Source organism: Zingiber officinale, chromosome 11B, assembly GCF_018446385.1.
Source record: "Zingiber officinale cultivar Zhangliang chromosome 11B, Zo_v1.1, whole genome shotgun sequence".
Lineage (NCBI taxonomy): Eukaryota > Viridiplantae > Streptophyta > Magnoliopsida > Zingiberales > Zingiberaceae > Zingiber > Zingiber officinale.
Window position 1 is genome coordinate 81,373,326 of NC_056007.1, and position 72,089 is coordinate 81,445,414.

The 72,089-nt window shown below is 38.2% G+C and overlaps 2 protein-coding genes, 1 long non-coding RNA gene and 1 pseudogene across 3 annotated transcripts; 2 read left to right on the forward strand and 2 right to left on the reverse strand.

Annotated features, from left to right (window-relative positions):
* The first annotated feature begins 1,819 nt into the window (after positions 1 to 1,819).
* LOC122034207 (SWI/SNF complex subunit SWI3D-like) lies at positions 1,820 to 8,973 on the forward strand. The gene is made up of 7 exons (XM_042593354.1): positions 1,820 to 2,393; positions 2,736 to 3,253; positions 6,008 to 6,640; positions 6,729 to 6,895; positions 6,976 to 7,535; positions 8,200 to 8,396; positions 8,555 to 8,973. Exons 1-7 carry the CDS (start codon positions 1,913 to 1,915, stop codon positions 8,822 to 8,824), a joined length of 2,826 nt encoding a protein of 941 aa, XP_042449288.1. The 5' UTR covers positions 1,820 to 1,912; the 3' UTR covers positions 8,825 to 8,973.
* Positions 8,974 to 33,317: 24,344 nt separating this feature from the next.
* Positions 33,318 to 36,490, forward strand: LOC122034419 (annotated as a pseudogene).
* A 1,670-nt stretch (positions 36,491 to 38,160) lies between these two features.
* On the reverse strand, positions 38,161 to 40,566 carry LOC122034257 (glucan endo-1,3-beta-glucosidase 7-like). Its single transcript, XM_042593427.1, has 3 exons — positions 40,287 to 40,566; positions 38,992 to 40,010; positions 38,161 to 38,888 (listed from the first exon to the last, which is right to left on the reverse strand). Exons 1-3 carry the CDS (start codon positions 40,345 to 40,347, stop codon positions 38,649 to 38,651), a joined length of 1,320 nt encoding a protein of 439 aa, XP_042449361.1. The 5' UTR covers positions 40,348 to 40,566; the 3' UTR covers positions 38,161 to 38,648.
* Positions 40,567 to 43,002: 2,436 nt separating this feature from the next.
* Positions 43,003 to 45,330, reverse strand: LOC122034258. Its single transcript, XR_006126653.1, has 2 exons — positions 44,990 to 45,330; positions 43,003 to 44,602 (listed from the first exon to the last, which is right to left on the reverse strand). It is a non-coding gene; the product is annotated as an uncharacterized LOC122034258 (long non-coding RNA).
* Positions 45,331 to 72,089: the final 26,759 nt, after the last annotated feature.

Sequence of the window (72,089 nt, forward strand, 5' to 3'; positions counted from 1 at the left end):
GCTTTGGGTGGATGGCCGCGTTTTGGCGGTCGACCTGGAGACCCGCCGGGTGCGGCAGCTCCGGTTCGACGGTCCGACTCCGAGTCAGGAAGAGGATTACGTGTCCTACATCGGCACCGTCCCTCGCGTGACTCCCGTGGCCTCCAGCTGACCGACGGTTGCGCTTCATCCATCATGATTGGGAATTGCAGCTTATTAAATGCAAATCAGATGTGAATTATGCTGCTCATCAAGGACTTTAATCTTTCATTATTGCACAACAATATTTGATATTAAACTCTGAAAATAATTTACATTTGGTGAATTGTACTAAACATAATAAATACTATGGATCCTCTCTTCTGATCATCTTGTGATACTGACGCAATTGATCTTCTGTAAATGCTGTCTTCGTATCTACTCACATACTATTTCGCATGCATTTTTTTATCGAGATATTTATTTTGGACTTCAAATTGGAACAAATTTGTATACTTTTTATAAACAAAATAATGGAGGATCAAGAGTTTAAAATGGTTGTATAGTTCTTTCCCCAACTTTAAGATAATATTTTTTATCTATTTTATTAATAGACGAAAACAAAAATATTTTCCTAAACATAATTGAATACTCTAATAGGATAATAAGTAATATAAGAAATGTTATTGATATTAAACATAGATTATACTGTCTAAATCATGTTTTTTTATAACATGATAGTAAAAGGGAGATTTTTTTTTTTATAAATGTATTATAACTAAGATCAAATCATGGATAATTGGAGGATAATTTGGTACCCTAAACATATTTTTTATAATAAAAAAAATGAAATTATCACATTAACAGGACTAGAGCCGGTCCTATAAATATAGAGAGACCTTAAAATCCAACCGATAAATGTATGGGTGGAGGTCTAACGAAGGGTGATGAAATCCTCTACGAAAATTTAACACTCTATCTCTACCATCATTATCCATGCACCCACCCATTGAGCTAATGATGGACACATGTTTTTTATAATAGATATTATGTGACTTTGTCATATAATTGTAATTGAAATGGTTAATTTGTGCTTTCCCTAATTTATTATTGGTTAATTTAACTATAAATTGTCCTAAGATCTCTAACATCAAATTTAACTTCCTCCTTTGTCCTGCATAGAAAAAATTTATTCTCATTCTCTCTATATAAAATTTTCTTTGCTTCATCTTCCTACTTTGATTTATCTAATTACCTTATTTTTTAACTAAAAAAAATATATATATAATTTATTCTAAACTCAACATCATTTAATTAGAATCGTCCAATAGATTCAACCTAAGCCAATGATATAAGCTTCAAATTGATTGATTAAAGGAAAAAAAAATACTTAATTAGATAGAAAATATATTCGATTCTAATTAAATATTATTAAATTTAAGATAAATTATACTTCCTTTTAAACTTTGTTAAGAATGAAAAAAAGGACGTATTTAATTTAATAGAAAATATATTAGATTTTAATTTAAATATATTAAATTTAGAAAAAATTATATCTACTTTTTATATCTATAAAAAATTAGGATAATTAGATAAATAAAGTTAAAGTAAAAGAAAATTTACTTGTAGGAGTGGGAATAAATTTTTAATAGGAAGTTAGTTAGTTTGGTGTCATGCAGTTTAGGCAATTTATCCTTAATTTAAACCGATAAATCTAGTTTTTTTTTAATATTTGTTTGCAATTTTAATTTTTTTTCTTACCATTTTTGTAAAAAAAAATAAATTTATTTAACATAATGCATAAAATTCACTTGGTACTGTTACAAACAATATAACAATTTAGATTTGTAGTTTGGGAAAATAAAAGGCGAGAAGGGAATGGTGTCTGTGTCTGCTCTACTTTGGGACGCACTTCACACGGCTGGATCGAGCATCGAAGGACGGCGAGGATGCGATGGAGACGAAAGGCGGCAACGACCGTGCATCCCTGGGCAGCGCAGAGGCATCTGCACCCAACTCAACGGCTGCGCCGGCGCCTGCTCGGCCACCCCCTCCGGAAACCCTAACCGAAGCTCCACGGAGGAGGACTGGCGGAAACAAGAGAAAAGCCTCGGGTTCAGCCTCCTCCTCCTCCGCACCCACGAAGCGCCCGGCCAAGGAGAGGAGTCTCCTCCATCACGTCTTGCCCGTGCATAACGGCCCTTGTACTAGAGCCCGGCAATCACCCCTCAAGCACGCGACCGCCGCCGGAAATAGGCCTCAACAGCTTGCCTCGAAGTCCTCGTTGGCGTCGGATGCTGGGGGTAAGGGCGCTTTATCTGCTGCTGGTTCGATTAAAGCGGAGGAGGAGGTAGTTCATGAGCAACTCGTGGATAAGGAGTTCGAAGCCATTCGATCAAGAGGTGCCAAGGTTCATGCTGTTCCTACTCCTGCTGGTGAGGTCTCTGACCATTAGTGTAATCGCGGATTTTATGCTTGGCAAACCTCTTGTCGGTAAACCTACGTAATTGATGTTTGGTTCTTAAATTTCTTTGTTTTTTTGTTCATCTATTTTATTTTTTTACTTGTTTTTTTTGTAGTTTTATAAAGATTTTACTTGAAAATGTTTCAGCTTTTCAAACCGCATCCTCGAGATTTTTTGTGATTTCTGCTTTCCGAGGCTGTATATATTCTATAAAGTCTCGTGAAGTGCTGGTTTCTGCCAATGAAATGCGTTTACCACGACTGGAAATCGCATTGTGCACTGGACTGATAGGTGCATTGTCTACTTTTTGTAGGATGGTTCTCATGGAAGATGGTTCATCCTGTGGAGAAGCATACCCTGCCTTCTTTTTTCGATGGCAAGTCCGAGAACAGGACGCCTGAAGTTTACATGGAGATTAGGAATTCTATCATGAAGAAATTTCATTCTGATCCAGAAATACTGATTGAACTCAAAGATTTTTCTGAGCTCTCTGTCGGAGATATTGATGCGAGGCAAGAGGTCTTCAAGTTCTTGGACCACTGGGGTCTGATAAATTTCCATCCTTTCCCACCAGCTAAATCTGAAGCTATCATAGCTGATGCCTATGATGAAGATAAAACATCGTCTTTGGTTGATAAGTTGTATCAATTTGAAACAATTCAGTCATTGCCCCAGATTGCTTCTAAATATGAATCCTTGCTACCTAAGCCACAATCTTTGCTTCCAGAATCTAGCCTAGGTGATGATTTGGTTAGGCGAGTTGGTGTTGATTACCATTGCAACTCTTGCTCAGCTGATTGCTCTAGAAAGCGTTACCATTGCCAAACGCAGGTTAGTGAGTGCTTTTACTGTAGTGCTTAGTGATTACTATTACATTTTGATTTCCATCGTCAATGATATTGAGAATCTGTGGATGCAACAATTAGCATGCATCATGTGTTTTGTTTTCAATGAGTCTCCCAGATGTGTCAGGTTTACTTGAAGAGGAGGAAGCAGGAGATAAAGGGAGTAGCTTAGGTGAGGGAAAGAGAACAAGATCATACTATTTTACTTCTGTCCATTTTCAATCGCCCTGTTTTAACTTGGATGGACCCTGAATGAAGAAAGTGATACTACTTATATCTATTGGAGACTCAAAATTCATCTCTTTCACTTTTGTCAATTTGAGTGGAAATAAAATGTAAATTGCAGTAAATTAAATCCCTTCTTCCTCTCCTCTACCTGATCAAGAAATTGACAAATTCATCTCTTTCCTTTTCTGATTTTCTCTTATTTCCATGTAAACATGCACTTACGGACTGACTTACAAGGCTTACTACAAAGGAGATGCTTGGTTTTGTCTAAATCCTGTAAATTAATTTTCCTATAACTTCTTGGTTCTTGCAGTAGCTAAAAGCTCTCTTGCATCTGGTAACACCTTGGCATTGTGATTGCTTGGTGTATCCTAATATATCTAGATTATACTTTGGAGATATAAATGGAAATTCCTCATTGTTTTGTGTGGTCTCAACCGAGTGAACATCACAACTTATCTAGATCTGTAATCCAAACTTCCCTAGTCAGACATTGCATGCAAGATTGAATTCTTGCAGTATATTCAAATATCATTCCAATGTCAATATCATTTATGTAGTCCACTAAAAAGTGTTTTTTATGTAAAGGCTGTGATTACACAATATTAATCTCATGCTAAATTTTATGAGCAGAGCTGTATTGCCAAACCGATGCCTGAGGAGATTGTTTGAAATCATAGACTTCTTTTCAGTTTGCTTGCTTTTCCAGTCACCCTGGAACAAGAAAAGTTGGTGGCTGTTTCTAACGTTCTCTTGGAAGTCATCATTTAGAAAAGAACATTCTGTGTCTCTCTGGTGGAGAGGCCAATCGTCAAACTATATATAAGAAAATTAAAATGCAAATAGAAGTCATCCTTGCAGCAAGGGAGAAAGCATGACCATATAAATGAGTGTACTCTTGCCACCAGGGATGACATCAATTTGCTAAGTAGTAACTTGAGATGCTGATAGGCTCATTTAAATGTCAACTTTCTTCATCGAATAAATCTGTAACTCTGTAACTTGATAAATTTAGATCAACATTCAAGATTTTAAATTCTTGTGATTATGCATTAATCAATTTCATGTGTTAGAGTGTAAGATAAAAAAAAAGACATTTAAATTATCTGATCTGCATTTTGTTCAATTTTTCCAGAACATCGATAAAGCTGTAAGTTCCAAGTTACTAGAGGAGATGAATAAAAATATGAGGGTTGTAAAGCTTTTGGCTGGCAGACTTCAACTGCTAATGGATATTCTTTGTATTAGTGAAACATTAGGATTGAAAGCAGTAATTATGGAATGACCATGCCTAAGACATATTGTCTCCAGTATGCCTTTTCACTAATAGCCTGCTGTTTTACATTACATATACAAGCTTCAATTGCTTATAATGATTTTAAGCAATAAATGCCTTGTGCAGATCTCCAGTGCCGACCACCATCTAGTTATTTGTCTACTCCTTTTGGCTTCCACAATTGATGGAAGATGCAACTCAGTTGGTTTGTAATAACCAACTCATGTATAGTAATTGACTAATTTCCATTTGAGGATTATTAGCATCCAAATAGCTAGATTGCTTTTGTTGGTTGGTGTCACTCCTCAACTAATCCCACATCTGAAATGGAGGGTAGATAAGGTCAATATTATAACTTGGAATGAGAGATTTTTTGGCTGCATGTTGAACTCTTTAGGCCCACGTAGAAAGGGTTACCTTTGGCATGGAACCATCATTGTCCTAGGTATCACTGAAACTTTTTATATGCAGACTATGTTTGGGTTTTATGTGTCAAGACTGAAATGGGCTATATGTTCTTGTGACAGTGTAATAAGGTAGGTTGCCCTTTAGAAGGTTTGGGCTGTTCACATACAAAAGTAAGGTGGTATACTGACTCTCCGAGTTCCCTCTTTTTTGGAACCTCGTAAGAGTGTTTCCCCATCTAAAGTGAGTGATTGAGTGACAAGATTTTTATAATTCCAATCCTCTTCTTTTGTCAATGATTTTGCTGAGTTACACTGGAACATTAAGAACTCTGTCATGAGGTTCTTAGACAATATTACCTAGGGAGGGTAGATAAAGTATCAGGTTTTGGTTAATCAATCATTATGTTATTTAAATAAAAATTAAATTCCCATCTTACTCAGCATGAGGCATTAGCTTCCTTCCAAAGGTCTTCCCATTGACCACCCAAAAATGCTTCATCTTGCAATAAAAATCTTAACATATAAGTGATGGATTTGCTACTCTTAAAATTGTTTAATTCTTCAAGTCAATGCATTATTAATGAAGAATGCAAGTATAGGTTCTTTCTATTTGGCATCATCCCATCTGTTATTCTGCAAAGAGTTGAAAAAATGCATTTGATAGACTTGCTACTCGTAAACTAGTTTGTTATTTTAAGGCAATATATTACTAATGAAGAATACAAGTATGAGTTCTTGCTGCTTGGCCTCATCCTGTCTTCTATTCTGCAAAGAATTGCTCCAATACATTTACTGTAGTCACATTCCTAATGTGTTTGTATTTTCACAGGCAGATTTTGATTTGTGCACTGATTGCTTTAATGATGGTAAGTTTGGATCTGGCATGGCACGAGCTGATTTTATTCTGATGGAATCAGCAGAGTTTCCTGGGTTGAATGGTGGAAGTTGGACAGATCAAGAAACATTACTTCTATTAGAAGCCTTAGAGCTTTTCGGGGAGAACTGGAATGAGATTGCGGAACATGTTGCTACCAAAACCAAATCCCAATGCATCTTACATTTTCTTCAAATGCCCATTGAGGATTCTTTCATAGAAAATGATGATGTTGCTGATGATAATTACCTAGATAGCAACGATCACATTACAGAAAATAAAGAACCAACAGCCAAAAGTACTTCTGAGGTGGTGGAAGCAGACAAGAAAGAAACAAATGAATCCTCTCGTGAAGATACTGTTGGAGTTGAAACCAGTAAACTAGATGCTTTTGAGACAGTAGATGAACCTATGACTTCCAAACCAGATTCTCTGGTGGATGGAAATACTTGTAATGCTAAAAATTTCCATGAAGGTGAGACCAACTTTGCCATTGATGCACTGAAGGCTGCATTTCAGGCTGTAGGATATTTTCCTGAACAAGGATTGGGTTCATTTGCAGAAGCTGGAAACCCAGTGATGGCACTTGTAAGTCCATGTGTAAATTGACCTGCTGGATGTAATATGATTGCTTCAAGTTCTTTTAGATTTTGATCATCAAATGTTCTCTTTGCAGGCAGCATTCTTATCTAGCATTGTTGAACCTGATGCTGTTCTAACCTCTTGCCGCAGTTCTCTTGGAGCCATGTCAGAAGACATGCCTGGTGTTCAGCTTGCTACTAGGCATTGTTTTATCCTTGAAGATCCACCAAAAGACTGCAAGGACCCACTTACCACTGTGAGGTATTCAGCCTGATCAAATATGATTAAAGATTAACTTGACATGATAAAATAAACTTGATACTTATCAAACAAAATTACAGTTCTGTTGCCGAAGCCATCAACAAGGAGTCTAACACGGATGAAAGGAAAATGCAAAGTTTAGATGCCACTAACAAATCCAAAGATGAGGATGTAGCTTCAGTTTCCATCGAGAATGAGAAATCCCTTTTGTTGCAAGATTCCTCAACAACACACACTGATGAAAAAGCAGCACAGGAGGCTTCTCCTTCAAAGAAAGCACCAAGCCCTGTCCAGAACTCTGTTGACCAGTCTTTGCCTACAGAGAAATCTTTATCTGCTAATGTGAATGATGTAGCAGATACTGCTTTGACTGTAACCTCAATGCCAAGTGCTTCCAAAGAAACTGAAGATTTGGCTTCTAAAGAACAAATTGCAAAAGGTCAGGAGAGTAGTGATTCTATGTTAGTGGATGAGAAACTAAATAGTGTTGACAATTCAAATGATTTAGCTTCAACCGACATGATACCTCAGCAAACAGATTCATCCAAAGGCGCAGAAAATACAGATACTTCAATTGTATTGGAAGGACATGAGCAGATGCAAACAGGGGCTTCAACTAATGGAACCAAAGAAAAAGCAGGTGAATTTAGTACATTTTGGATTGTTAATCTTATACCCTCATGTGGATTGATTATATTGATTTTCTAGTATGAACCATTGGAACTATGTTTTCCACTCTTTTTATGCAGTCCACCTGAGCGGACTTTTTGTCATCTGAAAAATTTACCAAGTCACTCAAACACCCAGTGTGCAACTCTCCTAGGTTCCCTTTAGTAACCTGATCAATGTGAAAAAATGCCTAGCTGGAAAATCTGTGAAGCCCACTCTAATATATGGTGTTCGTTAGGCCTGCACCATTGTGTATTTCTTTTTTTCTCTTTTGAGAATTGGCAATAAAACTTTTTCGACATCATCAAATTACTGGATGAAAAGAATATGCTTGATTAAATAACACAGGGTGATTGATCAAGGAAAACATTATGGTTAATCTTTAGAGGTCTCTTTTAATATATAAGATAACATGATTGGACGATCTTATATATTTAAATAAGTATACGTAGCCAGATTGTTTACCTAGGCTCCTTTTTTATTTGCTTGAAATTGCGATGCACTGTTGCATAGCCAGATTGTTTACATGATTCATGGACATCAGACTAGCTGACCTTGTACTTGCATGCATGATGATAGATAGTGGTCATGATGACTGTCAGGATTATGGAAATGATAATCCATGTCTTTTGCAGATGATTGCGAAAGGAACGAGGCAAGCAATGTGGAGAAAAATTTCAACCCAACTGAAATTGAAGATGGCCACAACTTAGATAGATTAAAACGTGCTGCACTTACTGCACTCTCAGCTGCTTCTGTTAAGGCTAAGCTTCTTGCCAAGCTGGAAGAAGATGAAGTGCGGAGACTTATCTCATTAATCATTGATAAGCAGGTACTCAAGGAAATATACATCTTATCTGAGTCTCTCTCATACTAATTTGTGGATCAACATGTCCAAAATATGGATATCATTTAAAAGTTAAAAAATATTCCATTTGCCAATTTGAAGTTCTATATTGCCGTCGGTTATCAGCATTTTCTCCTCTGCAGCTGCACAAGTTGGAGACAAAATTGTCACTTTTCTCTGACATTGAAAGTGTGGTGTTGCGGATGAGAGAACAAACAGAGAAGGCAAGACACAGACTAATGTTTGAGCGTTCTCAAATTATTGCGGCTAGACTTGGTGTGCCCCCTTCCTCTCTCAGAGCAAACCAGGCTTCCCTACCAGCGAATCGTTTGGCCATGGGATATGGTACCTCTGGCCCAAGACCTTTTAACATGGCAACCCAGAAGCAACCACCACCTCTAAGTCGGCAATGAAGATGGGAATGCATTTGTTTTTCCATTCTCTGGTAGGCCTATTACTTTTGGTTTTTATTCTCATTGTTGTATAAAAAACGCATGTGAAAAAACGAGCTCAGAATATGTTTTTGGTTGGACACTTTTACAAGCTTGAACATTCCTAATCATCTCAATTGTCAGGGAGTCCAGTATTTTTTCCCCTTTTTTCTTTTTGTTCGTTATTTTAGAGCTTTCAGTTCTTGCTGGATGTTGTGTGGTTGTACCTGCCATGCTCTTAAGATACTAACGGTTAATTGACTCAATGACAGAATTATTATTATTTTTCCGCAAGCTGATTAATTTTTCTCACCAAACGAGGTAATTGCTACTGAAACATCACATTTGAATGTACATACATGTACTTGTATGATCCTTCAGGAGCAGTTGAACTGATGAATATATTGGCTTAAATGGTTCGTATCTTCCATTTTTTTTTTCCAGACAGTAGGGACATGGAGGTTTAAATATCAGTCGCTGCCATAGCACTGCTCAAAGTTAAATGAAGGTTAAATTCGGACGATTAGGATCAGTTAAATTATATTTGTTTCTCCATATCAATTAAGGATTGTTAACTCAGTAAGCTTCATCGATCAAGCCAATATAACTAGGGTGGTAAACAAGCTGAGTTAAATTTGGAGATATTCAAACTTGTTTGATAAAATAATCGAGTTGAGTTTAAAATAAATTAAATTTTTAAAATGATTATTTAAGCTTGGCTTGATTTTTTTTTTATGAGCTTGAGTTTTTTTGAAACTTGACTCGAGCTTGATTTGTTTAGATGTTGTTGAACTTTCAATTTAAGTTCGGTTCGAATTTGATTCGTTTAGATGTTATCGAACTTTCAATTCAAGTTTTTTTTATTGTTTAAAATTTTTAGTTGGTTCATTGGTTATTGAGTGATAATTTAAATTTATTTTATTTTTATTATTTATTTAATATATTAAAAAGAGTTTTATTAACTAATGTAGTTTATGAATATTGTTCATGAACATTATTTACGAACGTTATTCACGAATGTAAACGAGTTGAACATATATGTATTCAAACTTATTTGTAGTTGAACACATGTGTGTTCAAATTTGTTTATTTAATTTAACGAACTGTTCAAATTTATTTATTGAATTAATTTTATGCATATTGAAAGAACATAAATAAGTTCTTATTAAATCGAATATTAAACTTGTTTATGAACACCTGATATATAACTCATGAACTACCATTGTCGTTGATTGATGACGTGCTGCCGTCATAGTAATCAACTATCATCACCTAATTCACTATTGTCACCCATCCTTATTTGTGGGGCCGGACCCAAGGGGCCCTAAGATGATAATTCCACCTTTGCAACTATTGTCACCCATCCTTACCTCACTCCATCCATCACTTATCCTCTCGATTATCATAATTTATCTTCCTCATGATGACCAATCTAATACGATAGAAACATTAGGGGTTAACAATTTTATCTTTTGCAACTATGGTCACCCATCCCGAACCAGGGCCAGGGAACTTGAATCCATCGCTTGTGCGACTCAGATCCATAAAGTAGGACATGCTGTTTTCAGGGCTTTTTCTGTGAGTTTTTTTGACGGTGTGAAAGTGTCCGTATATCGAATAACTCCAAGAATGGAGACTTTAGGAGTCGAGTACTTAATTTTTTTTAAAAAAGTGCATCAGGAAAGAGGGAACAACTATTGTACATCGCCGGAGGATGTCGTAAAGCAGAGGGCAAACTGAAAAGCAGAGGGCCCAATCCCTTGACCATTGCTCGATATTCAATTTGTTTGATGTGGTAATATAATAACACATGACACGTCCATAGAGAGTCTCTTTCATCGGACCGCCTTCGTCATCACGACACATCACACTTCTCATCTGATTGCACGCAATAGCCCGGACAGACCAATTTTTCCCGAATAAAGCTCAAATAAATATCCTTTTAAAAAAAATAAAAATCTAAATTTTAGACGGTAGTTTAATTTAAATTAAGCAAACACTAGTAAGAAGCCTGCCTAACAATATTGGCAGTCTATATATATTTTCTTACATATTTTTAATTAATTTATCTATAATCAATAAAATATTTTTATAGGATTAAAGATGAGCATTAAAAAAAATGATAAAACTTTTACCTGAATTTAGTGGTGATAAGAGATGATGCATTTCTCAAATAATTTGATGGATAAAATCTAAGACGAGGTCATCTATCGATAAGTCTTGAATACCTTATATAAAGTTTTTTTGGATGAGTCTAGTGATTAGCGCATGAGGTATTGTCACAATGAAGTCTGTGATTTGAATCTCGGCAAAGCTGAGGAAAATATCTCCCTTATGTGCTAGTCATTATTTCAAATACTAGTAGTCATCCATGATTTACCTCTTCCGTGTTGATCCTGAGATGAATTGACGAGGACGCTGGAGGTGAAAGTATTCATCTTTTACCATAATGAATACCTTATATAAAAAAATAATGATATTCTTTCCTTTATTGAAGTATGACTATTTATATTGCTTGCCTATTCAATTTACTAAGTTGTCATGTTGATCTTCAATTTACTAAGTTGTCATGTTGATGTCATATTGATATTACTCTTTCTTTTATTGAAGTATTGATGTTTCTCACCTATTCAAGTTACTAAGTTGTCATGTTGATGTTACTCTTTCCTTTATTGAAGTATTGATGTTTATAATATATTCCATTTACTAAGTTGGCATGTTGATGTCATATTGATGTTTTAATTTTTTTTAATCGGGTATTCAAATCATACAATTTGATTAATCCTAAAAATAACTGAATTAATTCTATTAAAATTTTTTATCGATCATCAGAATAAATTAAGAAGTATAAATAAATTTTAACCGAGGAGGCAACATCTAAAGTTTTTAAACTTTTTAAGCGTAATGCATCTAAGAGGGTGCTTGGTTTGTAGAAGTGAATGAAAATGAGAATGAGATTGATAGAAATGGAGAATGAATATGGGTATTATTTGAAACCGAATAGTATTTTTTTTTCTATTCCTCTTTTTTTTTTAGGTAATGATTCATTTCTATGTTTAGGGCAATGAATCCGTGGGACCCACCGCTAATCCCTAAACCAAACATCTATTTTTAATTCCTTTCTTATTCTCCATTCTTATTCTATCAAACCAAACACCCCTAAATGATATTTGAACTTTTTTATTTAGAGAACTTATATATCCTACCTTTTACTCTCATATATAGGGACAATTTTTTTAATAGCAAATTGTGGGAAAGCCAACTCACTAAATTTTAATATTAATTATGTAATATTAAAAAAAAGTATTCATTTAATACTACAATTTCGAGAAAATTTTCGGTTCAGTCCTAAATATTTGGATACTTTTTTGATTCGGTCCTAATTATTTTAACATTTTCGATTGCATCCCAAATATTTTTTAAAAATTTCTGGTTCAATCCTTCCGTGTATGTCATTGTTAAAAGTAATAGAACATGCTTACGTGCAACTCACACATAATAAAAGACCCAAAATCCCAAATGTAAAAATCTAATTATTTTCTTCCCATCGTTTTTTTCATTTTGTTTCCCATCATTCTTTCCCAAAACGCATACATCATTCTTTCTTTCTCTATGCTTTTATCACTTATTCTTTCTCCTGTCAACCTAAAGCTGGCATAATGGAAATTCTTGCCGCTCAGAATGAAATCAATGGTGTTCTTCTAACGAGTACATATCTCCAGCTTCCTTTCTTGAATTTTATGTGCTTGGTGTCGATTTGATTCATTTTACCATGAACCATTGCAAGATTGCATTGTATTTGAGCGGAAAGTAAACTTCATTCTTAGTCTTCCCTTGTGCTGATTTTGAATTCTCCAAGAATTTTAGTAGTTCGATTTTACATTTCTATAAGTATTCTTTGACAATATTTAAGTGTATAAGTAAGGGTTTTTCTTTAATTTCAATTTTATTGAAATTCATTCATTGTTTGAGCAATAATTTTAATTAAAAGTTCTTTTTTTGTCCGGTAGAATTTAGAATTTTCGATTCCAAAAAATGGTGAGACCTCATTATTTGAGCAGTAAATTGATGACACTATCATATTCACATTCCATAATATTTATTTAGAAAGATATTTAATATTTCATTATTTTACTTTATGGCCTAACGTAGAAGAAAACATACGTTATTTTTGTTGGACTTTGTCCGAGTGTTTATGACTGTTGACAAGATGCATGTTGATACAATGATAGGGAGATGAAAAGATGTGGGCAAGAGCGGCATTTAAGTCATTTTACTATTTAGGATTGTAAGAGGAGGGATTCTTTGTTGTCTCAAAATGGGCCAGCACCGCCTGCTCTTTCCATGTCAACGCCACCAACCCCCTTGGTCGCCACTTCCTCTCCCGTGAGCGGTCGCCTTCTCTCTCACGTTCACGCACGTTGCCGCCCCAGACTGATTACGACGCCGCCTCTCTCCCTCTTCTCCTCTGCTCTCTCTCTTGACCAGGCCGTTTTCAGCGGCTCGTGGCTCCACAGTCACCCCCGTCGCCTCCAACAGCCGCCCCCGTCACCTCACGCATGTGAGCGCCGCCGCCTCCCCTCAAGTGAACAGCAGCCCTCGGATAGGGCTGTAAACGAGTCAAATCGAGTCGAGTTTAGGGTGTTCAAGCTTTTTGATAAGGTAACCGAGTCGAGCTTAAAATGAACCAAGTTTTTGAAATGATTATTCAAGCTTGGATTGGTTTATTTTTTATGAACTTGAGCGTGTTTAAAGCTTGGCTTGAGCTTGGTTTGTTTAGATGTTATCGAGTTCTCAATTCAAGCTTGACTTGAGCTTGGTTTGTTTAGATATTATCAAGCTCTCAATTCAAACTAGTTTGATTATTTGAAATTTTTAATTGTTTGATTGGTTATTGAGCTTGATAATTTAAATTTATTTATTTATTTAAATTTATTTTATTATTTATTTAACATATTGAAAAGAGTTTTATTATGAATATGGTTTGTGAATATTATTCACGAACGTTGTTTGTGAATATTGTTCACGAACGTTGTTCATGAACATTAACGAGTTGAACACATATGTGTTCAAGCTTGTTTGTTTAGTTTAATGAACTGTTTAAGCTTGTTTGTTTAATTAATCTTGTATATATTGAACGAACATAAACTTTTGGTGAAGTCAATCTCTAGGGTTATGATATTTGACAATATACCTAAGTCTGGTCAATTTGACCAAGGGTTAATACAAACAGGACTTGGTGCTTGGAAGAGAGAAGTCCAGTCAGGACTAGATGACTAGCAAAGGTAAGTCCTATCTAAAGGATAGACAGGTGAGAAGTCCTGGTGGGTGAAACCATGCCCTAGTGAGTGAAGCTAGGTAGTGGAAGTCCTGGGTGAGTGAAGTCGGGCCCTAGTGAGTGAAGCTAGATAGTGGAAGTCCTGGTGAGTGAACCCAGGCCTTAGCGAGTGAAGCTAGGTGGAGGAAGTCCTGGTGAGTGAAGTCAGGCAATGGAAGTCCTAGTGAGTGAAGCTAGACAACTCTAGGGGGGATAACCCTAGGTTATACTTGAATTCTGTTTTACCTTACCATTTTGTGCTAACTCAGTATTGTAGGGAAGTCTAGACAGGTCGATAGGCTGACTGGATGTCTGACAGATAAATTAAGGTAAGTCAATGGAGGGGAGTGACTTGGTGAGGACACGTTCCCCGTTCGAGGGAACAGTATGCATCGATCCAACTTAAAACCATTTCAGGAATCTAAGTTGAGATCGTGACTAGATTCTGGTCTCGGTAAGATAGAATCTAATTACTATCCTTTTTACTATAATTGTGCTAACATTTTATTTTGTAGGGTAGTATAATTTGTATTTACCTCATACTAATATTTTCTTGCATGAAATTGATGTTCTGGAAAATAATGATCCGGACATCCGGAAGGGATCCGGGCACCCGGAACTAGTCCGGACACCCGAAAAGGATTCAACAAAGCATTATACAAATTCCTAGCTTCAAGAGTTGTTCCCACTTTGTTTCTCTTTGAGTGATGATGGTAATGCATTATACAACATCAAAACAAACATAAATAGTGTTTGTTTTGGAGCTCAAGCCAGAAAATGACATTTGATTGGATATAATTCTATTCGGAAAAGGAAACAAAGCAGTCATTTCCAATCTCACGAGTTTGATTATTTCTTTTAAAATGCACATTTTAAGATAATTTTTTATGTTTTACTTGTAGATAATAATACTAATATAAACAAGAACCGCAACATTAGGAATTTGTTGAATCAAATATCAACTGACTGGTTCACCTGTAATGTTAAATATATACAAATTATAACATCAACATTATCTTTGATCATATATACAAGAACGGGAAAATACAAGAACTAACAATAGAAATAACACGTTAAAGCATCTTGCTTTTACGGATGATATTGTGCTTGAACTCCCAACACTTTGACTTGGTCTTCTTCATTATTAATTATGAATACTATGAAAAATTAATCAATGAAATGTCCTTGTTTTGAATTTATCGGTATTTACCCCCCCCCCCCCCCCGTGTTTGGAGTCATTGTATTAGCCATGGTTGTCTTTTTTTTTCATAGGACTTGATCTTGTAACCTTTGAATAAACATTTATAGAGAAAAAATGGTAAAAAAAAGATTACTTAAATAAAAATTAGTAAAAGAGAAAAATATAAGGACTTGGTTTGAATATATTAAATTTACTGGATCTTTTGTTGTGGTTTGAATATATGATACCTCTATATTCTCCTTGCATGACCTTTGGTTGTGTCCTGATCCACAACATTTCCTGTAGTGGTTGTCTCTTTTAGCACCTCTCAACTTAGTCACTTTCTTCTGACCTATTTTGTTCTTAGATGCATGAGGAGGTTCATCTGGTTCCCTTATTTGTAACTTTGCTGGTCTCCCAATTTTGTCAACGTAAATTGGAGGTAATGGTGGTGGCAAATCACATTTTGGCAAGAGATATTGTCCATTTACGGGCATTATTGACATTGCATAACATCTGTTGTACGTATTGGTCATGTAATAATGATGGATATGTAGGACCGTTGGGCCGGCTAGAAGGGGCGGTTAAATAGTCCTGTAAAATCAAAAACAAAAGCAACCCTTCTCGAACTCTTAAACTAACACTTGTATAAAATTAGCTAAGCAGAAATACAAGAAAGAAACGAGGCACCGTGTTTGATTTGGTTACAACCGGGGAGGTTGTTAATCCAAGGAAAGTAATCGCACTAAAAACTCCTTCGGGCGGAGAAGCCTCTTACACCGGTGAAAGCACAAAAATAGAAGCTAAACTAGAACAGTGAGCGCACAAGTGTTTGGAATGCTAATTACTGAGTTGATGAAAAAGCTTCTGGACCAAGGCTATATTTATAGCCTTGGTCGGGGCGCCTGGAAGGGTTCCGGGCGCCCTGGGGGGATAAAACTTTTATCCCCCCAACGTTCAGATCGCGTAAATCGAGATTCTGGTCAAAATCAGGGTCCGGGCGCCCGGAAGGGTTCCGGGCGCCCCGGAGCCCAAAGTCAACAGCGTTGACTTTTTTGTCCGGGACCTCTTCTCTGGTTCAGTCCCTCCTCAGTCCGGTTCTTCTCCTTCGGATCCGCTCGCTTGGGTGATCTCTGCCATCCGGAAAAGGGCTCACCCGAACCCAACTTCCGGTCTTCTCGAGCGAGCTTCCCTCCGGCTTCTCGTCCCTCGGAATCGCTGCGTGTTTCCTTCTCGTCCGCCGACGTACTCATCAGCAGTCTTCGTCCCTCGGACGCACCGCGTGCCGTCCTTCTCGCTAGCTGCGTCTCTTGCTCCCCGAGCAATCTTCCGTTCCAGCTTTCGTCCCTCGGAACCACCGCACGCTTCCTTCTCGTCCGCCGGTGTACTCTTCAGCAGCACCTCATCCCTCGGACTGCCGTCCTTCTCGCTAGCTGCGTCTTCCGCTCGACTACCTGTGTTCCTAAGCTCCTGTACACTTAGACACAAGGTTAAAACAAATAGGACCTACCTTAACTTGTTGATCACACCAAAACAACCTTGGGGTTCCAACAATCTCCCCCTTTTTGGTGTGATCAACCCAAGTTAAGCTAGGGTTAAAATAGACATAAAATTGAATCAAGTAAATTAACTTAAATTGCAATTTAAGTGCAAAAAGATAGACAAAATTAAATCTATCTACCTACCTCCCCCTAGACTTATACTTTCCCTTCTCCCCCTTTGATCACAAAAAAAATGGAGTTCCAAGAAAAACAATCTAAGGGTTAAGGACTTAGAAAAGTAATTCTAAATTTTTAAGAGATTTAGAAAATTTTTCTAAGTAATTTAAGCTGAGATTTCTAGTTTAAAAAAAGTTCTTAACTTAGAAAAAAAATGATTTTTTGAGAATATTTCTAAGTAAAAAAAATCCTAAAAAATTTTAATTTAAAAAAATCCTAACTTACATTTTTAAGTATTTTTTTTTAAAATATTGACTTAGGCACAAAAATTTCTAAGTAAGTAAATTTCTAATTTGAAATAAAATGTTTTGAATAACCTTTTTCAAGCACTAATTAATTCTTTTATTAATGCTTTATTAGTAAGTTAATTAAACATTTATTTCAATATTTTGGCTTCCAGGTCGTGGCGAGGCACTAGGCCTTCTTGGTTATTGGAGCAACAACCACTTCCTTAGACAAAGCCTCATAAAGAAATTCTTTGTTTAATTTTCTCACTTAAAGCGCTAATTTTAATTTTAAAATTAATTTAAGCATGACTTCGGAACCCAATATAGGTTCCAGCCTACTGGATTAACTAACTGGATTAACTAAAAAGTTTTTAGGAACATATTTTCTTGAAATGTTTCTAATTTGTCCAGGGTGATATTTAAAGTACCAATTTAAATTATTAAATCTTCTAACATTAGTTTTAGATGAACATGCATGGTTTCTCAAGTTATCTACTTGCATTTTCAAATCATTATTTTCAAGTTTCAATTTTTCATTTGCTAGTTTTAATTTATCTAATTCTTCTAAGGGACAAGACTTAGCTAGAATTACTTTTAAATTTTTATTTTCACTTTCTAATTTGCAGCAATCTTTTGTTAAAAGTTTAACGAACTTAAACATTTTATCGGGAGTAAGAGATCGTACCTGACTTACCTTTTCGATCTCGTTGTCCGTTTCTCCCCCTGAGCTGCTGCTTTCTTCTGACGTGTCTCCCCCTTCATCGATGCTCTCGATGCTCATTTCGGAAGAGCTTGAATCGCAGTCGTCATCTTGATGACTCGCCATCAGTGCGAGTCCGGAGAAAGCTTCGACTTCCGATTCGGACGATGATCGTCCCACGTCGCCTTTAGGGCCTTTCACTTTTGGATAGGCTTCTTACCCTTCTCCTTGTCCTTGTTCTTCAGCTTGGGGCAGTTGTCCTTGACGTGCCCTTCTTCATCGCAGTGGTAGCAGCGGATCGTTCTTCTCTTCTTTCCCTGCGGATGGTTAGTAGATCTGGATTTACAAAGTTTCTTGAATCTTCTTACCATCATTACCATTTCCTCGTCGTCGAGAGAGGATTCCGATTCTGGTTCGTCTCTCGAGGCTTTGAGGGCGACGTTGTTTTTAGGCTCCTTCATTCCTGCACATCTTGACTCATGCACTTCAAATGTTGAAAAGAATTCTTCTAATGAAATCTTTTCTAAATCTTTAGAAATATAAAATGCATCTACTAATGATGCCCATTTGGTATTTCTAGGAAAGGAATTTAGAGCGTACCTGAGCGAATCTCGGTTACTTACCTTTTCTCCGAGATTCGAAAGTCCGATGATAATTTCTTTTATTCTCGAGTGCAGATGCGCGACTGACTCGTCTTCCCCAAGTCGCAGGCTGGTGAGCTGATTGCGAAGCAGATCTCTTCTGGCGAGCTTTGCTTCGGACGTTCCTTCGTGCAGCTCGAGGAATTTCTCCCAAAGTTCCTTTGCAGAGTTGTATTTACCAATCCTGTTGACTTCTTGAGGCGGAAGAACGCTCAGCAGATGGTACTCTGCTTTGCCGTTCGCCACGAAGTCGGCCTGCTCCTTTTTTGTCCATTTATCTATTTCCTTGTCCTCTGGAGCTTGAAAACCAAGTTTCATTGTTAAAAATAATTCAATATCTGTTGTAAGAAATACCTGCATATGTTTTTTCCAAGTGGCAAAATCCCCTTCGAATTTCGGCGGGTGAATGCTTGGTCCGGCCATCTCGTTGCTTCGTTCGGCGGTTAGTCCTCCTGAAGCGCCTTGGCTCTGATACCACTTGTAGGACTGTTGGGGCGGCTAGAAGGGGGGGTTGAATAGCCTTGTAAAATCAAAAACAAAAGCAACCCTTCTCGAACTCTTAAACTAACACTTGTATAAAATTAGCTAAGCAGAAATACAAGAAAGAAACGAGGCATCGTGTTTGACTTGGTTACAACCGGGGAGGTTGTTAATCCAAGGAAAGTAATCGCACTAAAAACTCCTTCGGGCGGAGAAGCCTCTTACACCGGTGAAAGCACAAAAACAGAAGCTAAACTAGAACAGTGAGCGCACAAGTGTTTGGAATGCTAATTACTGAGTTGATGAAAAAGCTACTGGACCAAGGCTATATTTATAGCCTTGGTTGGGGCGCCTGGAAGGGTTCCGGGCGCCCGGAAGGGTTCCGGGCGCCCCGGATGGCTCCGGGCGCCCCGGAGCCCAAAGTCAATAGCGTTGACTTTTTTGTCCGGGACCTCTTCTCTGGTTCAGTCCCTCCTCGGTCCGGTTCTTCTCCTTCGGATCCGCTCGCTTGGGTGATCTCTGCCATCCGGAAAAGGGCTCACCCGAACCCAACTTCCGGTCTTCTCGAGCGAGCTTCCCTCCGGCTTCTCGTCCCTCGGAATCGCTGCGTGTTTCCTTCTCGTCCGCCGGCGTACTCATCCGCAGTCTTCGTCCCTCGGACGCACCGCGTGTCGTCCTTCTCGCTAGCTGCGTCTGTTGCTCCCCGAGCAATCTTCCGCTCCAGCTTTCGTCCCTCGGAACCACCGCACGCTTCCTTCTCGTCCGTCGGTGTACTCTTCCGCAGCACCTCATCCCTCGGACTACCTTCCTTCTCGCTAGCTGCGTCTTCCGCTCGACTACCTGTGTTCCTAAGCTCCTGCACACTTAGACACAAGGTTAAAACAAACAGGACCTACCTTAACTTGTTGATCACACCAAAACAACCTTGGGGTTCCAACAGGATAGAGACAAGTGATGGATGTATGTCTCTGGATCTTCTTTTTTTGCACCAAATCGCACATACAACATGTTTGCATGGAATGCCAGTCAAACCCCATTTCTACAATAACAACTCCAACTTGATAGGTCAATAAAATGTGGCTAAGACATATTCATTATTTAGAAGTGCATTTCATCTGACATCATGGGGGAGTATCCAACAGCTAATTTCTAATTCTGTGCCAACACATCTCTTATCTTTGGACAAATTCCGTTGTTCTATTTTTTTTTTGTCTTCACCCTATTCATTATAAATATGTTGGAACTCTAATGTTACTTTTGATATGATCAACCAAGTTAGGTTAGGTCTTGTGATGATTTGATCCTTGTATCTAAGTGTGTAGGAGTTTAGGAGCACAGAAAGTCGAGTGGAAGACGCGGCTAGTGAGGATAGTACGGGAGAGAGCCGACGGGCTCGGTGCATCCGAGGAACGAGGTACCGTGGAAGAGTATATCGGTGGATGTGAAGGACATGCACGACGTTCGAGTGACGAGAAGCCAAAGCGGAAGCTTGTTCGAGAAGAAGGCCGAAATTGGATTCGAGTAAGCTTTGTTTCGATTGCTCGAAATCACCTAGGCGATCGGAGCAGCTGAAGAGCTAGAGTGGAGCTATGAAGCTGCTAGAGGTGCCTTCAACAAGAGTTGAAGGTGCCTCCGCGACCTTCAGGCAAAAGGCACCTTCAATGGCTGAATGCGCCTTCAACCAGCCATAGAAGGCACATTCGACAAGGCAATTTGGTCATTGGCGGAAAGGATAAAGTTTTATCCTTTGCCTCGTTGGAGGCACCTTCCAACCCTATGGAAGGCACCTTCAGCCTGAGGATAAGTTTTTCCAGGGGCTATAAAAATACCCCTGGACTTAGGAAAGAGATAAAAACTTGTGTATTGATTTTCTAACAATAGTCTGAGCTATTAATGAGTGTAAGAGGCTTCTTTGCCTTCAGTGAAGGAAACTTTTTAAGAGCTTTCATTTGACTTCGATTAACAACCACCTAGGTTGTAACCAAGTAAATTCTGATGCCTCTTTCTTTAGTTTCTTATTGTTTAATTTTATTTGTTATTACTGGTAACCTGAGTTGAAAGATCGAGAAGGTGTTTAGTTTTTCTGTTTCAAACAACTCAACCCTCTCCAGCCATCCTACCTGGTCCAACAAGTGGTATCAGAGCGAGGTTTGCTTCAGGAGGACTAACCGTCGAACGAAGGACACGAGATAGTCGTCAGACCAAGCATCTACTCACCAAAGTTCAAGGGGGAGTTCACGAGCTGGAAAAAGAGAATGGACGTATTTTTCAAAACAGACTTTGATTTATTATTAATAATGAAATTTGGTTTTGAAGCACACAAGGGCAAGGAAAAGTTTCAATGGACGAAGAAGGAGCAACCGACTTCGTGGCAAACGGCAAAGCAGAGTTTCATCTGCTGAGCGTGTTGCCATCACAAGAAGTCAACCAGATTGGAGCCTACAAGTCCGTAAAAGAACTCTGGGAGAAATTCCTGGAACTACACGAAGCAATCTCGGAGGTGAAACTTGCGAGATGGGACCTACTTCACAACCAGCTACCAACCTTCGATTTGAAGAAGATGAGATCATTGCACACCTTCACTCGAGGATTAAGGAGCTCATCACCGAACTTTCGAATCTCAGAGAAAAGGTAAGTAATCGAGATTCGCTAAGGTACACTCTTAATGCATTCCCTAGAAATACGAAATGGGCATTATTAGTAGATGCCTACTATATCTCTAAGGATTTAGAATCTATTATCTTAGAAGAGTTATTTTTAACTTTTGAATTCTATAAATCAAGATGTGCAGATACAAAGAAGGAGCCGAAGCACGACATTACCCTTAAGGCAAAGATGGATGAACAAGATTCAGAGTCCTCTCTCGATGACGAGGAAACGGTAATGATGGTAAGACGTTTTAAAAAGTTACTTAAATCTAGAAAATCTAACCATCCGCAGGGTAAAAAGAGAAGAACAATCAGATGCTACCACTGTAATGAAGAAGAGCACGTTAAAGACAACTACCCTAAGTTAAAGATCAATGAGAAGGACAAAGGCAAGAATAAGAAGCCCGTACAAAAGAACAAATACAAGACCTTAAAGGCGACGTGAGATGAAACGTCGTCCGAATTAAATGTCGAAGCCTTTTACGGACTTGCGTTGATAGCAAGTCATCAAGAAGATGAACATGAAGAAAGCTCGTCCGAAATGAGTATCAAGAACATCAATGAAGGGGGAGCGTCAACAGAAGAAAGCAGCAGCTCAGGGGGAGGTACGGACAACGAGATCGAAAAGGTAAGTCAGGTATGATCTCTTCCACCTGATAAGTTGTTTAAACGTGTTAAATTATTAACTAAAGACTGTTGCAAACTTGAAAAAGAAAATAAAGAGTTGAAATTAATTCTAGCCAAAACTTGTCCATTAGAAAAATTTGACAAAATAAAATAAGAAAATGATATTTTATAAAAAGAAATAAAAAAACTTGAAAAATCATGCATGCTCATATAATACAAGTAGTAGAAAATTTAATGGTCTAAATTGATATTTTTATTACCACAAGGACGAGTTATAAAAATTTCTTAGAAATATATATCAAAGAAATTTCTAATTAACCTAGTTGGAAGGAACCTATATTGGGTTCCAAAAACTTGTCTAAATTAAAAGTTTAATTAGACTTAGGGATTTTAGAGAGTACATTAAATATTTGATTTCATTATGAGGTTTTATCTAGAAGTGGTTGATGATCCAATAACCAAGAAGGTCTAGTGCCTCGCCACAGCCTGGAACCAATTAACGAAATAAAATATTTAATTGACTAATTGATAAAATATTGAATAACAATTAGACAATGCTTTACATAGTTATTAACATTTCTCAAATTTTTTCCTTAGAATTTTATTTTGGAAATTCCTTTTGCAAAACTTAAAGTTTCTAAATTATTTACATTGCAAATTTTTCTAAATGATATCAAACTTATTTTTTTTTTCAAAGTTTTTTTTACAATTTTCAAAACACTTGATAAGTTTTTTAAAATTATTAGAAAATCTGTGTTTTTTTTTAAAAAAAATAAAAACTCTCTTATTTAAATTACCCTTAGATTTTTTTTACCCTATTTTTTATGTGATCAAAGGGGGAGAAGGGAAGATTAAGTTAAGTCTAGGGGAGGTAGTAATTCAAATAAAAAATTTAATTTTAAGTTAAATTTGAAAATCTTTTTGCACTTTATTGCATAACTATAATTTTATTATTTTTACTTTTTGGTTAGTTAATCCTAATTTAACTTGGGTTGCTCACATCAAAAAAAGGGGAGATTGTTGGAACCCCAAGGTTATTTTTGGTGTGATCAACCAAGTTAAGTTATGTCCTATTATGGTTTGATCCTTCTGTCTAAGTGTGCAGGAGCTTAGGAGCATAGGAAGTCGAGCGGAAGATTCAGCTAACGAGAAGGACGGCACGGGAGAGAGCCGACGGGCTTGGTTCGTCCGAGGGACGAGGTGCCGCGGAAGAGTATACCGATGGACGAGAAGGATGTGTGCGATATTTGAGGGATGAGAAGCCGAAGCGGAAGCCTGCTCGAGGAGAATGCCGAAATTGGGTTAGGGTAAATCTTATTTCGATTGGCCAAAATCACCCAGACGATCAGAGCAGCTGAAGAGTGGAGCTATGGAGCTGCTAGAGGCGCCTTCAACAGGAGTTGAAGGCGCCTCCGCAACCTTTGGGCAGAAGGCACCTTCAATGGCTGAAGGTGCCTTCAACCAGCCATGGAAGACGCCTTCGACCAGACAATCTGGCCGTTGGTGGAAAGGATAAAGTTTTATCCTTTGCCTCGCTGGAGACGTCTTCCAACCCTATGCAAGGTGCCTTCAGCCTAAGGATAAGTTTTTCCAGGGGTTATAAAAAGACTCCTGGACCTAGGAAAGAGATAGCAACTTGTGTATTGATTTCCTAGCAATAGTCTGAGCTATTAATGAGTGTAAGAGAATTCTCCGCCTTCAGTGAAGGAAACTTTTTAAGAGCTTTCATTGACTTGGATTAACAACCACCTAGATTGTAACCAAGTAAATTCTAGTGCCTCTTTCTTTAGTTTCTTATTGTTTAATTTTATTTGCTATTGCTGTTAACCTGAGTTGAAAGCATGAGAGGGTATTTAGTTTTTCTGTTTTAGGCAACTCAATCCTCTCCAGCCAGCCTACCCGGTCCAACAAAATCTATTCATCAACATATTTCGTATTTACTCAAACATTACATCGACATTTCCCTAGCATCCAATATCATACTATTAAAACTTTCACACATATTGTTCGTCAAGATAACAGTTTTTGGAAGCGTGCTAAAGTGTGACCTGGTCTAGTGATTTTCAAGTTTTTTCACCAGCCATTCATAGGCAGCTGGTTCAATGGCCTTGAGTTCCTGCATTCACCGACGAAATTCTTCAATTCTTATTGCATTGGTTGTGGCCCATAATACAGTCTTAATCGACAGGCTCTTGAATCCGTCGTGTTTCATATTGCTGTAAGGTGTCCTACACAAAATCGATGCTCCACATATGGAAACAAATCTTCAAATGCAGGAAGCAGTCCCTTCTGCTTATCTGACATGAAGGTCCAATTGATGTCATTCAGTAGCCCAATATCATCATCCAGTAGTTGCAAAAATCATATCCAACTATCTTTGTTATCACGCTCAACCAATGCATAACATGCTGGAAATATGTTATTATTCGGGTCCAATTCCATAGCTGAAAGCAATTATCCATCGTATTTTCCTTTCAGAAAACATCCATCAACACCAATGACACGTCTGCAGGAATCTTTGAATCCTATCTTACAAGCTGAGAAACACATGTATATAACCTCTGGAATCTTGCACCTTCATCATCCTCTAACAACTTCAAAACTATTGTGGCCCCTTCATCTGATCTTTTCACCTCTGTACAATAATTCCTTATCTTGTTAAATTGTTCCTCATGCATCCCTTGTAGCAACTTCAGAGCTTTTCTCTTTGCTAAATAAGCCACCTTTCTTAACACATTGCATCTGAATTTTTTGTAAATATCCTCTCTAAATTCTTTTGTTCCCAATTTAGGATTTGTCACAAAGGTTTCAACCAAACTCTTTCTTAACCAGGTTAAGTCGATAGATTTATTGGTTAAATCCCAAGAACAATTATTATGATCGTCAAAATAAGTTCTCACCTACCAACAACTATTCTGACTCATTTTTGCCACATGAATCATCCATCTACATCCATCATACTATCATACTTGCATTGTGCCCAAAGCCTTATCTTGTCATTCTTAACGAAATTCACTACCTTTCCTTCATTGATGCAATAATTTTCGATTGCAATTTTTGCCTCTTCCTTTGAGTTGAAGATCAACCCAATCTTTAAATATGGAATTCCAGATTCTTTGTTGGGATCAAATGTGAGATATGCTTGTCTTTCCTTATCATCAGAATCATGAACACTTTTAAGTCTATCTTCGCTTTCACAAACATCATCCTCATCATCTTGGACAAACTCATTTGAAACTTCCCTCTCATCAACAACATTTTTCCTCTTACTAGAATTTAAATTATGGTCCATCAACGAAGCTGACTTTCAAGTATGCTGGCTTTGGAGGATTTCGTCTTCTAACAACTCACCGTCACTAAGTTCATGACCACTTAGTTCATGGCTTGAAGCTTTAAGGTGCTCTAAATATATCTCAACCTTGTAGTTTTGTGGAATATGATTTCTAATATTCAGAACATCTACATCAATTTCCAAATGTCTAACTTTTTTAGCTTTTCCTCCAAAGTTGTGCCAAAATTTCAATGAATTTTTTTTCTTTAGATCCAACTTACTCTGCAAAATCCCATAATTCGATCAAGCCTAGCTTATCAAGGTCAACAAAGTCGAAATACTCAACACTTCCACCGATGTATTCGTTGTGTTTACCACGAGCTTGGAATTTTTCATTGTAATGCCACTTCACAATAATCTGACTGAAATCTCCCATTCTCCCTAAATATAAAATATAGGAAATCATTGGCAAAAAAACATGCATTATACATTAATCAGTATGTACTTTGGCATAATAAATTAATTGATAAATTATCATAATTTGGAGAAAGACGATGGGAAAAATGATGTTTTGGGGAAAGAACGATGGAAAAAAAGAAAGAGCGATGGGAAGAAAGAAATTAGGTTTTCACATTTGGGATTTTGGTTTTTTATTATGTGTGAGTTGCACGTGAGCATGTTCTATTACTTTTAACAATGAAATAGACAGAATGACTGAACCGGGAATTTTTTAAAAACATTTGGGATACAACCGAGAATGTTAAAATAATTAGGACTGAACTGGTAATTGCCCAAACATTTAGGATTGAATTAGGAATTTCCTCCTACAATTTCCCAAAGGGCATCTTGAGTTTTGAAAATGCCCAAAAGTACATCTTTTTCCTATTTTATCCTTTTACCAAAGCTGAATTTTTCTTCTCTTTCTTCTCTTTTTTGTATGCAACAATTTTTCTCTATTATCTTATCTTTCCTTATAAATTAAATTAAACTTTAATTTTCTCTCTCCTTTTCATGCATCCAATAATCATTGATGTACCTAGGGCATTGAGCAAGGGTCGAATCCTTGTAAAAATCGAGAATATACCCTTCCCTATGGGGACCATCTACAGTTTTCTGATTTTCCTCTCTACATATAGTCATGGGGTTGACCGTGTGAGGTGTTTGGGCTCAACATATAACCTTTTGTCACATTGATGGACCTAGGATATTTAGATTTTTGAAAATTTGACATATAATGGAAAATGATAGTGCAATGAAGGTATTTGTGATGTTCATACCTAGTTCTGACATCCCTACAACAAGTTATGTATATGTGTTAATTGTGTTAAAGTTATAAACTTTGAAAATCTTTTAATCACTGTTGTTAATAACTTCAAGATGATATTTATGGACACATATATACTTCGAGACACTTTAGAAATATGTAGCACTTAGAATATGTTCGATTGGAGCTCTTTAGGTTTATCAATAAATTTTGACTGAAACTCCTTGATGGACTCGAAAAGATTTTAAATGATAATTTTTGGGCTTGAAATTGGGTTGTTATGGATTTCACCCACTAACAAATGTAGATATCTGAATGATCTTCGATTTTTAAAAAAATACTTCTTATTCTAATACTCGAGTTAAAAGTTATGGCTTGAAACAGAGAATCAAACCATGCATATACATAACTTATCATAGAGATGTCAAAACCAGACATGGACATCATACATACATTTACTCCAATATTATTACAAGTCAAATTTTCAGAAATTTAAATCTCCATGGTCCATCAATGAGTTTTGGTTAAAGCTCTTTAATGAATCTAGAGAGCTCAATTCAGACCCATTCCAAATGCTATAGATTTTTAAAGTGTCTTGGAGTTTATATGTGCCTAGAGATATCAATTTGAAGTCTCATAAGGTTTTCAAAGTTTATTACTTACATATAACCTATCGTAGGGATGCCAAAATTAGATATGAACACTATAAATATCTTTACTCCACTATCCTCTTCTTTATATATCAACTTTTCAAAAATCTAAATCCCCTATGGACCTAGAAAATTTCAATTGGATTCATTCCAACTCCTATAAGTTTCTATGATACTCCAGAGTCCAAATATATCCTCTCTTTTTTTGTTTTGCTATTTTAAAAAAAACTAACGCCATAACTTAACATATCAATATTGTTGTGGTATTGGTTTTTAGAAACTGACACCATAGGCACCACCATGGTGCTGGTGTAATTAAATTGTGGTGTTGGTTTTAAAAAATTAGCATCACGATTTGTGACATAAAGGTGATAACGCTCACCTTAGACGACTTAATTTAGTCGGACCCTAATAGATTCAGTCAGATAAATCACGAGAGACTTTATCTAGGAACATTAACATATGCAAGAGGTAAGATAACCTACGAGGCTTCCGTATCTACTGAATATCACTGAATATCTATCCCAGACTTGTAATACCACTATATTAACCATATGTTATAGCCTTTGGAGATAAAACTAACACCATAACTATGGTTGTAGCCTTGTAGGCATTAATATGAGAAAGAACAAATTAATTTAATTTAATTGGCAAAAGAAGATACAAAAATTAAGGTGAGAGGAAGAAAGAGGTCAAAAGTAGAGATAAAATAGGGGGAAAAAAAAATGCCATTTTGGTATTTTCAAAACTTGGGATGTCTTTTATGCCATCTCAATTTTTGGGTTTGTTCTTTGAAACTTGCCGTTCTGAATATGGAGAAAAATATCTAGATATCATGCTAGAAAAAAACCTAAATTCATTCCCTTTATTCCTTGTTCATTCCTGCGGCATATCTTAGTTTCCCTAAAGCCAATTATGCAATCAGCCAGCGTCAGAGAAGCACTCATTATAATACTCAATTGTATACTTTACGATATTATAGTTGTTGTCCACCGAAAGCGATCAACGATCGCGGACCTTAGAGTAGGAGTCGCCCTAATTAAGCTCCGAACCAAGTAACTCTTTGTGTCTTTTTGTATTGCATTTATTTTTCCGCTGTTGCTTTAACTCGAACGCTTTATGAATCCGAAAACGCGTGAAAGCCACGAGTGCTATTCACCCCCCCCTCTAGCGCGATCTTGATCCAACATTATCTTGTCATTCTTAACGAAATTCACTGCCTTTCCTTCATTGATGTAATAATTTTCGATTGCAAATTTTGCCTCTTCCTTTGAGTTGAAGATCAACCCAATCTTTACATATGAAATTCCAGATTCTTTGTTGGGATAAAGTGTGAGATATGCTTGTCTTTCCTTATCATCAAAATCATGAACACTTTTAAGTCTATCTTCACTTTCACAAACATCATCCTCATCATCGTGCACAAACTCATTTGAAACTTCCCTCTCATCAACAACATTTTTTGTCTTACTAGAATTTAAATTATGGTCCATCAACGAAGCTGACTTTCAAGTATGCTGGCTTTGGAGGATTTCATCTTCTAACAACTCATTGTCACTAAGTTCATGACCACTTAGTTCATGGCTTGAAGCTTCAAGCTGCTCTAAATATATCTCAACCTCGTAATTTTGTGGAATATGCATGATTTCTAATATTCAGAACATCTACATCAATTTTCAAATGTCTAACTTTTTTAGCTTTTCCTCTAAAGCTGCGCCAAAATTTCAATGAATTTTTTTCTTTAGATCTAACTTACTCTGCAAAATCCCATAATTCGATCAAGCCTAGCTTATCAAGGTCAACAAGTTGAAATACTTAACACTTCCACCGATGTATTCGTTGTGTTTACCACGAGCTTGGAATTTTCCATTGTAATACCACTTCACAATAATCTGACTGAAATCTCCCATTCTCCCTAAACATAAAATATAGGAAATCATTGGCAAAAAACATGCATCATACATTAATCGGTATGTACTTTGGCATAATAAATTAATTGATAAATTACCATAATTTGGAGAAAGATGATGGGAAGAATGATGTATGCTTTTGGGGAAAGAATGATGGAAGATAGGAAGAAAGACATTAAGTTTTCACATTTGGGACTTTGGTCTTTTATTATGTGCGAGTTGCACGTGAACATGTTTTGTTACTTTTAACAATGAAATAGACAGAAGGACTAAACCGGGAATTTTTTAAAAACATTTGGGATACAATCGAGAATGTTAAAATAATTAGGACTGAACTGGGAAAATACCCACTGAATCAAGAATTTCCTCCGACAATTTCCCAAAGGGCATCTTGAGTTTTGAAAATGCCCAAAAGATACATCTTTTTCCTATTTTATCTTTTTACCAAAGCTAAATTTTTCTTCTCTTTCCTCTCTTTTATATATACAACAACTTTTCTCTCTTCTCTTATCTTTCCTTTTAAATTAAATTAAACTTTTCTCTCTCCTTTTTATGCATCCAACAATCATTGATGTACCTAGGGCATTGAGCAAGGGTCGAAACCTAATAAAAATTGAGAATATACCCTTCCCTATTTGGACCATCTATAATTTTCTGATTTTTCTCTCTACAGATAATCATGGGATTGACCGTGTGAGGTGTTCAGGCTCAGCGTATAACCTTTTGTCGTATTGATGGACTTAGGATATTTAGATTTTTGAAAATTTGACATATAATGGAAAAGGATAGTGCAATGAAGGTATTTGTGATGTTCATACCTAGTTGTGACATCCCTACAATAACTTATGTGTTAATTGTGTTAAAGTTATAAACTTTGAAAAGCTTTTAATCACTGTTGTTAATAACTTCAAGATGATATTTATGGACACATATAGACTCCGGGATACTTTAGAAATCTGTAGCACTTAGAATGTGTCCGATTGGAGCTCTTTAGGTCTATCAATGAGTTTTGACCGAAACTCCTTGATGGACTCGAAAAGGCTTTAAATGATAATTTTTGGGCTTGAAATTGAGTTGTTATGGATTTCACCCACTAACAAATGTAGATATCTAAATGATCTTTGATTAAAAAAAAAAACATCTTGTTCTAATACCCGAGTTAAAAGTTATGGCCTAAAGCAGAGAATCAAACCATGCATACACATAACTCATCATAGGGATGTCAAAACCAGACATGGACATCATACATACATTTACTACACTATCCTTTTTAATTACAAGTCAACATTTCAGAAATTTAAATCTCCATGGTCCATCAATGAGTTTTGGTCAAAGCCCTTTAATAAACCTAGAGAGCCCAATTCAGACTCATTCCAAATGCTATAGATTTTTAAAGTGTCTTGGAGTTTATATGTGCCTAGAGATATCAATTTGAAGTCTCGTAAGGTTTTCAAAGTTTATTACTTATATATAACTTATCGTAGGGATGTCAAAATTAGATATAAATACTATAAATATCTTTACTGCACTATTCTCTTCCTTATATATCAACTTTTCAAAAATCTAAATCCCCTATGGACCTGGAAAGTTTCAATTGGATTTATTTCAACTCCTATAAATTTCTATGATACTCTAGAGTCCAAATATATCCTTTTTTTTAATTTTACTATTTTAAAAAAAAAACTAACACCATAATTTAATATATCAATATTGTTATGATATTAGTTTTTAGAAGCTGGCACCATAGGCACCACAGTAGTGTAATTAAACCGCGGTATTGATTTTAAAAAATTAGCATCACAATTTATGAAATAAAGGTGATAACGCTCATCTTAGATGACTTAATTTAGTCAGGCCCTAATAGATACAGTCAGATAAATCATAGGAGACTTTGTCTAGGAACATTAACATATGCAAGACGTAAGATAACCTATGAGACTTCCGTATCTACTAAATATCTATCCCAAACTTACAATACCACTATATTAACCATCTGTTATATCCTTTGGAGATAAAACTAACACCATAACTATGGTGGTAGCCTTAAAGGCATTCATATGAGAAAGAGCAAATTTATTTAATTTAATTGGAAAAAGACGAGACAAAAATTAAGGAGACAGGAAGAAAGAAGTCAAAAGTAGAGATAAAATAGGAAAAAAAAAATGCCATTTTGGTATTTTTAAAACTTGGGGTGTCTTTTATGCCATCAATTTTTGGGTTTGTCCTTTGAAACTCGCCGTACCGAATATGGAGAAAAATATCCAGATATCATTCTAGAAAAAAAAACTATATTCATTCCTTTATTCCTTGTTCATTCCTGCGGCATATCACTCTCATCGTAATTACCCTAAAGCCAACGATGAATCAGCCAGCGTCAGAGAAGCAAAATGGCGATGGTTTAGAACTTTGACTTGCTACAGCAATCCCAAATTCGAAAATCACTACAACACTCTTTGCTTCTTTATTCAAAGAAACGTTCTTATGGTCTTATCTTCCCCACGTTCTCCATTATTGCTGGTTCAGTGAATCGGCGGTAGCCATGGCCGCAGATCTGGAGAGAGGGCGGTATGTGGTTGTTGTGCTCTTCCTTTGCTGGAGTATGATCCTAGGACTCCGGTCGATCGCAGCAGAGAGGCCTCTTGGGTCGTCAACGGCGCAGGCAGGAAGCAACGGCAGTGATCGCATGGACGGCGACAAGCCTCCTCTCCTCGGTCGCCTTGTGAATTCTCTCTCCAAGAAGGGTTCTCACTCGCACGCTTGGCCAGTATGATACCCTTCGCCTTCTTCTGTCGACCAAATCGTGTTCCTTTTTTTCTCTTCTTTTTCTGTTTTTTCTGCTTTGGTTTGAGATGGGAAGTTTGCAAATTTGGGGTGGCAGGAGCTGGAGCTAGGGTGGAGGGTTGTGCTCGGATCCACAATCGGTTTCGCAGGATCCGCTCTCGGGAGCGTCGGGGGAGTGGGGGGAGGGGGCATCTTTGTGCCCATGCTCACCTTGATCCTTGGTTTCGACCTCAAGACTTCTGCAGCCATCTCCAAGTGTAAGGAAAGGATAAGAATTGCTCTTTCTGCGATTTTAATCACAGTTCCCCGTCGATTATTGGCCAATGGCTTCCATCAGGTCTGGTTGATTGACTTAAATGGAACTGTTGATGAAAGTCTTCCTTCTCGATTGGTATTTTTAGGTATGATCATGGGAGCTGCTGGAGCGACCGTTTACTACAACCTAAGATTTCGACATCACACATTGGATATGCCAATCATCGATTTCGACCTTGCATTGCTATTCCAGCCTATGCTTTTGTTGGGTATTAGCATTGGCATTGCTTTCAATGTCATCTTTGCAGAATGGATGATCACAACCATCCTCATCGTCCTATTCCTTGGTAAAGATTTATATGACTTGTTGAATTGCTGAACTTGGAAACTGATTTTATATATATATATATATATCACATTACAATTAGTTGCTTATTTGTTCTTTTTTTCAATATCATGAACTATTTTATTTATCATTCTCAAAATTTAACTGGCTTTAATCCCCCAAAATACATTAGAGTGATCAGTAGTAATACTCCAGAACCTCCTATTGCAAATGCCCGAGAAAGGCTAATCAAGAACTAGAGTTGGCTCCAGTAGATAGTCTTATTTTTATTTATAAGATATTCATTTGCACATTGTAGTTTTTTTTTTTATCAAAGTTGCTATGTTGCAAAAATTCATCTTATACGTTATGAAATGTTTTGATGTTCATAATCCCCAAGCACTCATTTTCTTCAACTCAATATTTACCTATCCCACGTTTGTTCTACTTGGAGGGACATCAACCAAGGCATTTCTATAGGGAATAGAGACCTGGAGAAAGGAATCAGTGCTATTGAAGGTAATTTAACTTTTACTATCTTTTCTAACTGCTGAAGTTGTTATGGACATTTGTGAAACCTGCAAATTCCTCAGGAATCAGATTGGCATATGGCATCATCAAACAAACAAAGAGGTGAGTGACACTTTCTCAAAGCATTATGTTTGTTTTCAAAGCACAAAGAGGTGAGATGTCTTATTGTAAAACCAGGTACGCTATAAACTGGGTATGAGGTGCCCAATACAAAATGAAATCATGAAGTATATTTTGCACTAACAGATGGACCAGAATTGGAATATCGACCTCTCCCTGGGGTACAGATTGAGAATGAAAAACCAACTACCTCATCAAATGGAGGTGTAAGTGCATGCTATTTATTTTTATTGGCTGTTCAAGTAGCATAACAATCAAAGTCAATCTAACTTTGATTTTCCAGATTTCAATTGGAGAAAATATATACTTAAAAGAATATTCGATGCTTTTGGTTGTGTGGTTTGGATTTCTCATCATTCATATAATCAAGGTAAGGAATTTAGATTAAAATTAAATGAACTTCAAGTAGAAAGAGTGAAAATGTTCATTTGGTGCAAAATATCATTGTTAATTCTTTTTTCTCTTGATATTACAAGCATCCCTTTTCCTTTTTTTTTTCCCCTTTCCACTTTTGAATAATCACGAGGTTTGTGTCTCCATGCAGGACCATACCAAAATCTGCTCTGCTGAATATTGGATACTTAATATTATGCAGGTAAGAATAAGATCCTTATCTTTAGTCAGATGAGTATGATCTCTTATCTGGTTTTGGAGAGTCATTTGCATCTTGTTGGCAAACAGACATTCATGACATTGTTTGAGAAGCTTCATGATATCCTTTGTAGAGGAATTTAAAGATTGAATGTTTAGCCATTCCACAGTGCAAAAATGAAAGGGTTTTAGATAGTCTTTCCTGTTCCTTTTCTCACGGAAAAAGAATTCCATAACAAAATAGAATACTATCAGACAGATTCTGAAAGATAAGAAAATAGGGGAATGGCAAGCATTTCTAGGCTGTGGACTTTACATTGGCATAATTCATATAGGTTGTGAGAAATTCGTATTTTCAATCCTTTAATAGAATAAATACGCAAATTTCAGAACTTTGAGAGGTTTATGCTAGAAATATGAACTCGGAGTAAAAGAGCTGATTTTACAATGTTTTTTGTTTCTTTTAAAATGATTTTGCTAAAGTGCTGAGGCAGTTTTTTTATTTTTTTATTTTGTGAAGGTGCCAATTGCTGCTTCATTGACACTTTATGAAGCCATCTGTCTTTACAAAGGAAAGAAAACAATTGCCTCTACAGGCAAACAAGAAATGAACTGGAGATGCCACCACCTTGTCTTTTGTTGTTGCTGTGGAATAATAGCTGGAATTATTGGAGGCCTTCTTGGGCTGGGAGGGGGGTTCATATTAGGACCCTTATTTATTGAAATGGGTGCTCCTCCACAGGTTCTTGTATTTCCCTTTAATTATGTAGGATTAATGGAAAGTTTGTTTTGTTTCTTAGTGTTGGCCATGAAGTGTACCTATGGCACGAAGGTAGACATACATTTAGTGAAAATCAATTGACCAACTTGAATATGGTGCTAAATTTGAAGACATTATCATTGGGTGACAAACCTGAGATGTTGGGTTGCTGGGTCACCGTTGCGAGCACTTCGGATTTAATTTGATGGCTGGTGGAAAACTTCTATGAGGTTGGACCGGTCGTCCTCAGGATTAGTCGGCCCGAATGGTTGGATACCTGGGGCTAGTTAAAAAATAAAAAATAAATAAAATTGAAGACACTCAACATGAGAAAATGATACTTGTTCGGTGTTCTTTCCTGTGCAGATTTATATAACAATGTAATTTCTCTGAAAATCGACATGAACAATTTCTCTAATAATGTCCTTTTTTTTAAATGTAATACCTAGTTTACAAGTTTTGCTCTGGGAGATCTATATAAGAATGTCATAGGCTTCGAAAAGTGAATGAATTATTCATCTAAACAATCTCTCTTCTAATATTATTTGGATTGATACTATGATACTTTGATTTTGGAACTTTTTAAACCATCTGGACTTAGTTGCATTTTCTTCAGCAGCAATCTCAAAACTAGATTATGAAGCAAATGGTGAATAGGAATCTCTTTTCATTAAACATAGGTGTGCAAATGTACTTTCCCTTCCAAAATCAATTCAGTCCATAAACCATTAGGTATATTTTCCCTTAAATAATGACTCTATTGCTTCTACTTTATAACCCACTGCACTCCAGGTACATATCCGAAATCACTGTATGGAATATGGAATGAAAATTGGAATCAGAAAATCACAAAGTTGATGTGCAAACATGCTTTCTCCTTTTCACTGATTTAGTGTTCTTATGCAGGTTGCAAGTGCAACATCTAACTTTGTTATGACATTTTCGTCCTCCATGTCTGTCATACAACTACCTACTTGGTCGATTTCCTGTTCCATATTGTAAGTATAAAAGACATATCTGTGCAGGGGCCCTTTTTTAGTTAATTAAAAATCATCTTCCTGCACTAGAATCTTCAGAAAACAAAAACTACTTGCAATGCTGCAGCCACGTACCTGTTTTGTGTGGCCACACTTGCAGCTGTAGCTGGACAGTACCTTGTAAGGAGGCTTATCATTTTGATAGGAAGAGCATCTTTGATCATTTTCATTCTGGCGTTGACCATCTTTGTCAGCGCAATCGGTATAGGTAATGATTACCGAAATTTGTGCGCATCTATCGTTGCAGCTTATTAAACAATGTGCTAATGCATATTTTGTGCAGGTTGGCTCGGCGTAGAAGACGTAGTGGAGAAGATTGCAAGGAAAGAGCATATGGGTTTTGAAAGCCTCTGTCAATAATTTTAGGTACCTTTCATCATCTTCCCCAATGCACATGTCAACTTGTAAAGATCTTTGCTTACAGTTCCAAACTGTAATCTTCCGTGCTTGTGGATTCTGTCTTGTAACTATAATTGTGTAAATATAGCTGATGTACTGTTGGTAAAGCTGTGCCATCATAATAGTTAGTCTGAAAGAGAACAACTATTTCGAATGTTTTTGTACATAATCTATGTGCCACCTGTGCTAAACTTAAATTTGAATTTTGAAAGAAATTTTACCTGATCCACTCCGATTATTCTGACTTGTTTTGAAACAAATTTTGTGACCCTCGGAAGGTTCTATGGAAGCTTTTTTGGCTCAAATACTTCTGCCGAAATCACATGAAAACCAGCGGCTTCTTTCAAAGGACGGTGTTGGCTGTAGAGGTCGGCAGCAAAAGTGTCGATGAACTTTGGGCAGAAGTCGCGCAGGGGTTGAGGCAAAGGCAAAGACAGTAATCAAAATGTAAACAAAGCTAAAGTATGCGTCCAATTTCTGACTTATAAAATGGGGATCGTGAAACATGACTCAGCGCACTGATATGCTGCTCGTGCTTACCAAGTAGACGAGGTCGACCGTACGTGAACTCAATGTCCGCTCGAGTTACTTTTTAGGACCATCTTCCGTCAGCACGCACTCGTAAGTTTTTCTTCACACCATCGCTTTGTAGGGTTTGTCGTGGTCGCTTATGCTTTAGGGTTGGTCGGCCCACCGATCTCAAAATTGAATAATAAAGACCACTCAAATTAAATAAATCATTAGAAGGTACCTTTCTTTAAAAAAAAAATAAATAAAAAGGAGATCTCATTAGATATTTTACCTTAAAAATATCCTTATTTTTATAAAAATTTCTATACTCGTAACATTATTAAGTAGTTGTTTACATTTATTTTTAAGTGATTTTAATTAATTTAAAATATATTTTTTATAAAGTTTAAATAATTTTAACTAAATTGGTAAAGAATATATTGATATAACAATATTCAAAATTTATGATTTAAATTAAAATTTTAGAATGTAAGATTAAAAATTTAGTTATAATTGTTTTAAAATAATTTTAATTAATGTAAAATGATTTTGATAAAATTTAAATAATTTTAATTAAGTTGATAAAGATTATTTTTGATATAATATTAATTTATGCATAGTAATTTTGATTAAAGTAAAATAATTATTTTTTTACATGGTAACAACTACCAAGAGACTCTATATATTACAGTAACTACCCATAAGTTTTTTTACATGTAATAATAACTATTGATAACCTTTACACATTCATAACTAAATTATAAATCTTAAAATTTTAAATTAAATACTAAACTCTCAATCTTACTATTTCAAAATTATTAAAATTTTCATCAAAATCACTTTGTATACTTGCCATTAAATATAGAGTTCTAATAAATTTAATTAACCTTATTGACTAATTTTAGTATGATTGATTCTTTCTATTTTGAAAAAAAAAATCTATAAATATATTATAATTGAAGATCGAACTGTGGATATCTAGATGATAATTTAGATATTCTATCATTGTACCATAACTCCGAGGGCAGAGTTATCCTCAGACTATGATACAGTAGAAGAACATCAAGTTATGACAGAGATATTTGTTGTTCGATTTCCAACTACAATATATTTATAGATATTTTTTCTCTAAATAATATATGAAATCATGAGATATTGGACTTTTAAATCACTTATCATAAATATTTTTCTATTTACTTTGATAATCACGACATAAAACTTCTATGAGGCCAAACCCAAATTCAATTCTCCGACACACGTCAAGATCCTTAGATCGCAATTTACCGCTCAGAAGATCTTGACTGCATGAGATCGGCATGAGAGCATAAATTCTTTAGATTGTTATTTACGATCCAGAAGATGAATCATTACATCCATTGAATCAACTTATATAATCTATCCTCTTATTTGATGTATCCTTCGAATCGTAAATTATAATACAAAAGATCCTAACTGCATAGAACCGACACGTGAATACAAATTCTTTGGACTGTAATTTACTACCACTATATCTATTAAATCAACTTATACAATCTATCCTCTACATCATAATTTGTGATCCAGAGAGGATCCTGGCTGGCGGCACGATCCATCAGACAATTAATCGACTTAAATTCAACAAAATAGATTGCAGCAATATAACGAAAGAAGACAAAAAGAGAACAATAACGCCACTATCAATTGGCCTGCCAACCCCTCCAAAAGACGTAGTAGCCACGTGAATGTACACTTGCATCTATGCGAACTTTATCTCTTTGCGAAATCTTGAGATCCACGTGTCCAATATCTTCACCGTTCGCCCGTAATATATTATATTTTCTATTAGACTGAATATCCACACGATCCCCCTGGGTCTTGTCTCGACCTACTGCGTTAGCATCAGCAGCGTCAGCGCCACGCAAGAAAAGAGATGGCCGAGTCGGATTGCCGCACGCGATCCAACGGCGGAGAAACACTGCACCGCGGGCTGCAACGACCCGCCTTCCGCCGCCGATTGCAGCGTCGCCCCCGGCCCGCACCACCCCCCCGGCTGGGTCAGACCCGTCGTCATTCCCACCGGCGGAGCAGTCGGCGATTGCAGCGTCGGATCCGACGTCGCGTTCGACTGCATGGATACATGAAAAAAAAAAAAAATCCACCAATTCAATTCAATCCAACGCCGACTCGTAAAAATCTGTAAGAACAGGGCCGGCTTTGGCTCTGTTAACCTGTGGCGGACTCGCGGTGGCGTTGGAGGTGGAGACGGACTTGGCGAGGCCGGCGTCGTAGTTCATGGTCTGATCGGCGCGGTAGAGGCCGAAGGAGCGCTCGGAGGTGGGTCCCGGCTTCAGGTCCTCGTCGTAGAGCGAGAAGAGGTAGGTGTCCACAGACCGCCCCGGCATCAGCGGCGTCCCGGTCAGCGACCGCAGGTGGGCCACTAGGTTCCCGACGAATGCCTTGGCGTTGTCCACCGACGCCCCCACCTCGTCAGGGTCCCCCTTGTATGGCCACCCTGTCTCCGCCACCACTATCTCCACCTCCGGGAACCCCAGCGCGTTGATCGCCGATCGCACGGCGTCAACCTGCGCGTCGAACATGTTGGTGTAGGCGAGCTTCGACCCGCCGTCGACCCGGCCGGGGTTGGACTGGAAGAGACAGAAGGCCAGCGTATCCGGCCGCGGATCGCTGGCGTAGGCGAAGTAGGGGTACGGGTTGATCATGAAGGGCGCACCGGAGTCCCGCAGGAAGCTCAGTATGCCTTTGAGAGTGTCGACGAATTCGGGGCGGAATGCGCCCGACGAAGGCGGGTCCGATTGGGACAGCACCGTCATAGAGTGGACGGTAGAGACCTTCACGGCGGAGGCGGCGGTCGAGGCAGAGAGGGCGTATAGTAGGTTCTGCATGGCCGGGAGAAGATTAGACGCGAGGGAGGAGTCGCCGGAGTCGAGCGCCTCGTTGCCGACCGAGACGATGGAGATGGAGGACGCGCCGACGTAGGGGAACACGTTGGCTGATACCCAGCTGGCAGCGGCGGCTGGGTCGGAGGCGAGGGAGGCGACATCGGCGTTGGCGACGCCTATGACAAGAGAGATATTAGTGCCCGCGAAGGACTGGATGACTGCGGGATCAACGCCGTATAGACGGAGCTTGGAGATTGTCGTGGATTGCAGGAGAGCGGCCGTAACCGACGGCGGCGGGAGGTTGTCGGCCACCTGCCCGTAGTTAACCCCAATGAACGACTGGGATACTGCAAAAGATTTATCAGTAAAATAAATCCTTCCTTTTTGCCTTTCCCCCCAAAAAATCTCTGCAATGCTTTTTGGCCTCTACGAAATTTAGAACTACTTTCCCTTTTGCTACATCTAAGAAAGAGAAGGAATTCGAACTGTAGATATAAAATTAGGAGACAAAATCATGACATCTCTGAACTCTGTGGTATTAAATCAGGGAATGCATAAGAACAGATTGATGATCAATCAACGAAATTATTAATCTACAAGCGAGAAAAGGTAAAGGGGCTTACGTGCAGAAGGGAAGGTATGGAAGAGCGCATGGATGAGGAGAAGAAGATGCCGCTTCTCCATCAGCAGCAGCAGGAGGTGGAGGTGAAGAGCGAGACCTAGAAGCAGCAACAGGCAGTCCGATCTATTTGTAGTCTCCCTCAAATCTCAACTGTTTGAACTTCGAAGGAAGAAGAAAAGCATAGAGAAAGGGTGAGTTAATTGGTAAAGCAGACAGCAATCTCTTATAGGGTTTATATTATATTTACTGACGCAACAACCCCATGTGTCAGTGAAGGTTGAGGTGAATCTAGAATAAAAATACTAATCCGTGGGCGCGTGCGCGACGGTTAACTGATTTGAATGAGGAACTAGAGCCCATAGCTAAGCACAATCGAACAATATTTTCTTGTTAAATGGAGTGTTACAATTGTTAGTGATATGCCGTGTACCTCACAGCTCATCTCAGATCATGTGAAGGAAGTTGATAATTTCAGTTTTCATTCGATATGTTTAAGATATTGATCTGACCTCATAGGAATTTTTTTTTATTGATCATTAAAGTAAGTTAAAAAATACGCACGACGGATAGTTTTGGAAGTTGATAATCTCTAGTCCTATAGAAATTTTTTATCGATCATCAGAATAAATTAGGAAGCACGTATGATGGACAGCTCAAGTACTCAGCATCATTTGATTGCAATATCCATTTATCTCATTGACTATTCCAGCCATCAAGATAAATTGGGAAGTGCACATGACGATCTCAAAAACACAATATCCTTTGGTTGAGTTCCTATTTGGAGAAAAAATTTCTAGAAATATGTATGTCATAGCTAGGGTTTGAACCGCGGATGCCTAGATGATAACCTGGATGTCCTATCACGGTACCATAGCCCCGAAGGTAAAATGATAATCCTAGTTAATCTCATTGACTATCCCTATGAGTGACCAGTCTGATCTCATGAAAATTTTTCACTGACCATTAGAATAAATCGGGAAGCGCATGCGGCGACTAGCCCAGGAGCCCAGTGTCATTTGATTGCGCCCCTCATTTGGAGGAAAACTTCTTGTAAATATACCATCATTGAAATTCGAACTATAAGTATTTGGATGACAACCTGAATATTCTACCGTGACACGATAATCCCAGTGACTCGATGGAGTGTTATAAAAAAATGATTAGCTAGGCTGGATAACGTCGAGCCTAGGGTGACCGGTCCTGTCCCACGAAAATTTTCCACAGGCCATCAGGGTAAATCGGGAAGCGCTCGCAGCGGGCAGCCTAGGAGCTCAGCATCTTTTAGTTGCGTGCCCCATTTGGAGGAAAAATTCCTATAAATTCGTTATAACTGGAACTCGAACCGCGGATGTTTGAGTGACAACTTGGATGCTCTGCCATTGCATTGTAGTCTCGGGGGTTCGATGGAGTGTTACAAAAAAAAATGATAATCCCAGTTAGCCTCATTAATTATCCCTGGGATGACCGACCCAACCCCATGAAAATTTTTCATCGACCATCAGGATAAATCGGGGAGTCACCAGTTAAGCTTGATGGAGTGTTACAATTGTGGCACAAGATTTATGGAGTGTTACAAGATCTATGATGAAATTATTGATCATTTTATTTTCTACGTAATGTTATTAGGCATTGTTATGACCACGTTAATTATTGCTTCATCGTTTTCTGCTGTAAATTTACTTATTGTTATTTATATGTTATTATTCAATTAAGTAATGAGAACTTGAATGAGAGGTATGTTATGAACAAGAAACCTCAACGCAATATTGCCTAATTAATTTTAAAAAAAATATAATTAATGATAATAAAACTTGAATTCAATCACAGATTGCAAGTGGGTCAGACTGCGAGACCTAGACCGAAAGGGCCCGAAGGCTTTATGCAATATGTGCTACTGCGTGCCAGGTCATATGGTGACTAGATACAGTGTGTTGTAGGGCCCAAAACATGCCAAAATTTCACATGAAATTATCGTTCAAAGACTCTCAGGATTGACTAAAATAGCTCTAAAAAATTAAATACATAAATAAATAGATTCACTGAACTGTGGTCAATTATTTATAAATTCATTAAAATACTCCCAACAAGAAAATTGAGCAATAATTGATTCCTTGGCGTATTACGCATGCAGTTCAGGCCCCCAAGATTGCGAACCTCTAGTTGATTACTGCTGTCCCAAGTAGGATCAAGTGACATCGAAAAGAATCCTACGTCAGACTGAAAGCAGCACGGTCAAACACCTGAATCGCGGATGCAAATCAATTTATGTATTAAACACTAGATCATGAATTGTGGATTATGGACCGTGAACTTCGATGTAAAGACCGACTGTTTCATTCGTTGCTAAAGAATTGAAATTGACAATATATTTAAAAAATCCTCACCTAAAGCTATCATTGATACAATTTTATAAAAAAAAATATAGCGACTTACGAGGTTAAGTATTACATTTTAAATATAAAATATATAATAATAAATAATAGATGGATTAAATTGTAGAACATGAGATAAGAGTTGTCACGTCTCCAGATAAATCTCGATCGAAAAATTTCAGTAGCATCTCCTCTATATCGATGACAATTTGAGGCATACATACATACAAAATACATCAGCCACGTACGACTGGAATATAGACACAACTACGCAATTAATAATATAGCCCACACGACTGAAACATAGCATAACCACGCAATTAATAATGCAGTCCACTCGGCTGAAACATAACACAGTGAAAACAATAAAATAACGAACATGCATGAAATAAACAAAACAACTCACTGCGAGCCGGCTCGGCTTGACACATCATCACCCAACCAAACACAAGATACCACAAAACAAAACTCCATATAAAAGAATACACAAATACAAGAACAAGTACAAAACCAACAATACGAAAGGAAACACTAACGAAAGGAGAAACTCGATATGACATGGGACTGGCAGACAGGATCTCCAAGCGACTCCATCAATCCTTTACCTGCTACCTGTCAAAATAAATCAATTTACAGGGTGGTGAGTACTAAGGCTCAGTGGATAATAGACAGATAGTGCATGAACATAATAAAGAATTAGAGATACAAAGGTATACAGTCTCGTAGGGAAAATATCAGATACAACAGTGATATCATAATAAGTGTCCATACCTGAAACCATATCCTAGGCTAGTAATAGAATGTCAGGTGTAGCAAAGACCTGCTACAGTACTGCTCATAACTACATGGATAACATGTGAGATATATACATATTACCAATAAGAAAATCAGTGTCTAAACTCATACCTCAGGTATATATCCAACCTATGTGAGCATATCAGCATAAGTAAGCAACAACAGCATAAATAAGCAATAGCAGCATAAGAAAACAACAGTATCAGCAGGTATAATAATAATAGCGTATGCACGGATGGTCACTCCCTCCCATCCCCCTGTACCAGGATCCCTGTATGGTCGAGAGACCGGGACAATGACAGACTGTACACCACTCCAACTACCACTACTCTCGAGTGGCCGAGGGGACAGTTGCATAGTAGCTAACTAATTACGTCTGCAACGGGGTCCCTGCTGCTCACAACTCCAGCTATTACTACCCATGAGTAAGTGAGTGGGAGCACGACAGGACAAGCGACACGCTCAAACTACCACTACCCATGAGTGGTCGAGCGTGCGACCTTGGCCAACGACCCTCTCAACCACAAGGGAGACATGGTCGTCGGCATGCATGCAATGACATAATGTGTAAAATGCAGCAGTATATATATATATATACCAGATACTAGATATTAGATATTGGATATATGGATACTATATTCCATGCTTACTTGCTTGAATGTTGTTATTTATACATCTTACTGAGCATGTTGGCTTGATGTAGCACACCTGTTTTCTGTTTATATAACAACATTCAAGCATGTTCGCTTGTTATTTATTCAGTAAGATGTATAAATAACAACATTCAAGCAAGTAAGCATGGAATATAGTATCTATATATCCAATATCTAATATCTAGTATCTGGTATATGATATCTAGTATCTGGTATCCAATATCTAATATCTAGTATCTGGTAACTGATATCTACTAAATATTATGGATAACAATAAGAGACTATATAGATACAGAAACGAGTAGCTCAAAGATCGAGTGGATAAGCTTCAAGCATAACAAAAATACGAGTGGAGTCAAGATGAACACAGTAACTATCTGAATTTTTAGCTCATGCACTAAGATCAATGTACTAAAGAGATAAAGCAAAAAGTACCCGCCTTCATCTACCGATCGTGCTAAATAATGCCACGTCGAGATGTGTCTCCGACTAGTATCCTGCAACACAGTATAAATAGTACTGTTAAGTTCTATCATAAGACAACTAGCTAATTCGATTATGAATCAACATTTTAATTCCATTTACTAATCCAACACTACTTTGACAACTAATTCCCTTATGATTCAATCCAATTCAATTAGTTACCCTTTCTTGTTAACATGCTTCTATTATCCATCAAGATATAAACTATCAATCCAACTAACATAATCGATCATGTATCAATTAATCCTTAATTAATACAAACATCTTTTAGATTAATCAATGCCAAGCTTAAAATACTCTTATCAACTAATCAAGTCCAATATCTAATAGATTAAACAATCCTGACTATTTTCACCACTCATTTGGGTTTAACCCTATGCATAAATCACTGCAATACTCACCCAAATCCAATTGCACGACCGTTGACCAGTGACCAGGGAAGCTTGTTGTTGGAAAAGTTGTCGGAGCTGTGGATCCCTCACGAACAGCACAGCTAGAGCTTAATAGCTAGCCACAACTGCAAACATTCCAAATTTAATCACAATCCTCATTCCACATCAATTACAATCAAAGCATAATACCAAAATCCTCTGTTTACCTTTGTGTCCGGACACTAAACAGGTACTGGTAGATAACACCGCTAAATATGTTTCAACTACTAGAGAATAAGATATACCTTTATTGTTCTGATTCCTACGAGGACAATCTGCCTTCCAATGTCCAGTCTGCTTGCAGATGAAGCACTTGCCCTTTGGCTTCTTCACTCCAGCTTTAGGTCTAGTACCTAGAGATCTCTTTTTTGCTGAGCCAGCCTATTTCTTCTTCTTCTTGCCTTTCGACTTAGAAGTAGAAACATTTTCAGCAAAGTGAATCTGAGAACTATGACAAAATATACCTTCTGTTGCCTGTAGTTCTGTCAGAAGTTCTGCCAACGTATACTCCCTTTTGTTCATGTTATAGTTCAGGCGGAACTGCTTAAAACTTCTGGGTAACGTTTGGAGAATAATATCGACCTGGGTTTCCCCATCGATTTCAGCTCCAAGGATCTGTATTTCGTTCAAATAAGCCATCATCTTGAGGATATGATCCCTTACGGGTGTCCCCTCTGACATGGTGGCTGTCATTAACTTTCTCATTGCCTCTTGCCTAGCAGCCCGATTCTGGTGTCCGAAGAGTTCTTTCAGATTGTTCATCATGTCATAAGCAGTTGGTAAATCTTGATGCTGATGTTGCAGCACATTTGACATTGAAGCCAAAATGTAACACCGCGTTATTGTTGGTGCGGTTAGCACTAACGATTTAACCCAGGTTTTGATGAATGACAAATCAGGTTAAGTTAGTCTGTTGTTGTCTAAACACTCTGATCGAGTGTGCAGGAGAAGTCCAGACAGGTCGACGGGCTGACCGGATGTCTGGCACGAAGCCCAGCTAGGTCGACGGGCTAACCGGATAGCTGGTAAGAAGTCCAAGCGGGTCGACGGGCTGACCGGACGCTTGGCGAGAAGACCAGCTAGGTCGACGGGCTGACCGGATAGCTGGCGAGAAGTCCAGACGGGTCGAAGGGCTGACCAGACGTCTGGCAGGTAAGTAAGGTAAGTCACTGGAGGGGAGTGACTGCGAGGACGCGTTCCCGGGAAGGGAACATTAGGCGTCGATCCGGCTTAGATCCATTTCGGATATCTAAGTCGAGATCGTGACTAGATTCCGGTCTCGGAAAGACGGAATCTAAGTCATACTCCTTTTTGCTAATTCATACTCACTTTGCTTTTGCTAACAATATGTGTTGCAGGGTAAATTTACCTCCGGACTAACGTTTGTCTTGCAGGACGGATTCTGCGGGAAAATAGGGTCCGGGCGCCCGGGAGGGAAATTTCATCCAAACTCGCGCGTCGCCACGTGGGGCTTGCTAGTTGGACCTGCCACGTCCCACCAGGGCGCCCGGAAGGGATCCGGGGCGCCCCGAGCCTCATATAAAAGAAGGGTCAGAGGGGAGCTACAGAACAACAACGAAAATAAAGTCTTCTACTGCTTGCTCTACTGCTCTGCCCTTCAGCGACGCTAACAAAGATCCGACAATACGCTCCTTTCCTTTTCTTTAATTATTGTCGGTATTTTCTTTATTTTTCTAGCATTCCTGTACTTTAAATTGTAATCATTTTCGAACTGCTAGTGATTGCCCAACGAAAGTACTCACGGAGTACGGGCATTCGAGTAGGAGTCGTCACAAGCTCCGAACGAAGTAAAAAATACCGTGTTCATTTGTCCATTGTTTTTTATTATTCCGCAGCGCTTAACTCTTTTCAACGGGGTTTTTCGAATCGATATTCACCCCCCCTCTATCGACGTTTCACGATCCAACAATTATCTCATATGCCTTTACCCATTTCTTATGAGCCTCAATCTACTCTTCACTAGGATCACTATTAGGCACATTAGGGCAGACCTCCAACAGTACAAACTTATAGCCTTCAGCAATTAGGACAATGTCCAAGTTGTTAGGACCTTCGGATGGCTAGAGAGGGGGGGTGTGAATAGCCTCTTCGCAAACTTACACAAATTTTCTTCCAGAACTTTGTTAGCACAGCGGAAATAAGCAAAAATAAACTAATACAAGGAAGAAAACAAAACACCACTAACACAATGATGTACGAGGTTCGGGGATAACTTGCCCCTACTCCTCGGCGTGTCCGTAAGGTGGACGAAGCCTATCAATCCGTCGGTGGATGAAACCCCGGATAACCGGCTAATATGAACTCCTTCTGGGTGGAGAAACCTCGCCACAATCTCTTGCAACAGCAAGATAGGAGTACAAGAAAGAAAGCAAGAAACAAAAAGCAATACGAATGTAAAAACACTTTGCCTTCTCGTCGACGGGAGTCCGTTGATGAAGCAACAACTTCACGGATGCCCAACAGCAGCTGAACCAGTCGAAGGAAGCTCACTCGAAGTTTCAAGAAGTATGAGCTCAGCAAAGCTCAGTAAGAGCAGAAGGAACCAGGAAGAAGTGTGAGAAGCGACTTTTTACTGTAGAGGCACTCGACCTCTTTATATCCCTGAACCTGCGAACCTGCAAAGAGGGCAGAAGAGAAATCTAGCCGTTGTGACTCAACGGCTAGAGCTGGACCGATCGAGCTCCACCCTGATCCAGACCTTCTCTGATCGGTCTTGGGACCGATCGGGACTATCTTGATCGGTCCCAAACCGATCGGCACACTTCATGAGAGTTGCCCAACTCTTTGATCGGTCGTGGACGATCGGGACTCAGTGGATCGGTCCACGGACCGATCCCCTCTTCTTCTCCCGATCTTCTTCGCATGATTCTTGATCGGTCACGGACCGATCGGGTAATTCTGAAACCTGCTATTTTATTCGCGATCGGTCACGAGACCGATCACTCGACGTATCCTTGGATCGGTCATCGGTGATCGGTTTAAGCTCGGCCCTAAACCCTACGGTCACGAGCGAGCTATCGAGCCCTCTCGACCTAGTACGAGCTACCGAGCTACCGAGCCCTCTCGACTTCCATGCCAAGCTTCCATACTTAGACTTCTCCGTGCCAAGCTGCTTTTCTCGTGTCAAGTCTCCATACCTGGACTTTTCCCGTGCCAAGCTCCCTGCTTGGACTTTTCCGTGCCAAGTCTCCATACTTGGACTTTTCTCGTGCCAAGTCTCCATACTTGGACTTTTCCGTGCCAAGTCTCCATACTTGGACTTTTCCATGCCAAGTCTCCATACTTGGGCTTTTCCGTGCCAAGTCTCCATACTTGGACTTTTCACCAGATGTCTGGTCAACCTTGACCTATCTGGATTTCCCTTGCCTGGCTTCACTCACCAGGACTTTCCAACTGCCTGGCTTCACTCACCAGGACTTTCCAACTGCCTAGCTTCACTCACCAGGACTTCCAAACTGCCTAGCTTCACTCACTAGGACTTTTCCTTTGCCTGGCTTCACTCACCAGGACTTTCACCTGGCTTCACTCACCAGGACTTTCAAACTGCCTAGCTTCACTCACTAGGACTTTTCCTTTGCCTGGCTTCACTCACCAGGACTTTCACCTGGCTTCACTCACCAGGACTTTCAAACTGCATAGCTTCACTCACTAGGACTTTTCCTTTGCCTAGCTTCACTCACCAGGCCTTTCACAGGCTTAGCTTTACGATCGGTCAACTCACCTCGGGTCAACGGTCAACCTTGACCAAAGGTGCACCTGATCTCCCAGTTTGTATTCGAACATCGAATACAACTTTTCTACTCTCGTCAAACATCGAACTTTTCTATTCTCGTCAAACATCGAATAGAACTTTTCTATTCTCGTCAAACATCAAAAAAGCTCGGTCAACCAGGTCAACCTTGACCTAAGGTTGCACCAACAATCTCCGCTTTTGATGTTTGACAAAACCATAATCAAGTTAGGTTAACCCGAACCTAACTTAGGTTTTCAATGTTCTTCCTGAACATTCTCCCCAAACTCTAATGTTCTTCCTTGAACATTCTTTGGACATTCTCCCATTCTCCCCTTTTGACACACATCAAAAGAGTGATTCAAGGTCAAGAGTTTCTTCCTAATGAAAGTCTCATACCTTTCATTGAAATCCTTAATTTCCCCTTGATACTAAAGTCGACAATCAACTTAGTGATAATCCCATATCACTAATCATGATGAGTAAAAATTCCCCAAAGTCAACTCCCCCTGACTAATAGGTAAAACTTCCCTAAAGGTCAACTCCCCTTAACCATTGGTACAATGTCTTGAAGAGTTTCAAACCTTTAGAAATCCAAAACAATGTTTTAACTTTCACTGAAATTTCAAACAACGATCGAAAATCAGCATTTGTACGCCGATCGGTCACGGACCGATCAGAGCTCTGGATCGGTCGATGATCGATCCGGCATCACTGACGATCGGGGAACCTCGATCGGTCACACATATCGATTCGATTTACGAATTTCTTCCTCCGAAATTGAAACCCTAAATTCTGAAAATTCCAAAAATTATAAAATTTTGAGGATACATTCCTCATACCATATACTATCATGGAAAAATAGTTTTCTATGAAAATAACTTCCATTTTCAAACCTTGATACAGAGTTTAAAAACTTTGAAATAGTTCAAGTTTACCTCAACTTTGTATCAACTTGCTCAATGATGAATGCTGTCACTAGAAAAGCTTCATCAAGGTTTTTCAAATCAATTTTGAAATGATTTTAAACCAGTTAATTTAGGACCACAATCTTAGGGCTAAATGTACATGACTTGTACACAAGCTTTCCCTATGGATCCTCCATTTTGAATTAGGCTCATCTAGGTACAAGAACTATGCACCTTGATCTTAACTCATAATTCTAATATCTCACACACATCTAAGGTGTATCAAACACATCCAAGTCAATTTTGATGTGAGATATGGGTTTAGGTCATCTTAAGCTAAGTTCTCATGCATTTTCTAGACAACAATTTGATTTCCATATCAAATTGAGTTTTTATCCTTAAATCAATTTAATTGATCATAAATGCAAGAGATGATGACATGGCATAAAATAATATCATAAGTGAACATATGTGCCAATGTCATGATGTCATGACATAAAGTATGAAACTTAAATAAGGCATGCCATATAACTAACCTAAGCATTATCATGACATTTCAAATGATAGTAAATTAGATATGATGTCATGATATGGCATATGACAAACAATATATGACAAATAACATATAAAGGTATAGAAAATACCTAATTCTAGCCTTAGTTGTCATTTTTTGATAGTTTTGATCATTTTGCCATGAATTCTATATTCCTAAGTGTAATAGACCTAAAAACATATACTCAAGATTTTTAGATCACTATGTGCCAATTAGATTGATCTTAGAAAACTCCTCAAATGTGGTTGGCACATCCTAATCACCTTAGGAATAAGTAATTTCATTTTCAAGGCTTGATTATGTTAGGACCAAAAGTAGCTAGAGGGGGGGGGGGGTGAATAGCTCGTCGCGTTCGCTCGGTGGTCGGCGTTGTTTGTTCCTTCAAAGATGTGCAGCGGAAATACAAAGAAACAATCACACAACGCTAACACGGTTGGTTTACTTGGTATCCACCTCACAAGAGGTGACTAATCCAAGGATCCACACCAACACACACACCCTCCACTAAGTAAAACTCTCCTTTATGGTAACTACCAAAGGCGGAGAAGCCCTACAAGACTCAACACAAGAGGAGAGGGAAAGGATACAAGAAATACAAGCTTACAAGCTTACAATGAGTACAAACCCTAACCCTAGCTTCTCTTCTTTGCTTTGATCCGCCTCTTGACTTGGAGAACTTCCAAGATCCTTCAAGAACTGGCGATCTGAGCTTTGTGGAGGAGCTGGCGAGAGATCTGGAGTGAATCGGTGAAGAGATGCCGAAGACAACGTTCGCTGCGGCTATAAACCCGACGCAACGGATCCCGATCGATTCGAATGTTCCCGATCGATCGGGAGGCTTTGGATCGATCCACGGATCGATCCGAGGCGCCTCCTCTGCTCGAGCCGGATCGATCCATGGATCGATCCGGCGCTTATCGCGCCAGACTGCGTCAATCGATCCAGCGATCGATTGGGACATCTGAATCGATCACCGGATCGATCCAGAGGCTCTCTGGCTCGAAGGCTGGATCGATCCACCGATCGATCCGTCTCTGGATCGATCCACCGATCGATCCGTCTCTGGATCGATCCAGCGATCGATCTCAGCTTGGTTTTGCCCAAAACCAAGTCCCAAGCCTCTCAAACCAACATCCGGTCAACCTTGACTGTTGGTACATCATGCCTAGCATCGGTCACTCCTTTGACTGCTGGACTTCCCACCAGTGTCGGTCAATCGCTGACCCACTTGGACTTTTATTCATGCCAAGTATCGGTCACTCCCTCGACCTACTTGGACTTCCATCGATGTCGGGTCAATCCCTTTGACCTATCTGCATTTCCTCGTGCCAAGTATCCGAACAATCCTTTGACCTACTTGGACTTCAACACCGGATGTCCGATCATCCTTGATCTATCTGGATTTCCCTGCCCGGCTTCACTCACGGGACTTTCACCTAGCTTCACTCACTAGGGTTTTCCATCCGCCTAGCTTCACTCACTGGGCTTTTCACGGCTTCACTCACGGGACTTTCACCTAGCTTCACTCACTAGGACTTTTCTTACTGGCTTCACTCACCGGGACTTCCATTCTACCTAACATCCCGGTTAGGACTTCCCAGTATCCGGTCAACCTTGACCTACTTGACTCTTCTTCAATCAATTTCTTATTGTCAAACATCTAAACTCAAACCAAGACTCGACTGGTCAACAGTCAACCTTGACACGAGGGATGTGCACCAACAATCTCCCCTTTTGATGTTTGACAATACCATAACTTACACTACCACATGTAAGTTAGGCTAATCCTATAGCCTCAATCTTCATGCCACTAGGTGATGACCACATAAATTAAGCTCTTCATTCTCCCCCTAAGAGGGCACACTCCCTCTAGGTAATGAAAGCCTAACTTACACTCATTCACAGGTCCTTTCATTCTCCCCCTATTGGCACACATCAACCTATCTTTGGGCATACATCAACCTATGCCCCAATTTTGGGTACTCATCAGCAAATCCATTTGTTGACGACTCTCCCCCTGAAGAGTTGCCCATCGTTGTTCACAACATCACTCGTTGTGATCAATACGATAAAGAAGGTCTCATACCCTTCATTTATCCTTAACTTCTCCCTCAATGTAGACAAATACCCACCCTTGAGCATTTTCTAACCACTTGAGTTCCCACTTGAAATAATGAGGATATCCACTCCCCATTTCAAGTTCAAAAGCTCATACATGAGCATTTTCTTTAAGGAAGGTTAACCACCTTCCAAGGTTCATGAAAAATAAATTTTATGTCTTTAAAGAGTCCCTCCCCCTAAAGACATGGTGGTAACTTCTGTCATTGCACCAACAATGACTTGGAATCCCTAAACCTTTAGGAAACCCAAATTTAGAAGTTTTGAGGTCCAATTACTCAAAATTTGAAACAAACCTCAACCTAAACTTCAATGAAGCCTTCCTTAACCAATCCATCCTTGTTTTCACATGAAAACACCCTTTGTATGTATACAAATGTATTTTGGGGGTTTGGAATGGTTACCTAGACTCAAATAGGTTCAAAGATGCTGAAATCAGGCCTTCCCAGCCAAAATCAGCAACTTGGATCGATTGGAGTTGGGTTCCAATCGATTGAACCTTTCTGAATCGATCCACTGATCGATTCAGACTACCTGGATCGATCGGCTGAACTCGCGGGAGACTTGCCTTCTGAATCGATCCACGGATCGATTCAGGCACTCCAATCGATCCATGGATCGATCGAAGCTCTGATAGTTGCTGAAATTCCATTTCAGTCAACTTCAGAAACCCCTAAAAAATTCTACAAAAATCCAAAAATCATAAAATTTCGTGTAGACATTATTTAGGGCATACTTAATCATGGAAAAATAGTTTTCTATGAAAATACATCATGTTTTCAAAGATTGACACAAGCTTGAAAACTTGCTAAAACTTTAGCGTTTCCTTCAAGTTTGTGTCTAACTATTCAATGGTGATTACTATCAAAAGGTAGCCTTCACCATGGTTTTCAAAAAGTATTTTTTAAAACCATTTTCAAAACCAATATCCCATCATGTTCCTTGGGCATAATGCACATGACTTGTACATTAGCTTTCCCAATGATGGGAAAACACATAACTATGTGTTTTGATGAACCTAAAAACTCAAAAGAATGCACTAAATCAACATCTTGAGATTTGTTCATCATCCTAACATCTCACTTGTATCTAATGTGCACTAAAGCACATACAAGTCACCTTATAGTCTTTGTGAGATGTAGATTTTGGTTTTGCCCTAATCTAGGGATCATGCATATCTATCTGGGCATTTTAAAGATATTAGACATCCACCTAGGATGTCACTTGTTAATAAGTGTTGTTAAATGCCATTTGTCCTTAATTACAAGGAATTAAACTAATGCATGATAATGTTATGACATACATCAAAATAAAATAACTTTCAAAAGAAAGATTCCTATAACTACATGATGTATGAATGTCATGACATGGTATTTTTTTTTTTTTGGATTTTTCATAATAAAACATGAATGCAAAAATAGACATAATGTCATGGCATATGATGGGCAAACAATCATGGCAAGATTTAGCATAAATAAAATATACCTAGATTAACTATCTAAGTATCCTTAAAATCTTAGCTAAACTCACAACTTAAACCTAGATTGCCCTAAAGTGCTTCAAGAAAATGCCAAAGCATAAATTGGCATTTCTAATTCCCTTGATTAATGTATGCCAATTGAAAATAAGCATATCCTCAAATGTTGGAATATTTCATTTTTCCACAAGAGTAGCACCTTTAAATTAAGGCCCGGATCGCCTTAAATTTCATACGAACATACCAAAATCCCAATTTGGTAGTTCTTATGAATTTCCCAATATGTGCCATTTAAGATTAAAATCAATTCTTCCACCATTAGGCACATTTTACTCTTTCAAGGAGTAAATAATAATTCCATTTCATTTTCAAAGGTTAACAAAACCTTGAAAATACTCCTTGAGTGTCAATTTCCTCAAAGTTGGGTTAACTACCCTTCTAATCGGAGTTGACACTCTCTAACCCATTTATGGGGTAGAGAAAATGCTCCTAGGAACCCAACACCTATTGGTGCTCCTTGGATGCTCTAGGTACTCACTAGGGATAACTTCTCTAGATACCTTCCTAGTGACCTTGTTGGGCTTCTTAGAAGCTTTGGTCACATTTTCTAGGTCAACTCTAGGGATAGCCTCCCTTGTGACCTTGTTAGTGACTTTCTTAGACTTCTTAGAAGTCTTAGTCACTTTGGTTGCAAAGATACTTCTAGGGATATCTTCCCTTGTATCTTTGACTTGACCTCTAGACTTAGTGTTTGTTCCATAGCTATATGGAACCCTATGATAACTAGACACATCCCTTTTAGCTTTGGGTCTGTATCCCAAACCTCTATGGCCATTGGATGGATTTTGTACCCCTAAACCTAGGTTATGCTCATTTTGCCCTTTTATGATATTTTCCATCCTTTTTAGGGTCTTTTCCATTTTATCAAGTCTTGATCTCAAGACTTGATTTTCTATCATTAAATCCTTAGATTTTGATTTTTCATTACACCCATGAGCATTTTTGTTTTTGGGCTTGTATCTATTATCCTTAGTGTTCTTTCCCAAGTGTCCATCTACCTTCCTAACCTTAGGTTGGGTAGTGTTGGCATGTAGGGCCACATGCTTTTCCTTAAAGCCCTCATGCTTCCTATTCTTATGGTAAATCGCATTAAAATGATAAAAATTAGAACTATCATGCTTTTTACCATAATGTAAAGGAGTAGGCTCAATAAATGTTACCTTCTTCTTTACCTTGGAGGCTCCCCCTTGACTAATGCCTCCTTGAGCCTTGACCATCTTCTTCCCCTTGAGGCATTGACTTCGATAATGCCCTTTCTGTTGACATAAGAAGCACACAATGTGCTCTTTGCTCTTCTTTGTCCCGGGGGTGGTCTCCTTGGGCTTCACCTTGCCCTTTTGTGCCACTTGGCCCTTCTTCTTGGCCAATTTAGGGCACTTGCTCTTGTAGTGCCCATGTTCCCTACACTCAAAGCATATAATATGATTTTTATTATTAATTAAAATATTTATACCTTTGCTTGTAGGGGTGACATCTTTTCCTTTGGATCCGGAGGTAGAAGCTTCCTCTTGATCGGACCTTGATTCTCCTCCATTTGATTTTTCTTGACTTGTGGAGGTAGAATCTTCTCCCTCCTCTTCGTCTCTTGACCCGGATGTAGAAGCTTCTCCTTCTTCTTGATCCGGCGTCACCAAGGATTGCTCCCCCTCAATCCTAGAAGTGGAGGCTTCATCATCTTGAATATGAAACAAGGAGTATGCTCCCTCCTTGTTCCCTTCGTTGCATTCCCTTGAGGATGAAGCTTCTTCTTGGATTTCTTCTTCGGAGGTTGAGCATCTCTCAACCTCGGAGTCCTCCTCTTGGTCTTGCTCCAAAGAGTCACCCTCTCTGGATACTTCTTGCTCTTGTACAGTGGAGGGGATCTCTTCATGAAGCTTGGCCAATTTGCTCCATAATTCCTTTGCATCTTCAAATTCTCCAATTTTTGCAAGGATGGTGCTTGGCAATAAATTGACCAAAAGCTTGGTCACTTTGTCATTTGCCTTGCACCTTTGAATTTGCTCCGAGCTCCATTTGCTTTTCTTGAGAAGCTTGCCCTTGGAGTTTGTTGGAGCTTCAAATCCTTCCATTAGAGCAAACCATTGCTCTATTTCCATCATAAGAAAGTTTTCGATTCTTGATTTCCAAGAATCGAAGCTCGTGGAAGTGTACGGTGGAGCCACCCTTGTGTCAAATCCAAGTCCATCTTGGAATTGCATTTTGAAGTTGAGCTTCTTGAAATCTTTGACTTTTGATGAATTTGCTTCAACTTCTTCACCCTCTAGCTTTTCTTGTTATGCTTGACCCTTCCGATGATTTCCTGAAACGGCCTCGCTCGATACCACTTGTTAGGACAAAAGTAGCTAGAGGGGGTGAATAGCTCGTCGCGTTAGCTCGGTGGTCGGTTGCTTGTTCCTTGAAGATGTGCGTGAAATACAAAAGAAACAATCACCTGGCCTAACATGGTTGGTTTACTTGGTATCCACCTCATAAGAGGTGACTAATCCAAGGATCCACACACACACACCCTCCACTAAGTAAAACTCTCCTTTATGGTAACTACCAAGGCGGAGAAGCCCTACACGACACAAGAGGAGAGGAAAGGATACAAGAAATACAAGCTTACAAGCAATGAAAACCCTAACACTAGCTTTTCTTCTTTGCTTTGATCCGCCTCTTGACTTGGAGAACTTCCAAGATCCTTCAAGAATTTGTTCGAAAGGATGATGGATCAGAACCTGAGGAAGAAGAGGGATTCCCTTTCTTGCGTAAGCTCAGTGAGCGGCCAGCGGTGGATCGTCGAAGAAGACGAAACTTCTCTGTTACGCCGGGAGGAATTGTCGATCCTGAGATGCGATCAGGGCATGAGGCAGCTCTCGGAAAATTCTCAAATTGCTGCCGATGGTGGAAGATCCACTTTCCAAACTCGTAAAATATAATATAAATACGAATTTAAACACTTAGAGGACTAAAAACATGAGTATAAGAATCTAAATAATATAACAAAGGACCTCGAATTATCCAAGCATTGTCTGTCTGAGATATCGTTATCATACGATCTAGGATTCTATTTTCGACATAGTCGAAATAAAATACTCCTTTGACTGCTAGGACTTCCCACCAAGTGTCGGTCAATCCCTTTGACCCACTTGGACTTTTCTATTCATGCCAAGTATCGGTCCCTTGACCTACTTGGACTTCCATCAGATGTTTGGTCAATCCCTTTGACCTATCTGTATTTCCTCGTGCCAAGTATCCAGTCAATCCTTTGACCTACTTGGACTTCCCAACACCAGATGTCCGATCATCCTTGATCCATCTGGATTTTCCCTTGCCTGGCTTCACTCACCAGGACTTTCACCTAGCTTCACTCACTAGGGTTTTCCATCTGCCTAGCTTCACTCACTAGGGCTTTCACCTGGCTTCACTCACCAGGACTTTCACCTAGCTTCACTCACTAGGACTTTTCTTCTGCCTGACTTCACTCACTAGGACTTCCATTCTACCTAACATCCCAGTTAGGACTTCCCAGTCAAGTATCCGGTCAACCTTGACCTACTTGACTCTTCTTCAATCAATTTCTTATTGTCAAACATCTAAACTCAAACCAAGACTCAGCTTGGTCAACCAGGTCAACCTTGACCTGAGGGATGTTGCACCAACAGATTACACCTTGAATATTCCTAAAGTGCCACCTTTTGCCATGATTAGGTTAACTACCTATTCAAGTAAGGTTGACACACCCTAAACCATCTAGCGTGATGGAATCACGCTCTTAGGAACCCAATACCTATTGGAGCTCATTGGGTTCACTAAATATTCACTAGGGATGACTTCCCTAGCAACCCTCCTAATGACCCTCCTAGGCTTTAAAGCCTTGGTCATTTGAGACTCATCAAGATCAACTCTAGGGGTGACTCCCCTTGTGACCTTGGTGATGGTCTTTCTAGCCCTATGTCTTGTTCCATAATCGAATGGAACATTATGATAAGTGGGCTCGACCACTTGAGTCTTAGGTTTGTGACCCAAACCTCTCATGTTCTTGGGCTTTGATTTTTGACCCTTAGACCCTTGAGTTGACTTCTCTAAATTTTTAAGGGTCTTTTCTAAATTGTCAAGTCTTGACCTGAAGACTTGATTATCCTTTTCTAATACCTCAAGTTTTAATTTGTCATTTTTCTTTGAGGTATACCTATGCATATGTCTAGTTGTTTTGGGATTCCTACCTAGGTTTTCCTTAACCTTAGATGAGTTAATTCTAGGGTTGATTTTTCTAGTATTGTCCTTATCTAGGCTAACATGTTTGGCACCTAAGCACGTGTATCGGTTACTATAGTTATCATGCTTATTATTATTGACAATAGCAATAAGGCTACTAGCATGCATCCTACTAGAATTGCAAGAATGTGCCTTAGAGATTACCTTAGGGTTTGCCTTAGCTCCCCCTATAGACGTGCTCGGTCTCTTGTCCTTGTGAGATTGCCTCCCCCTCGGACATTGGCTCCTATAGTGTCCCCTTCGCTTGCATTGGAAACACACCGCGTGCTCCTTGCCCTTGCGTATCGGGACTCCGGCTTCCTTGACCTTTGGCGCCGGTGGAGTCTTCCTAATCCTCTTTGGACATTTACTCTTGTAATGCCCAAATTCCCTACACTCAAAGCACATTATATGTAATTTACTTGAAAGTAAATTGCTTGAGTTACCTAGGGTTGAGGATGGTTATATGCTTTCTTCTTCATCCCTTCCGGAAGTAGAGACTTCTTCTTCTTGCTCCAATCTTGAAGAAGAACTCTCCTCCTCCTCTTCCTTAGATGTTGAGTAGCCCTCAACTTCTAATTCCTCTCCTCCATGATGTGAGCTACTTGGCTCACTTGACTCCTCTTCATGACTTGAAGTGGAGCTCTCCTCATGGAACTTAGCCAAGTTGTTCCACAACTCCTTGGCATCATTGTATCCACCTATCTTACACAAGCTATCACTAGGTAATGAAAATTCAAGGATTTTTGTTACCTCGTCGTTGATTGTGGATTGATGGATTTGTTCTTTCGTCCACTTCTTTTTCTTGAGAAGTTCTCCCTTTCTATCCATCGGAAGAATAAAACCTACTTGTACACAATTCCAATTTACTAGGTTAGTCATAAGAAAATACTTCATTCTTACCTTCCAAGACGCGAAGTCGTAGCACTCGTAGAAGGGTGGAATCGTGATGTCTTCTCCGAGTCGATCCATTCTCTAGCTTGTGCTCCCCCGGGTGTTAATCCAACGAAGAGCAACCTCGCTCTGATACCACTTGTTAGGACCTTCGGATGGCTAGAGAGGGGGGGTGTGAATAGCCTCTTCGCAAACTTACACAAATTTTCTTCCAGAACTTTGTTAGCACAGCGGAAATAAGCAAAAACAAACTAATACAAGGAAGAAAACAAAACACCACTAACACAATGATGTACGAGGTTCGGGGATAACTTGCCCCTACTCCTCGGCGTGTCCGTAAGGTGGACGAAGCCTATCAATCCGTCGGTGGATGAAACCGGATAAGGCTAATATGAACTCCTTGGGTGGAGAAACCTCGCCACAATCTCTTGCAACAGCAAGATAGGAGTACAAGAAAGAAAGCAAGAAACAAAAAGCAATACGAATGTAAAACACTTTGCCTTCTCGTCGACGGAGTCCGTTGATGAAGCAACAACTTCACGGATGCCAACAATAACCAGCCGAAGGAAGCTCACTCAAGTTTCAAGAAGTATGAGCTCAGAAAGCTCAAAGCGAAGGAACCGGGAAGAAGTGTGAGCGACTTTTCTTGTGAGGCACTCGACCTCTTTATATCCTCGAACTGCGAACTGCGAAGAGGCGGAAGACGGAAATCTAGCCGTTGTGACTCAACGGCTGAGGCTGGACCGATCGAGCTCCACCCGATCGGTCAGACCTCTCGATCGGTCTTGGGATCGATCGGACCTATCTTGTCGGTCTTGGGACGATCGGGACCTATCTTGTCGGTCCCGGACCGATCGGCACCTCCTGAAGAGTTGCCCAACTCTCGATCGGTCTGTGGACCGATCAGACTCAGTGGATCGGTCCACGGGCCGATCCCCTCTTCTTCTCCCGTCTTCTTCGCCGTATGATTCTTGATCGGTCACCCGGACCGATCGGGTAATTCCTGAAACACCTTTTTTTATTCGATCGGTCACCGGACCGATCGATCAACTCGTATCCGGATCGGTCATCGGGCTGATCGAGTTTAGAGCTCCACCTTAAACCCTACGGTCCCGAGCGAGCTACAAGGCCCTCTCGACCTAGTCAAAGCTCTGAAGCTCACCGAGCCCTCTCGACTTCCATGCCAAGCTTATACTTAGACTTCTCCGTGCAAGCTCCTGCTTGGACTTCTCGTCAAATCTCCATACCGACATTTCCGTGCAAGCTCCTGCTTGGACTTTTCGTACAAGTCTCCATACTTGGACTTTTCTCGTGCAAGTCTTCATACTTGGACTTTTCCACCAAGTCTCCATACTTGGACTTTTCGTGCCAAGTCTCCATACTTGGACTTTTGACCAGATGTCTGGTCAACCTCGACCTATCTGGATTTCCTTGCCTAACTTCACTCACGTGACTTTCACCTGGCTTCACTCACCGTGACTTTCCACCGCCTAGCTTCACTCACGGGACTTCACTAGCTTCACTCACTAGGACTTTTCTTTTGCCTGGCTTCACTCACAGACTTCACCGCTTCACTCACGTGACTTTCACCTAGCTTCACTCACCAGGACTTTTCCCTTCCCAGCTTCACTCACGGGACTTTCACCTGCCTCCGTGGACTTCTTCACGCCTAGCTTCACTCACTAGGACTTTTCCTTTGGCTTCACTCACTGGGACTTTCACCGGCTTCACTCACGTGATTTCCAATCGGTCGACTCACCTCGGGTCAACCAGGTCAACCTTGACCAAATATTGCACCCACAATCTCCCAAGTTTGTATTCTGTCAAACATCAGAATATAACTTTTCTACTCTCGTCAAACATCAGAATAGAGCTTTTCTATTCTCGTCAAACATCAGAATAGAACTTTTATATTCTCGTCAAACATCAAAATACAACTCGAGTCAGGTCAACCAGGTCAACCTTGACCTAAGGTTGCACCAACACAAGTTTCTTTTCCAATCTATGTAATTTGGACCAGTAAGTTTGTTCTCTTTCAGTATAATGGCCAGTGGGTTGAAAGTCATCCTAAGAATCACAAAATAAATTTTGGTCAAGACTCTAAATTTAGAATAATATTGATTCCTCAAACAATACTATTTAAATTTACCAACACCTTAAAACACCGTGAATTTTACATGCCACGTTAGTGCGGACGTATACAAATTCAACATTTGTAAGAGGAGGGTCTTACCCATTAATTTTATTATCTTGTCATCTTAACTTTATGACAAATAAAATTAATAGTTGGTATTCCTTTGGTTACACAAATAATAGCAGTGACTCTTTTGGGGAGGATACTATTAAATGTGCATAAGTGTATACCATTACTTGATACTTAGTCCATTAAATAGAATTGTGCCCCTTCAGTTGGAGAAGATCACATACATCCTAAATAATTTCCTATAATCATCCATAAAGGAAGTTTGTTCTAGTGATCCGCAAACAAACTCATCCGTTGTGGAGGGAGGCACTCAGAGCCAACACGCAAGTTTTTTGCATCACTTACAAACCAATAATGGAGATCGTGGAATTTATTTACTAATCCCTCTTCCACTTAGTTATTTAAGGTGAGGAATTTTAACTATGCAAGCACACATCACAGCAAATAAAGCAACAAATATGGAGAAATAATTTTCCAACTATTATGACCTTTTCCATTACTGTCCTCCGTGTGCTGCCTACCGTAGCTGCTGCCATCTTTAGCCATCGCAATCGGGTCTAGTCGCCGCATCTGTGTTGCTTCTTTTTCCACTGCGCCTCTAGTCCACAAATAGTACCACGCATCGCAAGGATACGATCTGCGACAAAAATAGAATTTTACATATATCGATCCTATATTCCACAAATGAATGTACATGTAATCTAGATCGAAAAAATATAAAATCCTAATAATTAATACAGCTCCTGCTGTATTTAATATTACAATCATGCACACACAATAAAATGAATGTACATCCAATCACACACAATATCTATAAGTCATAATAGTTGGAGCCTGCAACCATAAAGTTAACACATCCTACTATTATCCTACCTAAATTATGTATGACATGTGCATACTTAAACTGAAAACCAAACACACAGAGACAAACCCTAGCTCTGATACCAATTCTTGGTTGCTATGCAGAATATCATACTGGTTCCCCTGTATAAAAATTTTATACAAGTCCTGAACCTATACTAACAACCTATTGTGTTCTTTAGAAATTAAATTAGGAATCGCAAACGGAACTTAACATTATTGATTCCAAATTTAACTTATCTGTTCTTAGTGCTTTAAACTTGGATCGCAAACGATGTTTAACATTATTGATCCAAATCCGCGCATGTTATAAATTCAATTAATATTAATTTCTAAAATTGACTTCCAGGACTGCATGATGAGGACTAGATCTTCTTGGGTATGGGATCATCCACCACCACCTAAACAAAGCCTTTTAAAGAAATTTAATATTTAACTTCCTTATATAATCCTAGGTTTAACCAAATAGAACAATCGAATCACAGATTCGAAAAATAAAAAACACAAACTCGAATCACAAATTCGAAACCTAGAATCATATGCCTCTTGTGTTTAGTATTTCAAAAACCATACAAAGAAAACTAGTATGATGCGGAAAATAATTACTAGTTATACCTTTCTTTGTAAGAAGCAACCTCTTGATCTTCTACTGTAACGACCACGCTTCTTACTACTACTACTCTCTAAGGATGACCGTTACTTAACTACTAACTCTACTTAACCGGTATGATTAAGAATCACATGGAAACCCTACCGAAAAATTCCGACAGAATCTCCCTTGTACCGGTGACCATAATCATTAATACATAACATAATATACACAGCCACAGGCGGCTGGAACACATATCAAACACACAAAAGGAATAACATCACCACGCAGTTTAATGAAATCAAATCATACAAGTAATGAATAGCGGAAACAAAATGAAAACATACAATTAACTAACAGCGGAAGACTAAATGACTCATCTAATACATTCTTAATAAATGACAATCTTAATAAATTCTTAAACTAAGTCCCAAGGCTTCCATAGTCCTGGCATCACACACCATCTGCGCCACCATGTCACCTTCCTTGCTAAATCTTTTCTTTTCTATTATCTGCAGTAAGAGGAAGTGTAGTCTATAAGAAAAATTTGCTTAGTAAGCGCTATCTAACTCACAAAATCACGAATGTGCATGTATACGAAAAGAACTAGATGTTAAAGTGTATACTAAAAGCCTAGCTTTTGGTATAAACATTTATCTAGAAATAAGAATCACATTGGTCAAATGTGTACATTTATGATAAATGAATTTGTTCAATTAATTTATATTGTAGATAACATGGTGTGTGGTGTCACACACAGAGGATCATGTTATCAGTACCTTATAAATTATAAACAGTAGCTCACGACCATAATGGAAAGGAACAAACCATTGGAAGGTCGTAGTGTAATTAGGTATTAGTTTATCTTAACTATATAATTACACTAGTACACTTAGAGTGTATTGAGTAGGACCATTAGAGGTCATTTCTTTTATACTGACTTTATAAAGAAACAAAGACCTCAGTTATTATGGAAGTGTGTGCTCTTAATCCTAATATAATAACAAGCACATATATTTGATATTTATTTCTTTAATTTATCAATGGGTGAGATTTAGTTCGATGAATCAATAAGCCCGATAAGTTGGGAAATGATATCACTTATAGTGTGTGTTGTTGATTATAGAAGGAAACTGTGTCCTAGTGATCTAGGTTGAGAATGTCCCCAAGAGGAGCTCATAAGGATTGTCATGTTAAACCCTGCAGGTGGACTTAGTCCGACATGATGATGAAGTTGAGTGGTACTACTCTTGGAGCTAGATATTAATTAAGTGAGTTGTCAGTAACTTACTTAATTAGTGGACATTTGTTATCTTAAACACAGGGAGACTAACACACTCATAATAAGAAAGAGCCCAAAATGTAATTTGGGATTGGTGCGGTAGTTCAATAATAGTTCTTTAGTGGAATGAATTATTATTGATGAAATTAAGTCGAACACGGGATGCTTAATTTCATCGGAGACCAAAACCAATTCCTCCTCTCGGTCCCTATCGTAGCCTCTAGTATATAGAGATTTATACCCACCTTCTTACCCATCCAGTGGTTGGCCAAGCTAGCTTGGAACCCAGCTAGTAGCCAAGACCAAGTGGATGAGCCATATAGGTGGCTGGCCAAAGCTTGGGTGGTCGGCCACTAGAATAAAAGGATTTTATTAAAATTATTTCTTATGTGGATATCATGATTTTAAAGAGTTTAAAATTAAAAATTTCTTTTATAACTTTCTACAAAGATTAAGAGAAGAGATTAATCTCTTTCCTTATTTGTAGATTAAAAGGATGGTTTTAATTTTGGTAAAAACTTTCCCTATTTGTAAATCATCTACATGTTTAAAAGAGAGTTTAAAATTTGAAATCTTTCCTTATTTGTTGATTAAAGGAGGATTTTAAATTTTAAGAAAACTTTCCTTTTTAACCATGTTCATGATTTAAAAGAGAGTTTAAAAATTAATAATTCTCTTTTATTAGTTTCTACAAAAGATTGAGAAAAGATTTGATATCTTTCCTTATTTGTAGATTAAAAGAGATTTTAATTTTTAGAGATAACTTTCTTTTTATCCACATGTTTAAAAGAAAGATTTTAATTTATTAAATTTCCTTTTTATAAACCAATCATGAAGGGATTAAATTATTGGAGAAATTTTATAAATTTCTGGAGACAAATTAGGAAGTTTTAATTAATTAAAACTCTCCTTGTTTGTAGCTTTGGTGTGGCCAGCCATGTAAATTGAGAAAAGGAAAATTGTTTTTAATTAAATAAATTTTTCCTTTTCATGGCAAAAGAATTAGGGAAGTTTTTAATTAAATTTCCTTATTTGCCAAGACCAAGGATTATAAAAGAGGGGGTAGAGGAGGCTTCAAGAAAAACAACCTCTATTATTTCTCTCCCTCTTTTCCTTGGTGTTGTGGCTGGCCAACCTCTCTTCCTCTCTTCCTCTTGGTGGTGGCCGAACCTTCTCTATTGGCTTGGAGCTCTTGTGGTGGCCGGATACTACTTGGAGAAGAAGAAGAAGAAGGAGAGAAAGCTTATATCCCTTGGAGCTTGGTTGGTGTTTTGTTCTTCGTCCTTGGTGAAGCTTCTTTGTGTTGGCCGAACCTAGCTAGGAGGAGAAGAAGGTGCTTGGTGGTTTCTCATCTCGGAAGATCGTTGCCCACACAACGTCCGAGGTTAGAAGAGGAATACGGTAGAAGATCAAGAGGTCTTTCTAAAAGGTATAACTAGTATTTTTTCTTTCCGCATCATGCTAGTTATTTATGGAAATAATACCAAATACAAGAGGCTTACGTTCTAGTATTTCGAATATGTTTTTCGGAGTTGTGTTCTTTTGTTTTATTTTTCCTTGTGATTTGATTGTTCTTTTCGGTTAACCTAAAGTTATTTTAGGAAATTAAATATTAGATTTCTATAAAAGGTTTTGTCTAGTCGGTGGTGGTTGCTCCCATATCCAAGAAGGCCATGTGCCTCGCCACGTCAGTACTGGGAACCAATTATGGAAATTAATATTTAATGGAATTAATAACTTAAGGTGATTTGGGTCGAACGTGTTAAGTTCCGCAGGAGATCCAAGTCAAAACCTAAAAGAACAAATAGATTAAGTTTTGGATCAAACGTGTTAAGTTCCGCAGGCGATCCAAAATTTAATTTAAAAGAACACATGGTAGCTAGGAAAAGGTTCAGACCTTTGTACAAAATTTTTGTACAGTGGAACCTCTAGGCTTTCCGAGTAGCAACCAACAATTGGTATCAGAGCTAGGGTTTTGCCTCTGTGTATTTGGTATTAGTTTAATTATGCACATGTCATACATAATTTAGGCAGGATAATAGTAGGATGTGCTAACTTTGTGGATGCAGGATCCAACTATTATGGCTTATAGTTATTATGTGTGTGATTGGACCCTTGGACATGTCAAGGGCATTTTATTGTGTGTGCATGATTGTATTATAAAATACAGCAGGAGCTGTATTTAGTTTTATTAGGATTTTATTTTTGATCTAGATACATGTACATTCCTTTTATGGAATATAGGATCAAAATGTAAAATTCTATTTATGTCGCGGATCGAATCTTGCAAAGCGTGGAACCTTCTGAGGACCAGAGGCGCAGCGGAACTAGGAGCAAGATGGATGCGACAGCTAGACCCGGTGGCGGTGGCCAAATATGGCAGCAACTTGGGATGACAACACACGGAGGACAACTAGAGATAAAAGCCATAATAGTTGAAAATTAGATTTTCTATTTTATGCTTTTATATTGTGCTGTGTGTGCATGTTGGTTTACATATTTAGTAGGCTAGCATAGTTAAAATTCCTCATTTATAAATAACTAAGTGGGAGAGGGATTTTTAAGTAAATCCCATGGTCTCCATTACTGGGTTGTAAGTGATGCAAACAAGCTTGCGCGTTGGCTCTGAGTGCCTTCCTCCATAACGGATGAGCTTGTTTGCGGATCACTAGAATAGACTTTCATTTTTGGATGACTATAGGAAGTTAATTAAGAGCGTGTGATCTTCCCCAACGGAAGGGGCATAATCTTATTAATGGACTTAGTGTCAAGTAATGGTATACACTTAGACACATTTAATAGTATCCTCCCCAACGGAGTCACTACTATCACTTGTGTGACCAAAGGGAAACCAACTATTGATTTGTCATAAAACTAGATTGGCAATATAATAAAATTAATTAACCCCTCTTACAAATGTTTGAATTTGTATACGTCCACACTAACGTGGCATACAAGATTCATGGTGTTTGAGGTAATTTTATTTGTCAAAAAGTTATATTGACAAGATAGTCAATGGGTAAAACCCTCCTCTTACAAATGATGAATTTGTATACGTCCACACTAACGTGGCATACAAAATTCACGGTGTTTGAGGTGTTGGTGAATTTAAATAATATTGTTTGAGGAATCAATGTTATTTTAAATTCAAAGAGTTTTGACCAAATATTTGATCAAAGACAGATCAACTATTAATTTTATTCGTTATAAAGTAAAGTTGACGAGATAATAAAATTAATGAATAAAATCTCCTCTTCGATTTTGTATACAAAATTTATGGAGATTTTAAGGAGTTGATCTTGACCAAATATTTTTGAGATTCTTAGGATGTTTGTCAATCCCTAGTAGTCATACTATAGAAAAGACTTAGTAGTCCCAATTGTAATGATTGGAAATAGGACTTGGACATTAAGGTAGACTGTCTTCTTAGAACTAAGAACAATTTAGGTGTATTTAATTCATTAGTTGAAACATGCCTAGTGGTGTTATCTACCAGAACCTGGAGTGTAGATACAAGATGCCATTAATCATGTCTGCAATTCATTGCAGAGTTCCAGGAAACCCGGCAACTAAATGAAAATTAAAACACTGTCCACATGGGCACTACTGTAAAAATGGTAGCTGTTGCAGTGGGAGATGTTTATCTTTTGATAAGAATAAAACATGGATTTTTGAGTAATTGTCTTTACGCATCAAGTTGAAAGAACTAGTTTTTGGTTTCTAAACTATTCAAAGAACGATATTACGCCTCTTTTAATATAAAGTTATTATTAAGGAAAGAGGAAGTTATCGTCGCATGCGTTGGTTGGCAATTTATAAATCCAATAACTCTCACGATGCGACAAATGGAAATTAGTAACACATCTTCTAATTTTAAGAGAAAGCAATCTTCGGAATGAACCATTAATATCTTTGACATCTAAGGCTAGGTTATATTAACTTGAGTAGGATCATTGGTAGTGATGAACTTTTGGGTTCATTAGTAGTGAAATCTTTCCAACCTGCGAGTCTTACTTGGAAGGAAAAATAACCAAGAAGCTTTTAAGTCTAAGGGGTATGGAGTCAAAGATATGTTGAAATTGGTTCATTCTGATTTGTGTGATCCTATGACTATCCAGACAAGAGGTAGTATTGAATATTTCATCTATTTTATAGACAACTATTCAAGATACAAATAAATTTACTTAATGTACCGCAAGACTAAGTACTTTGATTAGTTCAAATAGTACAAGGCTGATGCGGAGAAATGTTAAAGTAAAAGTCACTATGGTAAGAACGTAGTGGCAAGTACCTCTTGGGAGAATTTAGGAGTCACTTATCAGAAGTAGGGATTCAATCCAAACTAACTGCACCTGGTACACCTCTACAGAATGGTGTAGTAGAAAGAAGGTATAGGACTCTTATGGAAATAAGTAGATTGATGATGAGTTATTTTACCAAATTTGTTTTAAGGATATGCTCTGGAAACGGAAGTGAACGTAGTACCTTCCAAAGTCATAACTCTCTACTCATATAGAATTGCTGAATAGGTGTAAGCCTATTTTGAAGCATATTCGGATTCGGGTAATCCAGCACATATGTTAAAGAGAGATAATGATAAGTTGGATAGTAGTTCACTTGTTTGTAAGTTATCCTAGATAAACAAAAAGTAGGTTTATAGTCTTAAAAATCAGAAGGTCATTGTTAGCATCAATGAATGATTTTAAAAGGACTATATAATGAACCACGTGCTCATAAGTAAATTTGTTCTTAAGGAAATAATAAAAGACATGTCTAATCTAGTACCAACTGTACAAGATGAGATACCACAAGAAACTGCAACACGTATCACAAATGATACACAATTGCAGAAAATGCCTTGTCGTAGTGGGAGGTTGTTAAGCAACCTAAAAGATTCATGTTTAGGAGAGTTTTGAACTCGATCCTAAAGGACATGAACCCGATCTCCGGACATATAATGAAGCACTCAAGATAAATACGTCTTGGCAAAGAGTAATGAATAATAGAATTAGAATATATATTCTAAAAAATGGAAGCTTGTAGAACCACCAGTGGTGTAAAGCCTTTGGGTGTAAAAGGTCTATAATAGGAAAGAGGGATATACAGGAAGGTAGAAACCTTCAAAGCAAGGCTTGATGAAAAGGAAACTTTTTCACTGGTAGCCATGCTTAAGTCTATCCGATTCTTTTATCTATTTGGCAAGTGGATGTCAAGACAGCGTTCCTTAATGGAAGTCTTGAAGAAAGCATCCATATAAAGCAACGAAGGGTTCATTGCGAAGGGCTAAGAGCATCTTGTGTAAGCTCAATCGCCTATGGATGAGGCAAAGCTTCAAGTCTTGGAACATCCGGTTTATCAAAGTAATTCAGACCTATGAATTTATTTAGTAACCGGATAAGTCTTGTGTATACAAAAGGTGTGATGGAAGCGTGGCTTGTACTATCGTAGATAACATTTTGGTAGTTGGCAACAATATCAAAATGTTGTCAGAAGTAAGGGTATGGTTGTCCAAATAATTCGATATAAAGGACTTGGGAGAATTAATATATTCTTGAGATCAAAGTAATAAGGGATCGCAAGAAAAGAATATTTTACTTATCCCAAGCTTCATACATCGGAAAAATCCTTGCTCGTTTTAAAGCATGCAAAACTCCAAGAAAGGTTTCTTACCTTTTCAGGATGGAGTAACTTTATCTAAAGATATGTCTCTGTAGACATCAAAGGAGATAAAGGAAATAAAGGCAGTTCTTTATGCTTCGGCTGTCGGAAGCCTAATGAATGCTATGCACGAGATAAGAAATCTATTTTGCCAAGGGCATAGTTGACAGATATCAAAGTAACTCTGGACAAGGACAGTGGACTGCAGTAAAGCATATATTGAAGTACCTTAGAGGCACTAGAGATTATATGCTAGCTTAATTTGGTCCTTGTGGGTTGCATGGATTTTAACTTCCAATCGGATAGGGACAATAATAAGTCAACCTCGGGGTTTTGTGTTTACTTTAGGAGGTAAAGTCATAACTATGGAAGAGTGACAAGCATAGGTGTTTTTCTGGACTTCACCATAGAAGTTTAGTATATGGCAAGCCTCTGAGGTAGCCATAAAAGCTGAATGACTCAATAACCTCAAGATAGACTTAGATATGATTTCTGGTTTATCCAAAGATTATTACAATTTATTGTAATAATATTGGTGCAGTAGCAAACTCGAAGAAACCATAAGTCTATAAAGGCAAGTAAACACAATAGAGCGCAAGTACCACCCAATACGAGAAATCGTATAAACGAGGAGAAGTTGTTGCTGCCTAGAATGCATCAGATGATGACCTATAGATCTTTTCACTAAGGTCCTTAAGGCGAGAGCTTTTGATGGACATGTTGAAGGGTTGGGAATCAGATGTATGGCAGCAGATATGGCAGCTTAGTCTTTTAGTATAAGTGGGAGATTGTTAAAGGATATACTAAAAGCCTAGCTTTTGGTATAAACATTTATCTAGAAATAAGAATCACATTGGTCAAATGTGTACATTTATGATAAATGAATTTGTTCAATTAATTTATATTGTAGATAACATGGTGTGTGGTGTCACACACAAAGGATCATGTTATCAGTACCTTATAAATTATAAACAGTAGTTCACGACCATAATGGAAAGGAACAAACCATTGGAAGGTCGTAGTGTAATCAGGTATTAGTTTATCTTAACTATATAATTACACTAGTACACTTAGAGTGTATTGAGTAGGACCATTAGAGGTCGTTTCTTTTATACTGACTTTATAAAGAAACAAAGACCTCAGTTATTATGGAAGTGTGTGCTCTTAATCCTAATATAATAACAAGCACATATATTTGATATTTATTTCTTTAATTTATCAATGGGTGAGATTTAGTTCGATGAATCAAACCCGATAAATTGGGAAATGATATCACTTATAGTGTGTGTGTTGATTATAGAAGGAAGCGTGTCCTAGTGATCTAGGTTGAGAATGTCCCCAAGAGGAGCTCATAAGGATTGTCATGTTAAACCTGCAGGTGGACATAGTCCGACATGACGATGAAGTTGAGTGGTACTACTCTTGAGCTAGATATTAATTAAGTGAGTTGTCAATAACTTACTTAATTAGTGGACATTGTTATCTTAAACACAGGGAGACTAACACATCATAAGGAGGAGCCCAAAATGTAATTTGGGATTGGTGCGATAGTTCAATAATAGTTCTTTAGTGGAATGAATTATTATTGATGAAATTAAGTTGTGTGTTCGGGCCGAACACGGATGCTTAATTTCATGGAGACCAAAACCAATTCCTCCTCTCGGTCCCTATCGTAGCCTCTAGTATATAGAGATTTATACCCACCATACCCACCTTCTTACCCATCAATGGGGCCGGCCAAGCTAGCTTGGAACCCAAGCTAGGCCAAGTGGATGAGCCATGTAGGGGTACCAAAGCTTGGGTCCCAAGCTTGGGTGGTCGACCATAATATTAAAAGGATTTTATTAAAATTATTTCTTATGTGGATATCATGATTTTAAAGAGAGTTTAAAATTAAAATTTCCTTTTATAACTTTCTACAAAAGATTAAGAGAAGAGATTAATCTCTTTCCTTATTTGTAGATTAAAAGGATGGTTTTAATTTTTGTAAAAACTTTCCTTATTTGTAAATCATCTACATGTTTAAAAGAGAGTTTAAAATTTGAAATCTTTCCTTATTTGTTGATTAAAGGAGGATTTTAAATTTTAAGAAAACTTTCCTTTTTAACCATGTTCATGATTTAAAAGAAAGTTTAAAAATTAATAATTCTCTTTTATTAGTTTCTACAAAAGATTGAGAAAAGATTTGATATCTTTCCTTATTTGTAGATTAAAAGAGTTTTTAATTTTTAGAGATAACTTTCTTTTTATCCACATGTTTAAAAGAAAGATTTTAATTTATTAAATTTCCTTTTTATAAACCAATCATGAAGGGATTAAATTATTGAAGAAATTTTATAAATTTCTGGAGACAAATTAGGAAGTTTTAATTAATTAAAACTCTCCTTGTTTGTAGCTTTGGTGTGGTCGGCCATGTAAATTGAGAAAAGGAAAATTGTTTTTAATTAAATAAATTTTTCCTTTTCATGGCAAAAGAATTA

Excerpts from the sequence above, each read along its gene's own strand:
- LOC122034207 (XM_042593354.1), top strand. The coding sequence starts at position 1,913 with ATGGAGACGAAAGGCGGCAACGACCGTGCATCCCTGGGCAGCGCAGAG. Across the intron at positions 2,394-2,735 it reads TGCTGTTCCTACTCCTGCTG|GATGGTTCTCATGGAAGATG; the intron begins GTGAGGTCTCTG and ends TACTTTTTGTAG. Across the intron at positions 7,536-8,199 it reads TGGAACCAAAGAAAAAGCAG|ATGATTGCGAAAGGAACGAG; the intron begins GTGAATTTAGTA and ends TGTCTTTTGCAG.
- LOC122034257 (XM_042593427.1), bottom strand. The coding sequence starts at position 40,347 with ATGGAGAAGCGGCATCTTCTTCTCCTCATCCATGCGCTCTTCCATACC. Across the intron at positions 40,011-40,286 it reads CCATACCTTCCCTTCTGCAC|TATCCCAGTCGTTCATTGGG; the intron begins GTAAGCCCCTTT and ends AATCTTTTGCAG. Across the intron at positions 38,889-38,991 it reads CCACCGCGAGTCCGCCACAG|TCGAACGCGACGTCGGATCC; the intron begins GTTAACAGAGCC and ends GTATCCATGCAG.